General features: G+C 41.4%; 2 protein-coding genes across 3 annotated transcripts; one reads left to right on the top strand and one right to left on the bottom strand.

Moving 5' to 3' along the window:
• The first annotated feature begins 4450 nt into the window (after positions 1-4450).
• TTC14 (tetratricopeptide repeat domain 14) lies at positions 4451-23996 on the top strand. Of its 2 annotated transcripts, none has more exons than XM_044434480.1 (12): positions 4451-4638; positions 6381-6505; positions 8060-8259; positions 11665-11749; positions 11856-11985; positions 13307-13459; positions 13702-13773; positions 14337-14456; positions 14555-14677; positions 17323-17440; positions 19110-19216; positions 23942-23996. In XM_044434480.1, exons 1-12 carry the CDS (start codon positions 4493-4495, stop codon positions 23976-23978), a joined length of 1416 nt encoding a protein of 471 aa, XP_044290415.1. In that variant the 5' UTR covers positions 4451-4492; the 3' UTR covers positions 23979-23996. The 2 variants fall into 2 exon arrangements, with proteins under 2 accessions (XP_044290415.1, XP_044290416.1); XM_044434481.1 differs by lacking the exon at positions 23942-23996 and adding an exon at positions 22525-23867 and having other exon boundaries at positions 4452-4638.
• Positions 23997-24096: 100 nt separating this feature from the next.
• CCDC39 (coiled-coil domain containing 39) lies at positions 24097-52559 on the bottom strand. The gene is made up of 20 exons (XM_044434399.1): positions 52446-52559; positions 50276-50395; positions 48890-49036; positions 45959-46117; positions 44852-44944; positions 44629-44757; positions 44172-44363; positions 41674-41777; positions 41067-41199; positions 38513-38707; positions 37066-37230; positions 36654-36791; positions 36224-36432; positions 33776-33899; positions 32220-32379; positions 30413-30519; positions 28764-28904; positions 28042-28221; positions 26977-27053; positions 24097-24526 (listed from the first exon to the last, which is right to left on the bottom strand). The coding sequence occupies exons 1-20, from the start codon at positions 52557-52559 to the stop codon at positions 24370-24372; spliced, it is 2844 nt and encodes a 947-aa protein (XP_044290334.1). The 3' UTR covers positions 24097-24369.
• Between the last annotated feature and the right edge of the window lie 12345 nt (positions 52560-64904).

The following is a 64904-nucleotide window of genomic DNA, read 5'->3' as shown; positions in this document are numbered from 1 at the left end:
ACCCTGCCTATTTAACTTATATGCAGAGCACATCCTGAGAAAGGCAGGGCTAGATTAATCACCAGCTGGAATTAAGATTGCTGGGAGAAACATCAACAACCTCAGATATGCAGATGATACCACTCTAATGGCAGAAAGTGAAGAGGAACTAAAGAGCCTCTTGATGCGGGTGAAGGAGGAGAGCGCAAAAGTTGGCTTGAAACTCAACATTAAGAAAACTAAGATCATGGCATCCGGTCCTCTCACTTCCTGGCAAATAGATGGGGAAACAATGGAAGTAGTGACAGATTTTATTTTCCTGGGCTCCAAGATCACCGCAGACGGGGACTGCAGTCCAGAAATTCAAAGACGCTTGCTCCTGGGGAGGAAAGCTATGGCAAATCTAGACAGCATACTAAAAAGCAGAGACATCACCCTGCCAACAAAAGTGCGTATAGTCAATGCTATGGTTTTCCCAGTTGCAATGTATGACTGTGAAAGTTGGACCATAAGGAAGGCTGAGTGCTGAAGAACTGAAGCCTTTGAATTGTAGTGCTGGAGGAGACTCCTGCGAGTCCCTTGGACCGCAAGGCGATCAAACCGGTCAGTCCTAGAGGAGATCAACCCTGACTGCTCTTTAGAAGGCCCGATACTGAAGATGAAACTCAAATACTTTGGCCATCTAATGAGAAGGAAGGACTCCCTGGAGAAGCGTCTAATGCTGGGAACAATAGATGGCAAAAGAAGAAGGGGGTGGCAGAGGATGAAGTGGCTAGATGGAGTCACTGAAGCAGTTGGTGTGAGCTTAAGTGGACTCCAGGGGATGGTGGAGGAGTGTTGTCCATGGGGTCCCGATGAGTCGGACACGATTTCGTGACTAACAACAACAGACACAATCCTATGGGGTTGGTTGCCATAACACTCTGAACTTAGAGTGAGGCAGAGGAGCATGGTGATGAAGGCTGTCTCCACACTCTTGCTCAATAGCTAGTTTTGTCTGTCTAACTGTGGCACTTCACTGGTGAGGGGAAGTGCAGAGGTGTTGCCAGGATACATCATACTTTGGCTAATTCAGTCTCTTTCCATCCTCTCCAGAACATCTTCTTCTCTTCCGTACCTTCAGAGAAACAGCCAGCACTGTTCTTTCCATGCCGACTGCAAGTGAGGAGGATCCAAGCACAGAGCTCTGCCTCCAAGATTTGAGCAACTCTCCAACCTCATAGCTGGAAATCTGACACTGTCCAGAGGGCCCTAGGATTGCTTCGTTAATCTTCTACTGAGACAGACTCAAGGAGGCTTGCAATAAATTGCATAATTCAAATAAATTATTGGTGATATAAACTAACATGCAAGCCCTTCACAATCTCCTGCAATGTTCAATTTGTCTTCTGCAAGCATTTCTTCTTTTGTTGAGACTACCTGATGTTAACCTTGAGTTCCTCCAGGAAGGTTTGTGTGGCATATAAATATCAGTCCCCAGCTGATTGGTAGAACAGGCATAGTGGAGACAAATGCTATAGCTCTAGCAGCTAATCTTCCTCTTTTCTTCAGTCATCCTCCTCTGCTAGTTAAGTTGGGTGGCTGGGTCAGTAGGCAGCTGTTTGCACTTTACAACGGGCCAAACTGATATCTCTTTTCCTGTTGCTGGAAGCTCGCCAGAAAAGGACATATATTGTACTTCAAGTTGTAGAGCATAGGCATTGTCTGCAAAGGGCTTGGCTCCATCTGTGGTATTTCCATGGAAGTGTGGGAGTGATTCCTGTCCGAAAACCTGGAGAGTCACGACCAGTCAATTTTCACAGACAATACCAAGCAAGCTGTACCCATGAGGCAGATTCATATTCATTTATTTAGTACACTTGCACTAAATCCTTTTGTACTTTTTTTTCCAGGGCAGCTGACACAATGAAAACAATAGCAGCAATATTTTAGAATGACAGTAAAACTACACCAAGCAAAAATAAAAATAAGTAGAATTTGCAGGAGCAAAACAATCCCATCAAAAGTTAAAACAAAATAAAATACATGTGAAAACCTTTATCTAGCACTAGAATGGTGTAAACCAAGCCTCTCTGAAGTATTCCATAAGCTAAGTGCCACATCTGCATATAATGCTGCACCAAACTGTCAGAAGAAACCTAAAAAAATCTCTAATGTATCAGATGAATGGTGCATCTAATCCAGCACTGCATTTCCTAGGTGGCCAAAGAGATGTCTGTGGTCAATATATGTGACACAAAACTTTAGTTCCCATGTGTCACCTAACTCAGTCTACGTGTAACCCCTGCCTCTTGTTCCTGCCTCCCATGGCAAATTTTAGATGGTTAAGTCCACCTTTCTGTAAAGAGCTATGTGCAATAATGGCACAACATAAATAAGGGCATAATCCAATGCATGTTTACACTAACAGAAGTTGTACATGTTGGCGGAGGAAAGCTGGAACTTTTGTCCATCTACGCATACACAGGACAGCACCCTAAGTGGGCAAAAGCAATTATTTACAAAAGGATTTCTCCAAAGTGTGACCTAGGGAGACATGGTTTGCAGCACACAGTGGATATGTGCTTTTATTGCTGATCAATTTGTATTGTGTTGTTTTTATTGTTATGCTGAAGCCTGTTTATGTTCCTCACTTTGATACCTTGTGGAACACAGCACAGTATACAAATTGGGATAATAAATCAAACAAATAATAGACATCCACTGTTGGTGTATTATTGATAGGCAGAACAATTGTATACTCTGATACACCAGGGAGGGAGATAGACTGCTGCAACATTTAATACATCCTACTTTATACTATATTCACACAGCTCAGGACAGGAGAGTGAAAGCACACAGCTCTGAAAAGCAGAAAAATAGACAAAACTTACCACATCCCAAGATGAATGACAACAATACAAAGTCCACCAGTCACAGTCAGTGCAGTGATGTGGAGAAAATGCAGCAAAATTGTGGAGAGATGCCATGTGCCGGCAAGACTCCAGAGTAGCCATTCCACCAATACTGAGAGGGAGAGGGCCTCATTATGCCTTCCAATACCCCACCTCAAGCCACTGTGCCATAGACAGCCAGCCACAATTCTCCTTACATTCCCTGCTCCCAAATATTCTTTTTGATCATAATCAAAGTGAATGAAGGCAAGCCCATATATTACAGCACACTCAAACAACTCCCTTGGGAGGACTGTTACAGAAGAGAAATCCATTAATGGCTATTCATCCTGATGGCGCTATGCTACCTCCAAGATGTAGTACGGTGATTGTACATTATTCCATTATAGAACTCAACATAACTACATGGAGGCTCAGCAGCATGCCCTCCAAGCACTGATTAAACTCAGGCCTGCTTAATCTCAACACAGTGACTTTTTTGTGTGCCTTCAGACCAGACCAGGGGCAGGTTGTTTTTGCATGCCAGCTGCTGGAGAACATGAGTGAGGGTGATGTACAAATCAACAGGTGTAACTTACACAGGTATAATCATGCAGCTGACACTAACCAGGCTCCATTGCAGAGGCAGCTTGCTGACACTTGACAGATAAAGCAGCTCGAACAGAGGGCAATTCACACCAACCCACCCCATCCTCCTGCTCCCTTCTCTGGAGCATCTTCCTTCTACTTTGGTATGCAAGTAAGGAAGATCACGCCATTGCAACTTTTTACTTCTGTAGCCTGTTGGAAAGTGTTAACTGTGTATGTGTAACCCTTTAATGAGCAATGTATCAAAGGGCCATATGAGGACTGCTCAGGGGCGCCATCTGGCAGCCGGTTATTCTCGAGAATAAATCCTTTGAAAGAAAACCTTCCTGTGCTGTGTAATTTGGGCATAGGCTCGCCAGGACACGGCCCAAGTTGCACGCACGTCCTGCTTGTGGGTCTCCCACGAGCCGCTCTTCGGTCCTGGCGTGACGGACCTTTGGTCTGATCCAGCAAAGCGCTTAGGCCCTTGGGAGCCCCCTCAGCCCTTCTTAGCCACGGGTCTGAGCCGCGCTGAGAGAGGCAAACAAGGCTTTGGCCAAGCGGGGAGCTGCGTGAACACCTTCCTGCTCTGGGCGGTGCGAATGTAAGATGGCGAGGCCAGGAGGCGCAAGAGAAGCCACGACCCCGTGGTGACAGCAACCACCTGCGGGCGAGGGACTTTCTCCGGTCGAATCGTGTTACTTGGCAGCCACTCCGCCGCAGCTCAGAGGGGCTTGACTTCTGAGCAGACGGCGACCGGGAGGCGCGGCCGCCACACACAGCCGACGAGCCAACTCCCGGAGGTCCGCTCGCCCTCGGCCGCTTCCCGCCCAGGCGTTATCACCCCGCCCTCTCCGCGGGAAGGCGGCCGCTGCCAGGAGACCTCGCCGCGCGCTTACGTGCAGCGCGCGCCTCACGGGGGGGGGGAGAGCCCAACAGGAAGGAGTCCGCGGAAGGGTCAGCTTCCGGGTCATGTAAATTATCATCTGCGTGAAGGGAGGGGTGTCGCCGCCGCGCCGCCCAGGGCGACGCAGGCGGCTGACTGAGGGAGGATGGATCGCGATTTGGTCCGCCAGGCGCTCGGCTTCCACGGGCCGACGTTACTGCCCTTGCTGCGCACCGAGCAACACGACAATCCCGACTTCCGAGGTCTCCTGCCGCCTGGGGGCCCCGGCCTGGAGACGCTACCGCCGCCCAGGTGAGGGCGAGGGGTTGCCCGTGGCCCTGTCTGTAGCAGGGAGGGCGTGGCCTTCTGAGGGGAGGGGGCTCGTTCAGCAGGGCAGGCGGCCTGGCATTGGGGTGCTTGGCAGCGCTGTGAGCGCGCAAACCTGATGGCTGTGAAGTGATGATAGGCAAGAGTGCCTCCGAGCATGTGCAGGGCGCAGGGTTTAGAGCCAAGCTGCGGCATATACAGGAGGTAGGCTAAGTAGGTGGAATTTCCCAGTGGAATTGAACTCCGACTCTGAGCCTTTACAGACAGCAGCAATCCAGGGTTTCAGGCAGGGATCCTTCCTAGCTTTACCTGGTGACGCCATGAATTGCACTAAGGACATTTCGCAAAGAAGCCACAGAATTTTGACCCGCTCCTCTTTTTCGAAATGTACCATTGAATGCAAGGCATAATCATTCACTGCATTTAGTTTACTATTATATTCAGGGGCTTAAGTAAGCTACCGTGGTTTGCAGCACATTTTAGGCACCTCTTCCTTGTGAATTGTTGGATCAGAACCCAGAAGAGGTTGTTGATATGGTTAACATACTAACAGCTTTTAAAAAGCCCGTGGGTTCTGGGTGGTTTGTTAACCTTGCCAGCAATCCACCTGGGCTCAGACAGTACAACTACCTTATTTGTAGTTTGTGAGCCGCCCCGAGGCTTCGGCGAATGGGGCGGCATAGAAATTTTCTAAACAAATAAATAAATACTTTGGGTCACAGGATGGACCCTTCTTGCATTCTGCAAACCATGGTGACTCATTGAAGCTATCAAGGGTGGCAGTGATCATCTAAACTTGGCCATTGTTTTCCTGCCTCTGAATATAAAATATGCTTTTGCTGTATAAAATTGTACATTGTTACTCCACTTCTAACAGTTTAGAACTTAAGGTCTTGATATTTGTATGTCACATATTGAAAGGTTGGCAGTCACTAAGCAGTTACGTACTGTAAACTCATGTTACAAATTCTAAACGTGTTTTCTTGGGAGTAATTCTCAGTGAAGTTGATTGGAATTATTTCTGAATAAACATGTTGAGGGTTGTATTCTACTAATCTCAGCTTTTTATCAAGTAATGTGTGTGTGTTTAGTGAGATGCTGAACAGGTAGCTAAATAATGTATGTTTTGAATACAAAAAATGACTGAAGGCATAAATATCTAAATCATGTTGACTATATAACTGTGAAGTGCCAGCTGCTTGGAATCATCAGAAAAGAGGAGTTTTGTACTTTGCAACTGACTTTGCACTTAATGGGAGAATATATATTCTGAGAATTTCTTCTGTGATATTGTTGTATGCTCTTCACATTTTTCTTTGGTCTGGATTTCAAGTCACTAATAATCCAGTCAAATGTAGTAAATGAACACTTTTTAGGTGTAGCTGGAATAGTACTGCCAAAAGTTGCAGGGCAGCACTGCATCTTTTTGTTTTTGCTCCAGCTACGTAATCTGGGAATGTGCAAAATTTCACCATAGTGACAAGGCCCTTCTTCAACACATTTATTGATTCTTCTTGTATTTCTCTTTCCTTGGATTGCCACATGTTCAGTAAATAAAATAAGTTAATGTTTGAGCTATATATTCGCACAATCAAAAAACTAGCATGCAAACCGTTTGTTTCAGTGTGTGTAGATCCTTCTATTTTCTGAAGTCCATGAATGTTGGAGTCTTGGTATAGAACGGTATTAGTTAAGGGGATATTAATCTCTTTTCTTTGCTGTTTCAGGAAAGAGAAAGGGATTGATAATATTGAGATACAACATTTCATTGCAAAAAAAGCTGACCTCCTTTTTTCTCATTCTTGGAAAACAAATGTGCCAATAACAACAGAAGCAAATGAAGAGAACGAAGGTAAGAATTTCACTAAGATAGTCTTCCATAACATAAAAGTGTTCTCCAGGAGATGTGGACTACAACTCTCAAGGATTTCTGACAATTGACTATACAGGCATAGGTGATAGGAATAATAGTGAAATCTGTCTGGAGGGACAGATTTCCCACCATGCCAACCGTCTGGCATCAGTTTAGGTAAGGCTGCACTAAGACAACATATTGTGTATCAGTTGTGATTGGTGACACATGTTAATATGTGTCTGGGTTCCAGTTTAAAGGTGAGAATGCCTGAAATAAAAAATGAAAAATTAAGAAGAAAAATTTTGCCTTGAGTCTTGTTTCCCCAGGGTCTGAAAGGGAAACATTCAGGGGAAACTATTAAATGTAATACCTGCTTTTTCAAGTATTTGGAAATGAATATTTTTTTAAGTTGGGAAGTACATGCTATTTTAAACCTCTGTAATAAAATAATAATAGTTTTATTTGTAAATGGGTCCTTCCAAGCTTGCAAAAAGTAAGTTTTAATATTGTTAGTTGCTTAGAGAGCCCTGTTGGACTATTCAGTGGCCTTTGGATTTGAAAATAAATAAATACAATGCATAAGTTATTTGGCGGCCATTCTTACATATGCCTAAGATTGAGTTTAGTGGGATTTTCTCCTAGGTAAGTAAGTATAAATCTGTTTCTTTGCATACATTTCAAGGTACAACTGTTTATCTATAAACCTTGGATATACTTGTAATGCTATTTGATTAAACACAGACATTTAGACCTCTAAGTACCAACAGTGCAATTTTATCTCCTAAGTTATTCATGTTTTTAAACTTGCATAGTAAGTTTATGTTTGATCAATTTAGCAGTACATATTTCTGGTTTTCTACATTTTCTGTATTGCAGAGGAGAAGCGGGGAAGGTGAACAATGTCTGAAAAATTAAGCATCTCTACATGAGATACCTTACCGCATCAGTTCCACAGCTCTTGTGGGCTAAAGTTGGAGGATGTAGCAGCACTGTTGTTTCCTTAAGTCTGAACAAGTTCTTATGAGTGAATGTGGATCACAGGAGAAGAATCCCCTTTATTTTCTTACCGTAGCTGTTCACAAATATATTTTTCCAACTCTTTTCTAAATTATTCTTTACAATGCTTCCACACAGCAGTGGTTCCAGTATAATAAATTCATCCTCGCACTGTAATGAGATTGTAAACAAATTGTCGGGTCACTTGAGAATTGATTCATGGGAGACAGCTAGAGAAGTCTAGATACATTTAAGAGACAGTTCTTTAGAATGAGAATTAATAAATTGTTTACTTTGGAATGTCACACCAGAAAGAGTTGAAGAGGTGAAAGCTTATAAATTAAACATTAGTTGACAGGTACTATTTTCTATTAAAACATTGGGGGACAGTTGGAAAGGTTTTTCTTAGTCTATGAGATTTTTGAAGTTACAGATTTATAAATTACATATACGTATGGATTTTTTCTACAGTGCAACTGAAACAATGAATGGTGTTTTATTTGGGGAAAAAGGCAGTTCTTATATGTGATTTTCTCTTATTTTCATCCATTGAAGATTATTATGCTATTATGCCACCATTGGAGCAGTTCATGGATATTCCCAGTGCAGAGAGGAGAGAACTGTTTTTCCGAGATATTGAACGTGGGGATATAGTGATTGGAAGGATCAGTTCTATTCGTGAATTTGGTTTTTTCATGGTGCTGTACTGTCTGCGAAGTGGTGTTGTTCGAGAGATCATGGATTTGGAAATCAGTGTAAGTCTGGTGATGGAGTTTAATATGAATTATTAGAGTGGAAGCATTTTTTATGCATGGTGGTTTTTTTTTGTTAGCTTCATGCACAACTAAATGGGGATAGCTTGCTCAAGGAAAGCAAATGGGAATTGTAGGAAGATGAATAGTTCAAAGTCCTAATTTTGAAAAGTAGCTCATATCTTACTGAGCCAGCAGACCATTCTCAATTTTTAATATTAAAGGGTATTTTGAGATTATGTTGCTGTTGTTAGTCGCGAAGTTGTGTCCGACCCATCGCAACCCCATGGAAAACATTCCTCCAGGCCTTCCTGTCCTCCACCATCCCCCGGAGTCCACGTAAGCTCACACTGACTGCTTCAGTGACTCCATCTAGCCATCTCATTCTCTGCCGTCCCCTTCTTCTTTTGCCATCTATTGTTCCCAGCATTAGGCTCTTCCCCAGGGAGTCCTTCCTTCTCATTAGGTGGCCAAAATATTTGAGTTTCATCTTCAAGATCTGGCCTTCTACAGAGCAGTCAGGGTTCATCTCTAGGACTGACCGGTTTGATTGCCTTGCAGTCCAAGGGACTCACAGGAGTCTCCTCCAGCACCACAATTCAGAGGCCTCAGTTCTTCAGCACTCAGCCTTCCTTATGGTCAAACTTTCACAGCCATACATTGCAACTGGAAAAACCATTGCCTTGACAATACGCACTTTTGTTGGCAGGGTGATGTCTCTGCTTGTTAGTATGCTGTCTAGATTTGCCATAGCTTTCCTCCCCAAGAGCAAGCATCTTTGAATTTCTTGGCTGCAGTCCCTGTCTGCGGTGATCTTGGAGCCCAGGAAAATAAAATCTGTCCCTACCTCCATTTCTTCCCCATCTATTTGCCAGGAAGTGAGAGGACCGGATGCCATGATCTTAGTTTTCTTAATGTTGAGTTTCAAGCCAACTTTTGCACTCTCCTCCTTCACCCGCATCAAGAGGCTCTTTAGTTCCTCTTCACTTTCTGCCTTGAGAGTGGTATCATCTGCATATCTGAGGTTGTTGATATTTCTCCCAGCAATCTTAATTCCAGCTGGTGATTAATCTAGCCCTGCCTTTCTCATGATGTGCTCTGCATATAAGTTAAATGGGCAGGGCGACAGTATACAGCCTTGCCGAACTCCTTTCGCAATTTTGAACCAATCAGTGGTTCTGTGTCCAGTTTTCACTGTTGCTTCTTGACCCACATATAGGTTTCTCAAGAGACAAATAAGATGGTCTGGTACTCCCATCTCTTTAAGAACTTGCCACAGTTTGTTGTGATCCACACAATCAAAGGCTTTAGCGTAGTCAATGAAGCAGAAGTAGATGTTTTTCTGGAACTCCCTAGCTTTCTCCATGTTGCAACATATGTTGGCAATTTGATCGCTAGTTCCTCTGCCTCTTCGGAATCCTGCCTGTACTTCTGGTAGTTCTCGGTCCACATACTTCTGGAACCTAGCTGTTAGGATTTTGAGCATAACTTTGCTAGCATGTGAGATGAGTGCAATGGTGCGGTAGTTTGAACATTCTTTGGCATTGCCCTTCTTTGGGATCGGAATGTAAACTGACCTTTTCCAATCCTGTGGCCACTGCTGAGTTTTCCAAGTTTGCTGGCATATTGAGTGTGTAGCACTTTTACTGCATCGTCTTTTAAGATTTTGAATTGCTCAGCTGGAATACTGTCACCTCCACTAGCTTGGTTGTTGCTCAGACTTCCTAAGGCCCATTTGACTTCACATTCCAGGATGTCTGGCTCGAGGTCAGTGACCACCCCATCGTGGTTATCAGGGACGTTAAGCTCTTTCTTGTATAGTTCCTTTGTGTAATCCTGCCACCTCTTCTTTCTCTCTTCTGCCTCTCTTAGGTCCCTGCCATTTTGGTCCTTTATCATGCCCATCTTTGCATGAAACGTTCCCTTCATGTCTCCAATTTTCTTGAAGAGATCTCTGGTCCTCCCTATTCTATTGTTTTCTTCTATTTCTTTGCACTGTTCATTTAAGAAGGCATTCTTATCTCTTCTAGCTATTCTCTGGCATTTTGCATTCAATTGGGTGTACTTGTATCTTTCCTTTTCTCCCTTGCCTTTGCTTCCCTTCTTTCCTCAGCTATTTGTAAAGCTTCCTCAGACAGCCATTTTGCTTTCTTGCATTTCTTTTTCTTTGGGATGGTTTTAGTTGCTACCTCTTGTACAATGTTGCGAACCTCCTTCCATAGTTCTTCAGGCACTCTGTCTATCAGATCTAATTCCTTAAATCTATTTGTCACCTCTACTGTATATTCATCAGGGATATGATTTAGGGTTTCTTGCCCACAGTAGTATACCTGATGGTCATTTGAATTAAATTCACCCATTCCTCTCCATTTTAGTTCACTGATTCCTAAGATGTCGATGTTTGGTCTTGTCATCTCTTGTTTGACCACATCCAGCTTGCCTTGATTCATGGATCTTGCATTCCAGGTTCCTATGGAGTATAGATCTTTACAGCTTCGGACTCTCCTTTCACCACCAGATACATCTGCAACTGAGTGTCCTTTCAGCTTTGACCCAGTTGCTTCATTCTTTCTGGCGCTACTAGTACTAGCCCTCTGCTCTTCCCAAGTATCATATTTTGAGATTATAGACAGCTTAAAATGAATTCTGCTGTAGTTCTGATCATGTAGGTGAACTCTAAAAAATGGAAATTTTTCGAACTTTTAATTCTTTCAAATGTTCCAAGATTTTGCTTGTGATAGTTGAATTAAAAAAAAACCCTTTCTTTGGAATGATCCTGCACTCTCTTTCCATGTTGCCAGTGTTGTGTAAAAGCGTAGCTCGCACACACCTACTGGGAAATGCAAGATAACTGTGTTAGGAATATGCTTCCATTAGGCCTGAAGAATGAAAGGAAGGATCTGCACGTTCTTTGCTGGCCACTGCTACTGCGTCCTGCACCATCAGGCTCTCTGTCAAATCATTTCCTCAACTGACTGGCACCCTCTCATCTTTGCTGCAGCTGCTGATTTTACTGCTAATCTACATGGCATATCGTGGGAATTCTGGAGGTGACACAAGTGGCAATAACTATACAAGGGAACATTTCACCAACCCCTGCCACCCTGCATGCTATTGCACATGCTGTTTTCTAGCATTGTGTCTTCCAGCTAAATGCCAAAGCAGCAGATCTGATTTTTTTCCTTGTGTGTTCTGTGAACTTTGGGTGCTACTATCACAGCAGAGCTGAGATTGGTAGGGCTGCTTCTAAGTCACGTTTAGTACTACATGCGTGTAAAATGTTTTGCTTTGAAGAGTCTTGCTTGAGATTCATAGTACCTAAGTTCATTGACCCCTCCTCACAAAGCATAACATTTAATGTTCTAATAATGAATGCTAACCTTTTGGGTGGGTTGGTTCCCCTTTCAGGCTCTTTGTCCGTTGAGAGATGTGCCTTCCCAAAGCAGCCATGGTGATCCTTTATCATACTATCAAATTAGTGACCTTATCCAAGGCAAGTTCATTTGATACAACCTTTTGCTGCCTTACTAACAGATTTATACCTGCACATTTACATTCGGTACACTTGATGAGGTATTCTTCTTTTTTAAATTTAATAGCTGCAATCAAGGATATCGATCGCTACCACGAAAAACTCACAGTATCACTGCACAGCTCTGCTCTTTCTCCCAGCCTTGCAAGTACCAAATTAGGAGTAATCAGCTTGGATGACTTGCCTCTGCACTATAGGTATGAAACAGAAATGGGTGGCATCTTTCCTTAGTGGCTCAGTAAACCCTTTCACACATACCAGGCTCTGTTTAAAAGAGAAAAATGTCTGTATTGACAAGAGTAGAGATTCTAACTTCATAGCATTGGCTTCTTAATTTAAATAGCAGTGCTGATGTTGACATCAGAAGAAAAATATGTTTCACAATGCACTTTGACTTCACACTACTAAATATTTTAGTTTGGTCCATTCAGACTCCTTGATTAGATGCAGTGCCTTATTGTGCATGTAGGAACTTTAAGTTTGTGCTCCCAGCCTGTGTATGAATTTTCCTTTTATTTTGATGCGCAGAAGAGCAGTGGAGATGGCTCCACACTCATATCTCTTTGCAAACATGGAGCATCTGCCACTGGAATATGTTCAGGCATATTGGACTCATTGTAGAGCTGTACATCAGGATAATGCATTTACTGCAAACTGTGTGACACTGTTGCCTGTGGCAATGATACAGACTGCTATGTATGTCATGAAGTTGGTTTCTTGCACCAAGGCTAGTAGCTACAGTCCTGCAATTTAATAGAATGAACACTGTGAGCATTGCAACAGCTTACTTTCATGCTGCTTTGCCTTTCATCATTTTCAGGATTCAGCTAGTGCCTCCTGTGTAAAGAAACTTCTTAATATTGGTATGAGGAAAGTTATATATGGAACAACATAAGAATCTAGTAATCTCCAGCTTCAGGAAGTCAGGGAGTGCCATTCCTATATACTCTTACATGGTTTCTTCTGAAAGGAGCATTGCAATCTCACATCTGTCAGGCAGGAAAACTAGAGTATAAGAAGCTGCTCAGAGAAGATGGATGGAACAGCAGAGGGCAGCATTCATTTCTGAATATTCATGTCCATATGTATTTAGTTGATTAGGTAACTTGAAGAATTTAGGGTTGTATTTGGTGCAGTTTGTACCATGAGACTACCAACTCATGCCAGAAGAAGGAGCAGCATCAAGGGGGCTAGAAGTGAAAGAGAGAAGGAGCAATGTAAAGCCTCAACATGGTCCTTTACTGGACACATTTAACTGGCCAATTCATAATGAAGAATTGCTGCCTTCCTAGGCAAAGAGATTTTTATTCCAGCTATTATGGTGGTTGATTCAAAGTTATGTTGTCTCCGTGTTTTCTCCAATAGATCTAATATTCCTTGATAAAGAGCTTGTCAGATACCGGATGACTACTGGATATGCCATTAACATCCTTTTCATTGTACATTTAGTGCAGAAGGTGTCACCCTGTCAAGTTGGAACCAATGCCTATGCTGGCCTCTCTCTCTCTTTTTTTCCAGGAGGAGTGTCGAAATAGCCAGTGGTTTGGAAACATATGAAAAAGTTTTGAATCAGTCCTTGGGCTTTGCCAATCCAGCAGTAGTTGAGGTTCTGGTAGGCAAACTAGGACTGAATGAATCCAACCCGCCATCCTTAATGAGAGGACTACAAAGGTACAAACTGTGGATTAAGTCGGGGTTATCTGTCCATCACCAGCTCACAATACTTGTCACAGTTACTACTCAGGGATAGTGTCCCTATATTTAGCTCAGTCAGAGTGGGCAGAAGCCAGCACGGCACATTGTTCCTGCTCATTCGTGGCTACCCAGGCTTTCTAAAAATCTGTGCATCTATTGTCAAAACTTGCTCTTCAATCATACCTTCTTGACTTACATTAAAATGCTTCTTTCCCCAGCAAACATTTCAATGAAGAGGATTTTGCTATTGCATTGAGGAAAAGACAATCTGCCTCATGGGCCTTAAAATGGTATTCCTTGCTTCATTTTGATACAAAGTTTTATGCAAGACTGGAAAGAACTGTTACTTAGCTTATAATAAGGTGTATTTTAATTGGGTCAAACAGTTGGAATGCCTTATTATTTAAGGGCTGATTCTTGAAGTTGATATAGCTAACGTGTTATGTCAACAGCCAGACATGAGAGGAAGCACCTTATTTTAAAGCTTGCGCTAAATTAAATCTTCTTTTATTAGCTTTCTCATGGTATTTTCCCATCCTAGAAAAATGGAGGGAGGTATTTGCTTGCGTGTGAAGTGCCAAATATGGTTCCATGGAGGAATAGTAGAAAGTCTTTTATATGTTTTCCTTTGATTTTAGAGCAGTTGGTGGGGAAGGATCTAGAAAGATGATAGGAAGATAGGATTCCTTTGCATAGTAAGGGGAGATTGTTGTGTTTCCACTTCTTCAGTAAATTTGCTGTTTCATACATCTAATAGGTTTATGTGGCTATAAATTGATGTGACTGTTAAATAGAAATGTTGCCAGATTGTTTACTTAAATGTAGAAATCATATTCTTGATACTCTTTTTTAGTGTAAAGATTGGTGTCGATTATTTTAAAGAGGGCCGCCATGTCGATGCGATGAATGAATACAACAAAGCATTGGAAATAGATGCGCAAAATGTTGAAGCCTTAGTGGCTCGTGGGGCACTGTAAGTGTTGCTTTGGTTTGTAACTAGAAAATGCTATTTCAAATAATTTCATGAACAAATTCAAAATATGTGTACTTATAAGATATTTTTTCTTATAGGTATGCAACAAAGGGAAGCTTAAATAAAGCAATTGATGATTTTGAAGTTGCTTTAGAAAACTGTCCAACACACAGAAATGCCAGGAAATACCTCTGTCAAACGCTTGTTGAACGGGGAGGCCAGTAAGTGCTGCCTCGTCTTATTTATTAGCTGCATCGACCATCTTACTAGTACTGTTTTCCACATCTGGCTAGCCAAAGATAAAGACCCAGCTTTTTTCTTGAAACTATTTATATTGTCAAGACAGCAATTGGCTGTTAAAGGGTCTGTATATCTCCCTCTTACTTTCATGGCCATTTTCTTTTTTTCCTCAGACGCTTGGTCAAGCATGTAAGTGCCTTTTATTTTCTAGGTTGGTATGAAGAAGGCATTCCACAGTGGGTTAACTCTTATCACCCAGGAAAAACAGGGACCCACATGACTGATCTTTGAGTCCTCCATTAGTCCAAGGTTCCTACTTGCCTTTTCATCCCTGTTTTTCAGCAAGGACAGAGCAAATTCTTACCTCCTCCTGTCTCAAGCCAAACATTAGTATCTTTGGTGTCCTTTAAAAAAATCACTTGTAGGCTTTTCTCTGATATTTACCTGTCATTCTCTCCATAGTACCCCCACTGAAGAAAACTAGCTCAAGACTTGAAAAGAGGTCAGGGACAGTGGCTCATATAAGAGTTAGCCATGAACAAGTAAGTAGACAGCAGTCCTTGCCTCCCACTGTTCATTGATGGCACCAGAGAATATCAGACATGAAATTACTGGCTCTGGTTGTCCTCTGAGTCTCACAAGCACCTCTTCTTGTGAGGTGCTTGTGAGGAGAAGAGGTTGAGAGAGTCAGGGTGCCTTTGCCAAGGTCTACGCTACCCTGTCTTGCAGTCATTAGAGCCTGTGCTGAATCTCAGGTTTAGAGCACAAGGAGAATCAAACAGAACTTCAAGAACCAGGCACTCTGACACCAGCAGTGAGATTGAAAGCTTATGTTCTCCTATCCTCTGGTAGAGGTTTCTCACTAAGTCAGATGGGTAGGTATTTTAAGCAGCAGTTTCAAATTCAACCTGCAAGCAGAAACATTTCCTTCCTAAGCCTCTTCTAGCATTTAGCTGGGATAACTGGATACCTCCTTCCCCATTTACCAGCACAACCACAACTGGGTAAGTCAGTTTTACTCCAGATTTCTAAGGCAGTACTGGATAATTTGATAGAGAAAGAAGCCTTGAAGTCAAGCAGTGTTCCACAATCTCACACTTCTTGATCTTTCTGCTCTCTCCTTCCTAAACCTAAGAGTTAAAATAGTAATCTAAGTTCAACAACCTAACTGCCCATAGTCAACATCCTTCAGCTGGTTTTAGGGATAATTCACCTGATCTATATTGTGCAGTTACAGGTTACACTGATAGATCTCAGACAGCTAAGGCTGTGCTGCATTGAGACAGGTGTCTGTCTCTGATGGGGAAGAAATAAGATACTGAGATTCTAGAAGACGGTTTGCATGATAGATTATTTAACAAAGAAGATTTTGTTTCCTGTATTGCCTCAACCAATTGCTTCCTTGAATAGTAACTCAAGCCAAGAAACAGCAGTCATTATCCAGAGGGGTGGCGATGTTTCCAGTACACAAGCTGACAGCAGAGAAGCATCCTTTCCCATTTCCTTTAACCAAATAATTGTATTTATTATTTTATTTCTCTACTGCCACTGCTCTGTGGTCCTTAACCTATTTATGATCCAAAAGATGGTTTTCCCCCTCATTTTCTGAGATTTAGCTATAGGTGGAATTGGCAAGGAGGAACCTTGCACCAATGAAGTACTCAGAACTCAGTCATGTACATCCCTGCTTTTCCTAGGCGATGGAGGAGTTAAGTCATTGTGAAATTCTTACTGGATACTAACCTAGAGAAACCTTCTTTAGTAAATGTAAAAGCTCTCTTCTTTTTCTACAGTATATCTAAGGTAATATGGTCATACTACATGTTATATTTAAAGTGTTGACATTTAGTTTTTTTCCTGTTGGTTTTCCTCCTGTGAGTTTTAGGCTTCTGCCGCAGCTTGCATGCTAACCTTCATTTAAACCCCTTTATTAGATAGGGAATCAAATAGATGGGTTGCAAGCTTGTTTTCTGTTGTCTAGTTGGGTTTCTGACCTGAGCAAGACTGTAGGGATATTTGAGCATGTTGCTCAGTTAACATTTCACATGTGTTTTTGCAACTAAATTTATAATGCTCTGATGACTTAGGATTAATGCCTGACATCATTCGTGTACAGGAAATGCAAGAAAACACATACTCACATTGCTATAATTTTTGCTGGTTGAAAAGCACCTGCCTAAAGCAGCAGTGTGCTTCTGCTCCAGCACAGGTTGAGACCACGTGTGGAAGACCAAAAGTGGTATCTTGTCTCACAGTGCTGGGCCAGTTGTCTGGTAGAAAGCACTCTTGAGTGTATCTTGGATGAATAAGTTAAATGAGTACCAAGCCAAGGTTGCCCTGGTGAATAAAATCCCACTTTTCTTAATCAGAAAATACTGTTGACAGTGCAAACCAGCTTTTCTTAAGCACAGAGTGGACTTACTCTGAAATATGTGTGGGATGAACGGTTGCATCCAGGTTGATGATCCCATTCAGAGGAGCATACTGAGGTATGGGGCAGGGGGGATCCTTGGCCATTGGGTGAAGCCATCTTCTGTGAGCAGTGCTGTCCATGGAAGGCAAGCCTTGGGTCCGAGCACAGTTGTGGCAACTCAAATGTTTAAGTGTGCTAAAAATTATTTGCCAGGTTGGAAGAGGAAGATAAGTTACTGAATGCTGAGAGTTACTACAAGAAAGCTTTAAACGTAGATGAGATGTTTCAAGAAGCTGAAGATGCCTTGCTGAAACTTCGTAAGCAGATACAGGTGATTCTTTACTTTCTCTTAGTTGAGGTAAATGGTTCTTAAAGCTAGGTGCTACACAACATTGCGTTTTTTTAAATTTTTTTGTTGAAATTACTATCCTGTATCAAGATGTGGAATGTTATTGTGCTTACCAAACTAGATGCATCAGGTCAGGGGTAGGGGGCTGATAATGGATAGGAAATATAGCACTCCAGCAATCAAGTGCTATATTTCCTATCCTATTCCTAAGCATAATTGCTGATACTGAATCCAAGAAAGCCAAATCAGAAGAGTCTTTCAGTTAGAACCTACTTGTAGTGTGCAGTTGGAGGGATTTCCAGAGCCCATTTACTTAGAAATAAACTCCATTGACACTACTAAAATTTATTTCCAAGGGAATGTGTTTATCATTGGGATGCAGGTGTGATGTAAGTAGCCATATATGAACTTCATTTCAAAAGAATTAGAATAAACAACTGCAGAGAAAACAGTAGCCTTTGCTTTGGCAGTACTGTCAAGGGAGTTAGAGAGGGCCTGGTCAATACCATGTTAATCTTAGGCCTGGGAGGGTGATTCAAATTACCTGCTCAAACTTGTTCATCACCAACACTTGAATATAATTTGTGACTACTGTTAACCTACAGGATTACTTAGTATGCCTTCAAGGTTTGGTTAACTGGATTAAAGATTTATTTCTAGCATACCTGTTTGAAAGACATTGAGGATTACTTTGTTAGGGCCTGTACTGGATTGTTCCCCCCTTTGAGGTGCCTCTCAATCAGGAACAGAAGAACACATGCAAAATACAATGTCTACTTTTGCTAACACATTTCTACATAATATGCCAGCAAAGAGCAGTTGATAAACAGAAACATTGAAAATAGACAGTGTGCCCCTTTGGCCCTATAGAGGGGAACTTCAGTTGTCTACAGGCACATATAACTTGCCGTGAGTTTATTATTTATTTTATTCAATGTATATGCCTCTGCATTAGCCATAGGTTTTCTGGGTGGCTTACAAAAGAATCCATAATGTACAACATAATATATAATGTTACATGTGAGGCGGAGCGGCTGTCCTCCTGTAATACTGATGATATGTTTTTCTCCAATGTATTTTCCTCTGAACTGGAACTGTTGCTGCTGTGCCTGACCTCTGGTGCTGCTCATCACCAAAACCCGTTGGAATTTGATTACGTGTGTAAACTATGCATCAAACTGGGCTGTGGTATGGTTGCCAAATGGTTTGTATTCATATGTGGCCCCTCCCAATTATGTCTTAATTTGGATTGGATTTTATGCATACATTCAAAAAATGGTGCTCTCCTTGGTTCTTTATGTTTGGTTGATTATATGGCTTCCTATTTTGCTATTTTTCATTTAAATCTTTTCTTCATGCCTTCCGGATTGCTAATGATTTTACACTGGGCTATGATACCAATGCTTCACTTGGTCTTTTTTCTTTTTTAATGCGGTATAAACTGCAATATGTCCCTTGTTTGTCTCAATGTTTAACACTTTCATTTGTTTGTAATAATTTGCTCAAATATTTATTTCGGATATGATGCCCTTGGGACTGATACATATATTCTGTGTATACATTGTGGGATGGGGATTGAATTTTGGGGAAATCCTTGGATTAACACTGTGGCTTGTTAATGCAATATTTTTGATGTTGGGATTCAAAAAAGAAATCTCTGGAAATGAGAGAGAAACAAGCTGCTAAAGAGAGACAAAAGGAGAAGAAAATAGAAACCAGTGCAGAAAAACTACGTAAGCTCTTAAAAGAAGAAAAAAGGTAATGTCTATTACATTCTGCTATTTCTTATATGAGTCTTCCATACAGCATCACTTACACATGTGATGAAACTAGCTGGTATTGTAAGTAGAGCGTATTGGTAAGATGATTTTGCAGTGTTTAGCTTTTGCTTTGTAACATCGACTACTTCTTCATCTTTTCTGCAAATCAGTTTCTGAAAGCTTTAAGCCCCTTCTGAAAATTCAACATGATGCTTTTAACCAATTATTGCCATATAGTAGAATACTTTGGAGGCATGTGGGGGCATTTGGATGGGTCAGTCACACAGTGGTCACTACTGGGTGTTTAGGGCAATGGAGCTGAATAAACTAAGGCTTAGCATAGCAGAGTCTTGCGGATGGGAAGCACTGTGGAAGTTCCTAGCTGACTCGAATATTTCTTTAATGGAACAGAAAGTGTAAGGCGCACACAAAATATGTGGTAGTCTTTTTACATAGAGTGGACTCAGTCTAGAGCAGGACTTTATCTTAAGGCAGGCCAAATATGGCTTTGGTTCAGGCCATGTCTTGTGGCTATCAGCTAATTCGCAAACAAAAGTAACTCTTTTAGTGGAATTTTGTGAAACCCATGGAATTCCCCTAAGCAAAGCATTTGAAATTTAGTAATCTTGTGGATGCTTTGGAAATTGCACCTAATATTCAACTGTATTGTCACTGTTCCTTGCTATTTAGATAGCTCTATATCAGATCTTTGAAGAATATTCTGTGCAGTCTTTTCCCTTCATACCTAAAACAGAGGCATAAAACAGGTCGACTAATTCCCATGCTTTCTGGTGCCATGCTTTGTCTGAACTGCATTTGTAAGGTCTTGTTCTAAGTACATCTGGTGAAATATTCAAGATAATACAGAATAAGACAAATGAAAGGTGTTCCTTCACTTCTAGGATTTACTATTAAGGCCATCTTTTATGGTATCTATATCTAATTCAAAGATCTGTGTCTACATTCACATGATCAAAAGAGCCCACCATGACTTACAGTCACATGGGTTTTGAATATCCCTACCATCACTTGCTTATTCCAAATGCAGGGACAATGGGTTATGTAAGAGTTAAAAATGGCCTTTTGTTTGGTTATGTGAGAGTTGTTTAAACACCAAAGGGGCTGGTGACTTTAAACCATGCCATCAAAATACAAAATAAGCTAAAATGCTATATATGACTTAAAAAAAAAAGTTTGCAGCAGATCACATGATAACATCAGAATCCCACAAAACTGTTTTACTGCTTTAGCTAAACTAATATTTACTGCTTAACTAAACTAAATGATTGCCTCATAGCACATGCTTGCTTAAAAAAAAATGGGGCACAAGCTGGTTTGGGGTTGAGGGAATGATGGTTTAAATCATTCCTGCATGTGTCTCAATTGGAAGTAACCTCTCCCCATGCCATGCCTGTTGTTCATAATGGAGGAGGAAGGCTCTCACAAGAGTTTCATTTCCATTGTGAATAGCGATCCTGTGAGGTGGGCCCTGTTCTCATCCAGACTGTGGTGGGGCAATGGTTTAAACCAGGGGTCTCAAACTCAACTTACCTGGGGGCTGCTGGAAGTAGAGTCTGGGTGAGGCTGGGCCGTATCAAGTATTCCACCACCGCGGTGGTGGTGGGCCGCTCATCCCACAGCCGGCCCGGGCGCCACCGGGTGCCCTGCCCATCCCAGCAATTGGCCCGTGGGCCACGAGTTTGAGACCCCTGGTTTAAACCCTTCCCCACACTCCATGATGCTCCCAGTACAGCTCTGTTTGCACTGGCTATTTAAAAAGAAAGCCCAACAGAGCAAACTACATGACAGATGCTTTGTAATCCATGGCTGATTTGGTCCTAAGGAAGCAGGTGCTCATCTCTGTTCCGTATTCTGAGCACCAAAGGTCAGAGCCCCTCAGCACTATTTCAGGTCATTGGAGGCACCTGAATTGTAGTGAAAGCTCCAGGAAGCCTTATAGGAGGATGCAGTTTCTAGGAGATTCTGTTTTCATACTGCCTAGGTTATTAAGTATCAAAACCAGCAACTTTGCTTAAGCTCAAAAGCAAAATCATAGGCCATGAAACCAATGGAGGATCAGTGTAATAGGATCTGAATGGCCATTGCCATAATAATTATCATCACACAGTATTGGATGTACTTAACAAGATGTCACAGTGCTTCTTGTTTCTCCATTTGTAGGATTCCTTAATAATTGGGACTAAAGTTCTTGTTGGGAATAATTTTTTCCTTTGCTTTTGTGTTTAATCCTGCCTAAGAGCATAATCTCTTTCCCTGCAATTTTAGGCTGTCAACCTAGGACACTTAAGTACCACTAAAATCAGCAGGATGTACCATTATGATGTTTTAGGCTGAGAGGGTTAGCTTATTTGGATTAAAATTTGAGTGCCAACTGAGCTGTGATGCTTTCGAGTCCTGGGAGAATCTATTTTAGGGTGAAGAAGCAAAGTATACCTTTCTCTTTTTCAAACTTTTCAGCACCGTTCTTGAATCTCTCTAGTCTTTTGAAGGTAAAGCAGTACATCTACCTAATTTGCATGTTTGGTTTATTTATTAGTGTCATCCATGTACATACCACTTCAGATTTTCATAAGAAGCAGGCAGGCTTCTGTTCTTGAGGAAATCTATATTTGTATTGGTGCAGGGCAATGGGAAGAGGCTAACAAAAGTGGCATGGATTGAACATGAGCAGTGCTGGTTCATGTATTTGATCTTGGTTGTAGTTGGATGAGGATTAAAAGGGTAAGATAGCAGTCTAATGGAAAAGGTAGGTTTCAGTGGAAAAACAAACTTCAGGAGTCAAAGGCAGTAAAAAATGGTATGTCCATGGCGTAGGCAAACCAGTGCCTTTGAGATATTTTGGACTAGAATTCCCACAAGCACCAGTCGTCATGGCCCAATAGTCAGGGATTGTCTCTGTAGCCTGAACATTCCTAAAACCTATATTGAAATGGTATAGCAAAGACGTTCCTATGACAGACACTTGATTTTCAAAGAATGCTATATAATGGAAACAGATTTTTTGTATTCGTTGTCCTGGAGGATTCTGTATAGTAGAGCTAGGGAGCCTTGTAGTACTACCAAATTTCTTAACATATTTCAAAGAAACTTTAAAACTAGCTTGCATACCTCATTTATCATTTTGTGAAATAAAATCTGAGCTTCTTCCATGTGACCAAATGATGTGCTCCTTTTCAACTAGTATTGCCTAAACTTCAGTAGCTAGAACCTTTATGATAGAGCTTTACCCAAAACATTGAATTTTAGATGCTACTGGCAGTGCCTCATGGTTAATTAAAATTTTAGGTTGAAGAAGAAAAGAAAAAAGTCCACTTCCTCCTCCTCCTCCTCCTCCTCCTCCTGTGATTCTTCATCAGATGAATCTTCATCAACCTCCTCCTCTTCCAATAACAAAAAACGCAAGAAAAGGAATCGGAATCGATCCGAATCCTCGCACAGCTCTAAAAAACACACATCTAGAAGTTCCTCACATCAGAGTAGGAAAGATGACTGCTACTCTCCTCCAGCCAATACCTCTGCTTCCTTTCTTAATCAAAAGCATGAAATGGAGAAACTGCTAGAGAGGCAGGACAGGTTAGCCTATCAAAAGCCTGATGTAAGAGACAGAGAACGAGATTATTCTCTCTCAAGGACATCTGCTGATGATGAAGATCCCTACGGAGGTAGGTCTGAAGATTCTAGGGATTCTTGTAGCAGCTCTAGGCCTCAGGCAAATAGTAACAAAACAGAAAATCAGGGTAAGTCAGACAGAGTTTCCTCTGACAGGAGGGATAACATAGGTTCCTGTTGGAGAAAGTCTGATGACAAGAACAAGACAAATGATTCAGGGAAGATAGAAAAAGAACTTGGAAGGAAGGAACATTATCGAAAGCACAGTCCAAGCCAAACAAAGTATAGCACATCTCCAACAGGGTCTGATTACTCAACCAAATCAGTTGAGCGCTACCATCAAAACACCAGTCGATGGATAAATGAGCCTAGTAGATATAATACTGACAGTCGACCTGAGTTGACTTGGACTAAATGTGAGAAAGAGCCCAAGAGGGAGAAAAGAGAAACCACAAAAGCCAAGGAGCTAGATGAGGAAGCTGCACTCAATGGCCAAGGGCAAGTGGAAAGTGGTGCTAGGAAAAAACTGCCTCAGAACCTACTTACCATATTTAATCAGATAGCTGAATTTGAGAGAGAAAAAGGAAGCAAGCAGAAAAACCAGTGAATTGAAGGTATTAATTTTGGTGCAAGTGCAGTGTAGCTCAACTTCTAATCACTTGATAAGTCTGTGCTGTTAACAGAAAAATACTTTTTGTTCTTTATCGATAAGCTTGTTTCATATTGATTTAAGGAATGATGAATCTGCAAGAGTTACATCATATCTTTTTTGGGAAATGTCATGATATTTAGGATATTAAGAAATGAACAGCTGAAAAATCCTTAGCTATTATTAAGACAGCCACCTGTGCTGGCATCTAAATTGCACTTTACAAAAGGAATCTTCAAGGCGCCAATGACTGTTACTTTGTATTAATATAACCATGTATTGTTAATAAAACCATAAACTCAAATGTTTTTAATGTATGTGCCATCAGTGTATATAGCCTGTCTTACTATTAAATTTTTTTTGTACAAAACTCCTGGTTTTGTTTGATGTCTGGATCATCCAGTAGCTTTTCATTTGAATCATTTTTTCTCCTCATTAACTCAGCAAGTTCTTCTGCAGTAAAAGATATTGTCTAATCTGAGTAAGATGGATGGAGGACATCTTAAATATGTTGCATGATGGGTAAGTGCAACAAAATTCAATAGCAAACATATTGATAAAGTTTATTTACATTAAAGGGACAGATCCTACAAATCCTGGAGGGATATTAAATTTAAAAGCCACATGTTATTTTTAATCACACTAACGAAAAAGGAAGCGATGTAATCATTTCATGAAGATTTTCCTTAAACATTTATTGAATTTGTCAACGATACAACTTGTTCAAATACCACCTACAATGAATCTTTTAGCTACTTACCTTAAAATATAAAATAATCCTTCAATTTAATAAATACTACTAAATAAGGGGTAGAATTTAAATCTGCTATTTCTTAAACGCACTGAGGCATTCTCTAGTGAAATACTGAATGCTAATTGAAGCTTCTGCTACCAGAGTGTGTAGACGTACTACTATGGCTAGAAGGGCGTGAGGAAAGTGGACCAGTAGGTTCACGGCTGGGGCTCAGGGTCAAAGATACAATATTAAGTTGTGCTTGACTGGAAGATGAAACTGAACTCTGAGGTGACCTAGAAGAGAGAAAGAAAGCCATTACACTACTTAGCTTTTATTTTTCTAGTTATATGTTATCTGCAAAAAACTTGTTTATAGTATTATCAAGGATAGCTTCTCCAATATTCTCTTTAGGTGCAGCTATTTTAAATTCATCAACTGACTTTGGATATGCTTTGGAGTTAGCTGAATCCAGAATCAAATCGGGCAGCTCAAATGAGATGACAGCACTGCAGTGGATCAGTGAACACTCCTGAAACATTAACAATGTGGATTTGGAGGGACAGTATACCAACTATGTTGGCCCAGCAAACACACTTATGTTTTTGGCTGGTGCTAACTTGTGCTGAAGTGAACTGAGTTAGCATAGATAAGTCATTTACTTTTAAAGTGGGCTGCAATCAGTATCTTTTTTTAAAGACAAAAACATTTGTGCCAAAAACAGCTGCAGTCCAAAATTTCCAACAAATAAAGCCAATTCGTGAAAAATATGGCCATCTTTTGCATAAAATACTTGTGTGCTGTGCCCTAGATATGCAGAGCTGCCCCAATTAACATCATCTATTTTAATACAAGCCTGCTTCATCCCTCTGAACTCAGCAGCCTTGCAATTAATAGGAGACTTCAGGATTTTCTCTTCTGGCAGACTAATAGGGAGTGAAGCATGAGGGCATCAGGCTTTCAAACTACAGGGGAGACAGCCACTTTTTCCTTCACAGTCTGCTCATTATTCTAATTAAAACCAGAATCCGAAATTGCCCAAGACCACCTCTGCTACCCACCTTTTCTAGAGTGCCTGACTCTGCAGACCCCTTCCCAGTTAACTGCTACTGGGCCCTGACAAGAGGAAAGGCAGGCACATTGGCTGCTCACAAGTCAAACAGAGTGCCAGAGACATCTGCCTTATTTTTTTGCTTCTGCTAAGCTGGCCTCTTCCCTGTGTGCACTAGGGAAACAAGTAGGGGTACAGAGAGATTTATGGATGGGGGATAGGATTACAGCAATTTATTGCATAAGCCTAAGCATGCTGACTCAGAAGTTATACTGAGTTCAATGGGATCTACTTCAAGGTGATTGTAGATCGGATTGCCCTTGTCTTACTAAATGTGCTCAGAACTCCAACTGGCCAAATATGTCCTGAAGATTCAATATCTGGATCAAGACAGAAACCTGGGGATTGATAACTGGGTAATTTAGAAAACAGCCAACCAAAAACAAAGGTGATCTTGCTAGTCCATTAGAAATCTGGAGCTGGGCAATGCCTTTATTAGGAATCTTGAACAGTCCTAACATAGATATTAAACAATGCATTTTGTTACTTTAAAAATTTTTTGATGAGGAATTTCCTAGAAACCTCCTGTATCATTTAGTGTATATTTTAGTATTTCAAGAAATTAGAACAACTGTTTACAAAGTTCTAGAATCTCAGAAACTACATATAAATAAATTTTGAATCAAGTGAGCACTACGTTCTCTCTGGCTCCTCACCTAGCCCAGAGGCCAGAAGCAGGAAACCAACATCATCTAGTCCTAAGGTATTTTTCTATTGTTATGTGTACTGGTGATAGGTTTCAGGAGAAATTAAGAATTTATTCTTAAGGAAATCCCACTGTGTTTAATTGAAGTTACTTCCTACTAATTATGCAAGTTTGCAGCAGAGCATGGGTTATTATAGTCTACAATGCATTCCCACAATTTCCCTTGCAAGGATTCTCTGTTCAGTTTGCGGTTAATTGGTAAATGCCAGAAAATGCTTTGCTGGTTCCAGGCACTCCCCCTAGAAGGCTCAGGGTGGAAGGTAATTTTTAAATGCATAATTCTGTTCTGAAAGCAAGCAAGCAGTGGATTTCTTCATCCATTATATCTTTTATTTTAAGCTTACAGGAGCTGCAATGGATGAGAAGCTCCACCAACACAGAAGTCATTAGCCTCCCCAGGCAAGAAAATTAGCCAGAATTCAATACAATTTTAATTGGATATTTCTTCTAGTTATGTAAATATTTGCCACATGTAAATTAACATGTACTATATTTTTATTTGTTCTTGGCATGAATCTTGCACAGCGTTGCCTTCGCAGGCCTTAACAAACCTCATTTCCAGTTTCATTTGGGTACTAAATTTTCTTACTAAATTTGTTCTTTCTCTGCTTGCTGGAAAGCTGTCTAAATTGAAGGTGCCTGCTCTCTAGTCAGAAGGCAAAAACTAAAACTTTTTCAATAAAAGGAGCTCTGCCTACAGTATTGACAGGCAAAACTGTCTGCAGACTGTCTTCCACTGTTGATAGTTCAACTCTTTTATTTTTTGGCTGAACTTGTGAGTCATTGTAATTATTTTTTTTCAGCCCCTGCCAAGTGACCTGTCAGGGAAACTGAGTGAACTTGCAGACATAAACCATGCCTGTGCTACTGCAGCGCTGCTGTAGTCACAATTCCAAGTGAAAAATGTAATTGCTTTTTCTTATACTTACACGCCTGAAGATGATGTGCTATGAGCAGATGATCGAAGGCTAGGATGAGATGATGTTGAAGAAATCTGTATGGAAGCCTAAAAGTAAAAACAAAACACAAAAAGAATGTGCATAGAACACAGTTTTCCTATTAGAATATTAGTCTGAAATAGCCATATAGTTCAGCATGACATGGGTGAGCCTGATCAGACTAAACTCAACAGAGAGGAAGTGGTGAGCTCTGAACTCTACAACCACATACATTTTTTGGCGGGGCAGGGCTCATTTGAGTGTATTAGCTTTTTAAACTGTTCTTTCGATTTTAAAATGTTTTTTCTGATTTTTGTTTTCATCACCTGTTTTTATGAACTGTGTGAAGCCTCAGCTGTGGGGTAGTATAGACATCAAATAAATAAGCCTGTATGAACTACCTCACTGTCCTATCTCATGGCCCTCCTTTTATATGGCTGTAAGGAGACTGGAAGCTTCAGTTTAAGCTTAATTACAGTTTTTCCATTGCATTTCAGCCCTTATCTGTGGTTAATTTTTACTTTTTTAAGTGGAAATAATCTAGCTTTGTAAACTGGTTTCAAGTAGCCTAGATCCCACTAACCATAATTAAAATTGTCCAGTTTGTTGGGTTCCTAGGACTGCAAGCTGCAGTTAACAGAAAACTAGAAGCAGAATTTCCTGAACTTCTTGTTGGCAACACTAGAAGGAGTGTTGAAAAGAATGCAGCATGGTGCCATGGCTATATAAAATCCCAATGCAATTGCTGGGGAATAGTACATGCAAATTTTATTTATTTTTCGATTTATATCCTGCCTTTTTCCTGCAAAGGGCTCAAGGCAGCTTACGTCATTCCCCTCCTCCATGTTATCCTCACAACAACAACCCTGTGAGGTAGGTTGGGCTGAGAGTCTGTGACTGGCCCAAAGTCACCCAGTTGGCTCCATGGCCGAGTGGGGACTAGAACCCAGATCGTCTGAGTCCCAGTCTCATGCTCTTAACCACTACACCACACTGGCTCACAAATGACTGAAGTAAATTAAACAAACGGTTGAGCCAAGAAGAAATAAACAGTACCTGTTCAAAGTGTCTCTGAAAGGCTGTGTTTAAATCTGGATTTGCTTCTGAAATATCAATCAGCATTTTATCTATGGATCTGCTGAAATCTTTCAGTGCACGGAATTCAATATCATGTTCTTCGTGTGTTTCTGACTGAGTGTTCTTCAATGCTCGGATCTCTCTGGATAGTCGAGAAACCTTTAGAAATGTCAAACATTGTTTAATAGATGGTAAGATAACAATTAGCTTTTAGTTGGTTAATCTTTATGGTATATGATTTGGTAATAACTGATCATCTTGACCTCCAAGTCCATAATTTTATTGTACTCTAAGGGTGCAATCTCTTCCTCTTGACGCACGTAAGCCTCCAAACTCAGACACATTCATCCAGTGCATGGAGCAACATGCAATAGCTATCTCCACTGCCACCACATCTTGTGCCATGTAATTCTTTAGATGGTTGTTCTCAGCTCTCCAGGTTGAGCACCAGGGAGGGAAGGAGGCTAGGGTGCAGCTAGTAATCAATGTAGGTGTCAGCCTCCCCTACTCCTGGCCTGTTTCTCCAAGGCCCAAGGAGGCATCTGGCATAGGTCTTTCTGGATCAGATGGAGGAAGGTGGGACAAGACCTCAGAGCTGTGGCTCCAAATAATCCTATGGCCGGCTAGACAAAAATGGGAGGCCACAGGAACATGCACCAAATAAGAGCTAAACCTGTTGTTCGCTGTTAGCTAAAACCAACCTGTTTAGTGACTCTTTCCAGTTTGGGCTTCTGATCATCTATTTCTTTGGTTAACCGCGATATTCTTGCTTGTTTATCTCTTATTTTTTCATTGATGAGAGCCTCATCTTTCATAAGCATATCTTGAGTACCCTGCATTGACTGGAGGAAAAAAATAATACATTGTTTTGAAGCATTTTTGAGGCTTCGGCGAATGGGGTAGCATAAAAATGTTTTAATAAATAAATAAATAAATAAAATTTTCTGAATTCGTGCAATAAAGTAAAGACAGTATATGCTTGAGAATGCTCTCTTTCTGGAATTATAACTGATCTGCAAATCAAGCACAGTAGCCTGATATTCAAAGAAGGTGTTAGGATAGAGCTTAAGCAATTATTTATTTGCATTTTAAATATCCTATCTTTGAACATTTTAAGATAATGTACCAAGTCAGATGCCAGTTCTGAATAAAATCAGATCAAAATATAAACACATGCAATTAGCAGGGTCTGTGAAGAATCTGTAAAGCCAAATTGCTGCCCTCAAGATGCTCTGGACTTCAGCTTCCATCAGCCCCAGCTAGCATGTCCTATGATCACAAATGCTGGGACAGTACCAAGTTGGGTAGGTTTATGGGATTCATCAACCCTATAGCTGTCTGGCTTGCCCAGCCCTCATCAAATATTACTGTTTGCTGTCAGGTTTGACCTGGACCCCTTGTCTGTACAACAAAATGTGTGTATGCCCCAAACACCCAATATTACAGTGCACCAACTCTGCATATGAGTACTACGTGCACCGACATTTGTGTATATAAATAGCAGTGCCTCCATAAGCCAGGAACCTGCAACCTCCCTGAATAACCCCAAGGTAAAATTTGTCTTCCAAGATCTGCCCTGTGCAGACGTCCCCACTGTTCTTCCCAATGTCAGGCTGCAAGTAACCAAGGGTTCCCCTCTGCACCACTTTCCACTTGGAGTCAGCAGACCTGGCTGGTCTGCTGTTCACCTACATCTGTTCATGCGCTAAGTGGAGTGTGGAAGCAGGAGAAAAATCTGGCCTTACTTAATTAAGATCCTGCCTCCTGCTGAACAGAGCAGACAACACTCAGTGCATGGACCACTGTCTAGCAAATGAGGAGAATTCACAAAGGAAAATTCTCCATGTTCTGCTTTGGGCACATTCATAAAATGCTGTATAATCCATGCAAGGTTTAATAAGTACCCTGAAAGTAACTAGAGAGTGTGCTGGTTGCAAAGATATTCCAGTACATCCATTGCTAAAGCTGGATCTGAGCCCAAATCAGTCCATTACATTATCTACTTTCATATTGACTTGAAAGACAGTTGAAGTTATCTTCCTGATTCACTCAAAATAAAAACAGAGCAGAAACATCAAAGCTTTTAATTTCAAACTGCATCTAAATTTGACTTCTGCTAACCACAACCAGTCCAGAAAGAGTATCTGGGGTTTGCATGACTATTCTTAGAACACCCACAGAATTAGATATCTAGAAAAGCAACCTAGAAATGGATGGGAAGACAGTATTCTGCAAGGCATGGGTGGTTCTACCCAGTGGACAGACATGGTGATGATGTTCTTATCAAAGTTTAAATCTGGATAAGGATTTTGGTGCCTGCAGCTTGAGCTAAAAACCAAAGTCTCTTTACCTGAATATCCTCCTGAAGCTCTTTGATCTGCCTTCTCTTATATCGGTATTTCTCATCAGCAGCTCTTTTCTCTTCTTCCAGTTTTACCTTCTCCCCATGTTCCTCACCTGTAAAAACACTCTTGAGTTAGTGCTGGATGCTGGACAGAGTATGCACTCCTGGCAGGGAGTCTGCATGACTCTCACTTCCAATTTATCAGAAAGGTTGCACTTCAAAAGCAGTTTATCAAAAAGAGAAACATACAGAAATAAGTAAGTTATATGATGTAAGAAATTGGGCAGCCTATGAACATGCCTGTCTGGTTCACGTGATCTGAGTGAGAAATTAGCCACTGTGGCTCATAGTTTTTACAAAGCTTGTTAACCTGGCCACATTCACATGATGTGACCCAGGTTGCTATGCTAAAGTCTCCAGCATGTAACTAGCACACACAATGTGGTTAAAATGCCAGTGTAGCTTATTAACCACTCTGCAATCATGCAAACCAGGCCACTGCTTCACCGTGGTTTATAGTCAGTTTTGCTGCTCAGCCCAAAGACTTAAAAAGCAAACCTTCCTTTATTTTTAGAAAATTGTGTTTCTCTTTTAAACTACCTGACTTGTAGTCTTGCAGGGAACCCTATAGCTTATTTATGAAGACCACATGGTAATAACAGAGCCAGCAGAGGGAGCAAAAGTTATCAGCAAAATGCTCTCCCAGGAGCTACTTAAAAACAGTATTGTAACATTCGGATACAAATGAAAGGGGAATGTGGTATTTCAGTCTGGTGATTAGACAATTTGGTTTTTCTCACAAATAGAACCATCTTCCACTGTCTGTCAGCTTGCTTATTCTTTCAACACCTTTCCTTTAAAATGAATGAACAGCTGGTGGAGTTGTTTAAATACCAGGACACGCCTTCCTTATATTTTGGGCCACTTAGCAATCTAGTATTACTGTTTCCATGTAATTTTTGGTCCAGTCAGCCCAAGTACCATGCTACTGAAGTATGCAGAGAGGTTCTGGCTCCAGTGCAATGGGCTGAGCAAAGGGTAAAAGAAGGTATGTGGTAAGAAGGCTGTCAAATGGACAAAGTAATTTAGAAATTCTAATGGCTTCTGTAAATTACAGGCAGTCCTTACAGGCACTTTGTTTCTCCATGGCAGTCCTACAGTGTTCCTAATCTCTCCAACCACTTGCATCTTTTTCATTCCTGCAGGCACTTTAAGAACTGTTTTAGTGCCTTAAGTGATATACTCTGCAGCTGGTTATTTGGCTGTATAATGTAGCAATGGTTTTATTTATAGCTGCTGGTTTTATCTTGGTGTTATGCTGAGCTCTTTTTGTTGTGTTTTAATATTAATACTGTATGTTTTGATGTTATGTACATCACCTAGAGAACTTTCAATACTGGGTAGTTTAAAGGTATATCAAGTGAATATATAAAATGTTCAGTTACTTGTAAAAAGGCATTAAAATGCATATTGAACATAAACACATCCATTCTTTCTATCCCTTCTCCATTTATAGCTTTCCTTATGCATCCTAGCATCAGCCTTTTGAGCCAGGTCTTCCTATGTGACCATAACCACCTGATGAGCCTTGTGACTGCATAGGACATTGAACTAGATGCCCCCCACCTACTCTAAAGCCTTCTATCTCTGCATCACACAAGTTTTATCTGTGTCAGCTTTCTGTCCCACTTCAAAAGGCATCATGTACATTACATTTCAATTTGCTTATGTCAGTGCAGTTAGCCCTTCCCTAACTCCATTATTTTTGTGTCTCAAATGTTCTGCCTTTCACACACAGCTAGAACCTGCTTACTTTTCTCTGTAACTTTCTTAAAAGAGTTTCGATAATTGCTGTTGCAGCTGTTAAGCACATGCAGAGTATTCTCTAGGGCTACACATTCTTTCTCAGCTTGCTGGATCTTTGCATCCAAAGTATCCCCTTCACGCTGAAGATCTTCCTTTTCCTGGGCAGCCTTGAAATGAAATAACATATTAGAATTTAGAATTCCAACATGAATAACCAAGCCCCCATATTTTGAGAATGCCCTTTACTTGGGTATTTATTAATGAAATTTCATTAGAGAAATTTGGGACAGATGGTATAGAAATGAAACGAGTGAATAAATAAATAATAGCAAACAGATAAACACAACATCAAAACACTGTTGAATTCCATTCTGGGCCAAGAACTGATTATGAGGTCACAAGGAATGCATTATAGGCTTTGATGAAAGGGTAAATGCACTAGAAATATGGCTGAACTACCGTGTAGTAAGAACTTTAAAATGCTGAACTTGAACATGACCATCAGGGCTTTTCTACTGCCCCTGTTTCTACAGGGGAAACAAACAGGGGAAACATGGGAAATACTTTAGAAAAAAACACTAATCAGTTTTGGAAAAAAAATGGGAGAAAAAGAGGTCAAAGAAGGCAAAGGTGGGCTAGACTGCAGTTTACTCAACCTGTACTTCAATAATGGATACTTTTGTTTCAAACCTAGTCAAAAGTTATTTGATTCTAGTTGGCCTACCGAAGTTTACAAAGTTGTTTTCAAATATTTTGGATACACCTTCCACCTTCCACAATTTCAAATCCTTCTAAGGACTTTGTATGTACACCTTAGCCTTTAAAGCTCTGTAAAAGCAAAATTCTTTGCTGGGTGACACTGAAAGTATAACAAGACCCTGACCACCCATGGAAGATTTAGACTGGGTGGCAAAATACATTTTCAAAGCCATCATCCAGCAAATGAATCCGTAACTATATTAAAGTGCTGGTGCCGGTCTTCCCTGCTTCAGTATATGTAGGCAAATATTAGAAATAGATTTTTTGCAATGGTTATCTCTGGAACTGCCTATTTTTTCTCTTCTGAAGATGTTCGTGCATATTTTGTTTACAGTTTGAATAGTAGTGTGTTTACTAAAAGCCACAAAATGAGCTCCAATAATCCCCATGATGGGGGATATGATGAAAGATGCAAAGAATGCAGATTTAAAACTGGTGATAAGATCACCCTGCTGAGTTCAGAAAACCAACAGTTCATCATGGGCCCAAATAACCCCTAGAAGTGGCCATAGGTGCCCCAAATGGCTTATCTGTGAAAAAATAAGATATCCTGCCAAAAACATGCCAAGGTTTGGCAGTCACACCAGCTCACTATGGCTGGTTATTCCTGGTGTGTTGTTGTTATGCAAATCAGGTTAATGGAACCAACTGTTCGGGAGGTGATGGACTTTCCATCACAGGGTATGTTCAGGCAAAGACTGGGCAACCATCCATCCGGGATATTTTAAGCTGGATTCCTGAGCTGAGCAGGGGGTTAGACTTGATGGCTTAAATGGCCTCCTCCAGCTCTAAGTCTAAGTTTACCTTGATGACATAATAGGTATGAGTCTTCTCCTCTTCTCCTTCTGGGGGCATCATAACAACGGTAACAATTTCGTATCTGCTCTTCAGTTTCTCAATTTTACTTAGTCGCTCATGAAACTCAAAACTGGTTTGAGAGGGGAAATTCAAAGACAAATTAACCCAGGCATCTGACAGAAAAAGAAACAGATAATTCACAGTTCTCAAATTGAGGGCTAACCTTCCCTAAGAAGTCAAATGCATGGGTCAGGGACATGTAAGTCATCTGTGAATTTCTTCAAATGATCCTTTTTGTTGGTTGTGGGGGATATGTCTAGAAGAATCCAAGTTACTACCTTCCAATCATTACACTTGGATACAGGGCTAATGGGCAGTGCTGAGGATTTATATTCCACTGAGACTGGGTGTCCCTAGGAACCCTTCTGCATGGACCGGGAAACTCCATGTAAGCTTAGGGAAGCTTTGTTTGGAACATTCTCTTCTTGTTTGATTTTCCTGTGACTGACTGCTAAAATCACAACTACATATTATGAATACCTACAATAAAATCTTAGCAGTCAAATCTTCTAAGGACAAGCAACCTGAGTGGGCCATTTGGGCAGATAATTGTCCCCTCACAAAGCTGCATTTTAGAAGCAGCAAACATCAGGATGTTCTTAAATGCACGGGTGTTTAAACGAGAACAACACATAACAGATTGTGGGATAACATACAGCTTGCATTGCCTTCTCATGGTATTATCAGCAACAGAGTTTGTAAAAAACTGCCTGTATGGAAGCACCCTTTGGGGGAGCTCTTGCTTCCTAGGAGAGCTCACAATCTCCATAGTAGAATGATGTGTCACCTCTTTTTTTTGCTAGTGACAGTTTACTAACTACTGTTGTCACCCTGTCCTCCCAACTCACAAATCTTCTCAAGCCCCACACAGAGGGAGACAAATATGACATTACATTGCAAATTCTTGCATCATGGGGAGCAGCTATCCAAGGAACCTTACCCAAATATTTAAAGTTTTGGCATTTTAGTTTTACAGCTGCAAAAGGTGCCCCCTGCTGATTGTATCTTAATATTGCCACTGCCAGAAGAGAATAAGCAACAGCAGGAAACAACCCCAAATCAAATTATATGCAAGTGCCAATTAGTCATGTAATTATCAAAGGAAAAACACAGAGTCTGCCTGCTTGGTGAGGGGTTAAGCTCCAGTCACACTAAATCACTCTAATTTCCTATTGCGTGGGCTGTAGATGGAAAAGGGGGGCGGAAAGGAAAGGCTTCCAAATCAGTTGGTTGAGTGTTCATTTCCCAGTTGGATTTAACCACCCGCTGTACAGATTCTTACTTCCCAATGACTTAAAGTTGCAGAAAACAGGCCTTTGCAGCTCCTGTCTTTGTAATATTTGAGCAAACATTTCTGGGCCCATTTTTGCCATATGTAAAAGCAGGCTCCTGATAGCAGAACACTGGTTAAGAGTATGTGTTAATGATGTGTTTGCTTCAGCCGTGTTCCTGTATTAGGAGGTTCCTATCAGGAATTGAAAGCAGCCAAGTAGGCAAACTGTACATCAGTAAAGCCAAGTTTAAAAGTTTCCACAGCATGGTGCAGAGTACCTAATGCAGTGCTCTTGGGATCTTCAATGGCTCTTAACAAAGCTCTCTCCAACCTGCCTCCTTCAAAATCCATGTGTTAAGGAAACCCCTGGCAAATGTTAGGACAATCTACTTTCTCACCTTTTCTATCCTCTAGCCTTGCCCCCCCCCCCAGTACCTCACAGTATTCTTTTGGGTTCCTACTGCCCCCCTTTCTCAGCCTCACTATTTCTTCTGCCCATCCTCTTTAGTTCAGTTTCAAATAGTCAGGAGCCCACAGCAACCATTATGTGACTAGCCACATCCTCTATGGGAACCATTTTGTGCTGGTGGACCCCACAGGGCCAAAAAGGTTGGAGACCTAAGAGGCAGAGAGGTTAGAATGCCAGACAAGGACTGGGAATCCCTAGGTTCAAATTCCCACTCAGCCATGAGGCTTACTGGGTTGACTTTGGACCAGTCATGTTCTCTCACCCCAATCCCACATTAGACTTATATGGAAGGATAAAGGAAGGGGCTTCTGAGCTTCTCAGAGGAAATGGGGGAAACGCAATAGATAAGTAAATGGAAGTGTTGTCCAATTTGAACTAGAGCCAGGGTGCTAAAAAATATACCTCACCTACTGCCAGCATGAGCAATATAAGCCAGCCTGAGAAATAGATCGCAAAGACTTTTTCCATGGAGTTTAAAGGGATGTCTGTATGGCAAACAGGCTGCTAAAACTATTATTATTAGCCATTGGCCAGGTTGGAAGAGGAGGGTAGTATGAAATTGGCTTTTGCAAATGCAATAAATTCCTTCAATATTGTACACGTCTAAAAGTGAAATCCATTCCCATGTTCATATAGTACATAGCATATTGACCTCAAAGTTTGACGCTCCTGCTCGATTATTCTCATCTGCGTCTCAAGCATTGCCTTATGAACTTTGATGTCCGCAGTTCTTTCCTCCATTGCTGTTTTTAACTGTTGCTTCCGTTTTTCAAGTGAGAGAACATTCTCAGCCTTATTGTATAGTGTATCTCTTACACGTTTCAGTTCCAGCTTTAGGAGATTGTCTTCAATCATTAAATCCTTCAATTGCCAAAACAAGAAGAACATTCACTACCAAATCCATCATATTATGAAATGTCACTTTTATTTTGAAAGCAATGAATAATGTGACTTCTGAATGTCCAGAATTCTGAGAAAGCAACTGATGTGCAAGGACATCCTGACAGTGCAAACATACCAAGCGCTTGTTTGAGGGAGCAATGCTGCACTTATGTATGTATTTGAAAAATTCATTACCTCACCTGTTTATCTGCCCTGGCTTTTTTTAATAATTTCTCTGATTTGTCTGTGAAAAGGTTTAGCTCATCTACTCTGGTACTCAAGCCAGCCATTTCTTCTCCAGTCTTATTCATAGCCAACTTGATAAAATGTATGTCATTCTGGAAAGAAAGCAGAAAGCATCACTTTTAGCTTAGTCAAGAACACTGCTCCAGGCATTTGTGAGTAGGCACAGGATAGCTAGACCTGAAGTCATGCCTTCTGTACTCTGAGGACAGCAGGACCAGGTCCTGAGGTACTGCTAGGCAACCCCCTGCCAAAATTGTTTAGTTTTGAAGATAGATCTTCATTAGGCTGTTCCCTAGGCTACATATTAATCACTGTTTCAGATTTTAAAAAACAGCTAACATCCCAAGAGCTGCAAAAGTTACATACCTGAAGTTTCTTCTGCTGTGCTTGCAAAATATTGTATGCCTGTTTCTTTTCATCTGCTATCTTTGTAAGTTCAGCAACTTTTGCTTCTAAAACTTGCCTCTCATCTGTGTTAAGCTCCCCCTGCAAGCGTGACAGTCTTCTCTCCACTTGCTGTATATAAAAATCCTGTTAAAAATATTTTAAAGCAAGAAATAAAATTAATGGAGAGGCTGAAAAACGAACAATTACAGCCAATTCTATAAGTGCTAAAATATCAACACACAAAAAGATAGCTTTAGGGCAGGCACCTAATTAAGTTATTGTTATTTTACAATTGTTTCTGGCCTATAGGCCTTCTCATTTGTAGACTCTGAGCATGGCTGGTATAGGATGCTGGCTCACAAGTAATCTTCTGAAAATATAACAAAGCATTCCCAGCCCAGAGTCTGCTCTAGGGAGGCTTACAGCTGTGGAGCAATCTTACCACTACCAGTATATGCTGATAGAGAGGGGTAAATTTTCAAAGTGCTGTATAGGAGTTATGCATATAAATCCCATTAACAAATAACAGGATTTGGGCATGTTCATCTCTTGTATTGCTTCAAAAATTTACCCTTAAGCAGCCATGGTTCAGAGGAGCCCAGCAAAAAGCTGATTTGGGAAGCATACAATCCAATTCAAAGCATATTTACTTGGAAGTAAATGGAATTTACTTTCAAGGACATTTTTGTTTTGTTTTCTTTTAAAAATAGGTTTCATTGATAGCAATGATTCTTAATTTCAGGTAAAGAGAGTCTATGATTAATGGTATAGGGGTAATGCCGAACTCCAATCAACACATTCCTACTTAGCACCTCATAGACATTTTTAATGTTTTATATTTTCTCTATGCACAAACATACAATCTGTTACCAGAAATTATAATGAAAACACGTATACACAGGGAAACAAACTGGAAATATATGTAAACAAGTGACAGACCAAACAGAGTTGAGCTTAAAATTATTCATTTAAATATTGTGGCTCTTCCTTCATAATTAACACACATGGCTTTCAAACCAAGAAGCCAGTGCTACAAATTGAGAAAATCTCAGGAAGGATACATGTGCCACACATAAAATTTTAAGGATTAGTGAATAAGGTGATGGAGTTAGCAAGTGATGGCCTTTCCCAAGTCTTAAATTTGGACTTTTTCTGTACAAGCACAAAAATACGTAGAAAATGTCCCTTTCCTGAGAATGATTTCCATTCTTAGCACTATCTTCTTGGTTCCTGGTGCTTAATTTGAATTCTAGCTGTGCTACTGCCAAAGACAGAAGTTGAAATGTTTAACTTAGCACCCAAATTTAAGCCTATTTCTGTTTGGTCAGTCACTTATATATAATTGTTGTGACTGACTGCATCTTGCTAGGTTCTAGAGCCAACTGGAATGAGACATATACACACACGTGCATGCATCATCCCTTGCCTGATTATACATGAGTTCTTGTTGCTTCAGTGTCTCTGCATCCACTCGGATCAATCGGCTGTGGAGGTTTTTTATCTGTCCTCGACGTCCATCAATTTCAGCTGTGACACACTTCTCATTTTCCTTAAGCGCATTGAGCTCCTTCGTTTTCTTGAAATGAGTGTCTCTCAGCTGCACTGCCTGTGCCTCCTTTTCCTGATGGCATTAAAAATAAAAGTGAATGCTAGAAAATATATTGTATTATACATCTTCTTGCAAATTCAGAGAATGTAATAACTAAAGGAGTGTGATTTTTATAAATTTTACATTAGTCATCTGGACACTCTGAATGATCCTATGCCTTTTGGGGGTATCTACCTAGTACCCAAGCCTCCATCCTGTCCCCATGTTCATTGAAGAGGTAGGCCATTCTGATCTAGTTGTTTCTTTCTTCCTAGTAGCTAGATGCTTTATGTCTGCTGAAGTACCGGAATATCCAATTTAGCTAATGGACAGCCACCTATGTCCCTAAGAGGGAAAAGTTTTAAATATGTTTGTACTTCTCAACTCCTCATCCACCAGTGTGAAAAACAGTATGCAATGATTATGAACTGCTGAAGAGAATATAATTTGTTTTGATTTAAATGGGATCACATTTAAATCAACTCTGCTTTCCTACAGATACTGGAGAGGTGGGGGCAGCCACTAAGAAACAGAAGCTCAAAGAATGGGATTTTGAATGCGTTATTCTCTCCCTGTATTTTTTCACAGTGAATTAATAGATGTGGCAAACAGACGTGCGTAGCTAATTTTGATGGAAAGCATAGTTCTTACTAACACATTACAAACATTGTTCAAGAACAGTTCATCCTAGTTAAAACTATTCCCCCCAGGCTGTGAAACTGCTATGCTTATATCAACTTGGGTTATCCCGTGTAAGGAATGAAGCTCAGCTAATGGTTTAGCCATCCTACTGATAATTTTATGAATCCTCTATCAACTCTGCAGTCTGATTGTATCATTTCAGTGTTTTCACATTTTCTGCATTATTTTTCTCATTTAAAAAAACAAAATGTACAATCACTAGTCTGCATTGAGTAAGTTCTACACTTAAGTTCAACGCAGGGTTTAAACTCTATCTTGTTATAAAGGATAGAATCCTTCAGGCTTCTAATGTTGTCTGGGAGTGCGGGGACATAGGAATACTCAATGCCCTAACTGTGATCCTGCAAACCTGAAACTAGGGCCCTGAAAGCTGAGTATCCTGCCTCATGCCCCTTGCAACCTACATGAAAAGAACCACACCATCTGCTTTCCAGAGGTCAAAAAGGGGTGTGCCAGAATGGTGGGGAGGGGAGGGGAGGAGGGGAGGCTGGAATTCACAACTCCTCCCAATCCCAACTGGTGCCCCAGCCTCCTTCCCTTCTCTTCCCTGGCACATGATCTAGACAGCTGAAAACAGCCATCCTGAAGAAGTGCACCATGCAAGTCATGGCAGAAATTGCTCCTACCATTCTTCAATATATGCACTGAGGGTGAGAGATGCTGAAATGTGCCTGAAGTCACTTAAAATCTGGTACAACAGTGCTGATACCAAGAAGTCAGCATTGAGAATGAACCTGAATGCTATTATGCCAAAACAACCCTTTCTTGAAGATTAATTGCATACTAAAGTATTTTCAGAAGAATAGTTTGTTCATGCTTAATACAGATTATGCGGCAGCAACAGCATTCAGCATAGGTAAAACATTTGCCTCACTGGTTTACACATGCTGCCTCAAAGTTAACATCACTGGTTGTGAACACCTAATTTTCTTAACTTCAGATTCATGATTAAAACAATGTCTTTGCCTTTATGCTTAGTATGGGCTATTATTGTAGCATTGCATTTATATCCCACCTTTCTTCCACTTGTAAGGAACCCAGGGTGCTTACAAGGTTTTCTTCCTCTCCTATTTTATTCCCACAACAACCCTGTGAGGTAGGTTGGCCTAAGCTTCCGTGTCTGGCCCAAAGTGAGTTCCATGGTCAAAGAGGAACTACAGCTCAGAACTCCTCAGTTCCAGCCCAGCACTCTTAACCACTATACCACCTATCTTCCCTGGTGAAAAAAATTAATTCAACATGATGTAGAAATGGGTTAAAATGAATAAAATGTTCATATGATAATGAATAGTCTTTCTGCATATTGTGTGATTATTTGGCATGATTCCACAATTATTAGTTTCTATGCATGGTGTGAAGAACATTTCAGTTCCTCCACCCTTACTAGACTCTCTGCTCCTCATGAATCTTATTCCCAGTTCAGTCAAGATGGTTTTACTTGGTGATATGGCCAGTCTGCTAGTGCAAAACATCTTACAAGCTTATCTCAATGGCCCTGAAAAGAAACACACTCCCACAGCAACCATTTTTAATATCAGTTCAAGGCAATAAAAACCACATCAGCAAGATCTCATATGGCTAACAATTTTTCTATAAAGCAACATATGAAAACAACAAAAATGAATAATTTGTCTTGTATTAAACTCCAGATATGCTTTGACAAACAAACTGCTCATAAATATGATTTTACCTTCACATTTTTCTCCTTCTCTTTCAGCAGCTCTTCCATTCTGCTTGCTTTTTCTTCTAAAGTCAATGCTTGGTTTGTCATAAATTTTAATTTATTTGTGAGACTATCATTCTGGTCCTTAATCAAATTTAGCCTAAGCAAAGATTTATGGGGCAAAAAAGAAAAAGAAAGAAAGAGTTTTTAACCAACTTGAAATATGACTAGGCCATGTCCCAAGCAACTGTCTCTAAGTTGCCAATGAGTTCATATACCGAGCTTTCTTTCTCTGGTAATCAGGTCCCATTGAGTCAAGGTCTTCCAAAAGAGGTTAGTCCACCAACTGGTTTTATATATGGGAAGAGAGTGCACATATTAAGGGCATCAGTAAACATTCACCATTGTCTAACATAGATTTCCACAATCTGTGGAACTCTCCAGATGTCTTAGACTTCAATTCTCATCACCTCCAGCCAGAATCTCCAACAGTAAATAATATAGGGAGCTGTAGTCCAAAACATCCAAATGGCACCAGGTTGGGTAATTATTTGTACATGTTACACAAATATTTTTAAAAGGCAGTTTAAAACACTCATACAGAGCAGCAATAACTTCATCATTTAATTCCTACCTTAAAGTTTTGTCTTGCATTTCCTTCTTAAGGTTAGCTACACTGGTTCTCATAGATTCTAGTTCAGAAGCAGTTCCATCTACAGTAGTTTTCAGTGTATCCAGCTGTTAGTTCAATGGATTTTGAGAAGACATGTGAAAGAATGTAGAACACCTAAGTCAGTGACAGCAAACCTTTCAGAGACTGCGTGCCCAAACTGCAACCCAAAACCCACTTATCACAAAGTGCCAACACTAATAAAACCTGAAAACTGCGGTTTTAGTTTAGAAAAAACAACTCACAGCCAGTCCAAGTGAACACACACACACACACACACACACACACGCACGTATCTTTGGCAGCGGACTGACCGGCCATGCGAAAGCTTGGACAAGCTGCAGCTAATGAGTCACAGCTCGTGATGTCATTGCCAGGCGCTGCTATTCCCTTCCGAGCATGCACATGGCCCCTATGTGCATTGTTACCTGATGCTCGGCTGCTGGGGCAATGCTGGTGCAACTTGGCTCGCGTGCCGACAGAGAGGGCTCTGCATGGCCGCTGTGGCAAGCCTGCCATAGGTTCACCACCACTGCCCTAACCCTACACTGGTGTGCTCCCCTAGCCCTAATATAAGGGTAAAATACTTTTGAAAGGGGCAATTTTGAAAAAGCCTTGAGAGCTTTTTCTGCACAGCTCATCATTTCTGCCCATTCTAAACACATTCCAACCATCAAAATCATGCCAGGACAGCCCCGTTTTTCCAACCCTACCCCTACCCTGGTGCACACCCCTAACCCTAATATAGAGGTGAAATAACATTGAAAGGGGCAATTTTGAAAAAGCCTTCCTTGAATAGCTTTTTCTGCACAGCTCATCATTTCTGCCCATTCTAAACACGTTCCAACCATCAAAACTATGCCAGGACAGCTCGTTTTTCTAACCCTAACCCTACCCTGGTGCACACCCCTAACTCAAATATAGGGCTAAAATACCATTGAAAAGAAGACGATTTTGAAAAGGCCTTCCTTGAGTAGTTTTTTTTTGCACAGCTCATCATTTCTGCCCATTCTAAACACAATAAAACCTGAATACTGAGGTTTTAGTTTAGAAAAAACACCTCAGAGCCAGTCCAAGCAAATATATATCCTTGGCAGCGCACTGACTGGCCATGCGAAAGCTCAGACAAGTTGCAGCTAATGAGTCACGGCTTGTGACATCATCACCTAACACCGCTATTCCTTTCCGAGCATGCGCATGGCCCCTATGCGCACTGTTATCCTATGCTCAGCCGCTGGGGCGATGCTGGGGCAGCTTGGCTCACGTGCCGACAGAGAGGGCTCTGCGTGCTTGCTGTGGCACGCGTGCCATAGGTTCGCCACCACTGACCTAAGTCATCAATGTGAAATGCTTCTGGCTTCTCTTTACCCTCCCACATATACACCAAATCAAGAAATACATCATCTTTGTATTTATTATACAATGTTTATACAAGTATCTAACTATTAGTCATATCAGACAGAACAACCCTAGGGAACCTGAGTGTGTTTGTGTGTATCAAGCAACAGATCATTTTCCACATCCAAAGGTGGTATGGAAGTAGTTTTACATCTCCAACAGTTTTTTTCCCCAAAGGAAAAAAGAGCCGCGCTAGCATAGGTGAGGGGCCAAATTGTGAGGCCCAATCTGAAGATGAGATCAAAGGCTGCCTCCAGCCTGCTCCCAGAATAGCTTATGAATAGCCTCAGCCTGGCAAAAACAGCTCTGGTGGCAGAAATACACCCAAAAAAGCTTTCTACAAATATAGTGAAGGCCATTCTGCCCACCCCCTCAACACACATACACCAGCCCTGCTATTGGAACTCATCTCTCATGGAGAACGGACACTTCTGGCCCATCCTAAAACTCTCCAGTCAGTGAATCTAAAGTTTGGATTTCTTTGTTTGTGTTTCTCTTCTTTTTAACATAGTCTTTAATAAGTTTTATATATTGTTGGCATGTTTGTGTAGGACTATCTGATTCTGTTAAGATACATTTCTCAAGGATCATAGAATATAAACTATGCTGCATTAGGGCTTGCTTGAGTTTCAGCACATTTCTGTCACACTAGGCACAGAAATGACAATACAGTGGTACCTTGGCTCACGAACTTAATCCGTTCCAGGACTCTGGTCGCGACCCAAATTGGTTGTGAGCCAAGTCATATTTCCCCATAAGGTTCAATCTAAATAAGGTTAATCTGTTCTGTAAATATTTTGTTTAATCACAGGGAAGACTGGCACAATCGCAGGCATGCTTGGGGAGGGGGGGAGATGGGTGCGATCACGGGCATGATTGCAGGAAGACGGGCATGATCACGATCATCACCCAATGTGGAGTTTGCGACCTGCAGCAAAATTTTTATGAAATTTCTGTTTGCGACCCAATCTGGTTGTGAACTGAGGCGTTTGTGAGCCGAGGTACCAGTGTATACTGAACTATCATGAACGTCCTATGCCAGTTCCCGAACACATTAACATTACCTCATCCTGGAGCTGATTTCGATTGGCCTCTTCTTTTTGGTAGTCTATTCTGAGTTTGGTGGCTTGTCGATCGGCTATGGCAATTCTCTTCTCATATTCCATGTTATTGCCACTCTCATTTGCCAAAAACTGGATCTTATCTTTAAGCACACTTTCCTTTGAACGGATTGCCCGTCTTGCCTGTGCTAAAAGCTACCCATAGGAAAACATATAAATTACTTTAAGCACTGCAACCAGGTACCACAAAAAAATGAGATAAAATCATTAGGGAGGGTCTGTTCTGGATGGTTTTGGTCTGTGTTTTAACAGTTCATGGAAAAACAGAATTAGAAATAAAAACTTAATGTGTAAAAAAGAGAAACAAAAAAGGAGGCACATGATATTTAACTCTAGTAAACTGGAAACCCAGGGTGACATTCCATACCTGAACAGATCAAAATTTCAGAAAATGTTTTACCAAGGCACACTTATCTATTTCCTGATCCCTTTTCTGCATTTGTTCTATGGTGCTTTCCCACTGTCTGATAAGTTCTTGTCTTTCATGATGAACTCTGCGGAAATCTTCAGCTGTCTTATCCAACTCTATCTATAAAGGGAAATGGAACCAGCTAGCAATGTATCCAAGGTATAAATAGAACTTTTACCGCAAAATTAATTCTTCTGTTTCTCTATAGACAAACCTGAGCAGCTAACGTTTCTGTAAGCTCGTTGTCAAGAATTTTGCGTCTGTGATTACACTGCAAAGTCAGCATTTCTATCTGTAAAGTCAACATCTGAAACAAAAAGATAATGAAAGTTACTCTTTGAAATACTGAACATCCATAATAAAATACAGATAGCAGTAATTAAAGGGGTACATTGTCATGTTTCGAAAAAAGGATGGAAGGTCATAAAATCCTGTTAGAGAACAGAATCAAAGACTGTCTAATCGAGCTAGTTAAAACTCCATGTTATGCACTGCTTTAAAGACTATGACGTATTTAAAGGCTAAATAAAGAAAAATGAATAACTGTTTTACTTACAGTTGGCCAAAAGAAAAACAAACAACTCTTACGTACACTTGGCCAAAATGTAACAATTCCTTTAAAAAGATTTCCTCTGTGAATTAATATAAGTCAGGAATTCAAAAATCCAACAGGTAATTCAGTTAGTATAAAAAAAATTCCCTTGTACTGTTAGAACTATTTTTGCTATGTACTAAAGCAAAATGCAAAATCAGTGCCAGGTATTCAGTAAATTAGTGGGGACATGTAGTCTCCAAAATACCTTTGCCAATTTAATGCAGCATCTTCTGTTTGGGTACCATCCAGGTCATCTTGAGAATTGTTTTTGATGCCAGTTAACCAGAACTCATTATGAATCTGTTTGTGTTTTTGTGTGTCTTCAATACAATTATTTCTTTTACTTATTTATATTTTCATATTCTTAACACTAACCATTTTTCAGTTGTTCATATCTTGGTATTTCAAAATTAGACAATGATGGGTTAGCTATTTCTCAGTAGGCTTTTCCAGCAATTCCAATAAAACAAAATCAATTACTTCCTAAAACTCAGGGAGATTCTTGTCTGTTGAAAGAGCTGGGGGCAATCTGGAGTGGGAAAATTGTATACAAGTGCCCCTCCCCATATTATACTGACCAAATTCAGAGTCCCCTGTGGCTGCATTAAAGTAAGAAGACTGTCTTTCATATAATATCTAGTTTGGGTCCTACATATTTTCCCATTCAATCCACTGTACATGCTCCCCACGTTCACATACGGATTTTTTTTAAAGTGATATCCATACTCGTAATTTGCCATCATCTTGCTGTGTATATTTCTGTAGTGTAACTGCATCATTGTCTTTCCGTGCAGACTCTTCTAACCAAGCTTCCAAAGCTTGCTGATCCCAGTTCATTTGGCATCTTAAAGCTTCCAGCTTCTGAGTCACTTTGAAAATATTATTCTATAAAGTTGGAGAAAAAAAATAAATCCATAAAACACAATAAAAATGCATGCAAGCTCAATTATTTTATATTGTTATTTTTGTGTTTTAACTTTATGTTTACATTTTACAAACATTTTAACTTAAGGTTATAATTTAATGTTTGTATTTTAACTTAATGTATTTGTATTTTAACTTATTGTTGTAAGCCACCCCGAGGCTTCAGCGAATGGGGTGGCATAAAAATGTCTTAATAAATAAATAAATAAATAAATAAATAATAAATAAATAAATAAATAAATATCCGTGTAAGATGAACAAACCTTTCATTCTTGATGAAAGCACTATTATTCACCAGAGGCTACTAGCTGGCAAATCTCAACAACTTAAACAATGTCACAATCTAGTTCAGGGGTCTCAAACTCAACTTACCTGGGGGCCGCTGGAAGTAGAGTCTGGGTGAGGCTGGGCTGCATCAAGTATTCCACCACCGCAGTGGTGGAGGGCCGCTCATCCCGCAGCCGGCCCGGGCACCACTGGTGCTTTGAAGGCCGCAGGGCCCCTCCCCCGTGCCCAATCCGTCCCGGCAATTGGCCCGCGGGCCGCGAGTTTGAGACCCCTGATCTAGTTTGTGTATCTTGAAATCCTCTGTGTTTAATTCTCCAGTAATCATAAACCCTACTCAGTTAACCTAGTCTGAGCACAGGCTGCATTTGCACATCACTTTAAACTATGGCTTAATAAACCCAAACAGGATTGGGCAGTATACTTCTGCATGCAACCTACTTGCTCCCACGTCTTGTTCACATTCTGCTTTCACTTATTCATGGAATAAGTGACATGCAAACATAGCCAGAGACTTTTATCTTCAAGAGCAAGGAGTAAATAAAGGAGACCAGTATTTAAGAGAGTGAGCTGTCATGTTGGAGAGATTTTCATACACATAAATGCTTCCAAAAAAAGGTAAGGGGACTAAGTGTTCATGAATCCTTGCCATAGACAGAAATGCAACAGGGGTGCTAATGCCCCACTGATTCTCCAGTAGCCTGCCAATTCCTGTTTGTAAGTGGATAAACAGACAATGTGTGCTCCTGGGCAACTGGATATGAGCAAAAATGATTGCTTGTGGAATAAGCCAGGTCAGTTGTACTATATAAAGAAGCTCCACTGACCTTTGGTAATCCAGAAACACACATATCTGTTCACAGGGCTTCTTCTGGGAAGTGTAAATCTCTGCTGTGTAAGTAGAGTTATTTGCCCAACAAATTATACAAGATGCAAAAGAGTCATAAACACTCCAATGGATTCTGTCTATTATACCCTCATCACGTATAAATGAGGAGTGGGAACATAGTATTTATAGGAAACGGAATATTCCACCCTCTCAACAACATTACTTCAATGTGCTATAGTGCTTTAAGCAATGTTCTTCCTACCCAGTTCAAAACCTATACAAAAGGAGTGGGATTTTTATAACAAAAATGTTAATGTTGCACAAACAAAACTTTATAGACAAGACATCACTAGCACATCAAATCACCTGTTATTAAAATCTGTGCCAAACATCAAGCATTCCAGAAATTTCCCCCCTCCCAAGGTTTTTGTACAGTTATGGATTTCCTTATGCAGAAGATTGTACGTATTTCCAAACTGACAAAGAACAGGCAGCTTGTCAAATGCGGCTAACTCTGGTTGCAAATGGCAGCTTGGCACTAACTATCGCTAGCAAAAATGCCTCTGTCAACTCAAAAGAGTACAGTTAACTCTAAACCTAAAAAAGGATGGGCGGGAGAGATGTAGTTTATGCCTAACAGGGTACTTGGGAGGGGCAAGAACACAAACCTGTAAATTGCTCTCAGCCACATATCTGTGATAAGGTGGCTGGAAACTTGCAAGTACTATGTACATCTGGACTGACCCAATGTAGAAAACAACATAGGTAACTTTTAACTGGACCTACAGGGATCCTTCACATGTAGACAAAAAAGAAAAAAGTGCTTCACTCACTTTCAGTATTTGTTTCCTACCACAAACAAGGACAAGGCACAAATAACCACTTATCCAAGAGTCAAACGTTTTAAAGCAAGTAACACCACTGCCTCCCCCAACCTAGTAAATGAAGTCACAGAACTCTGGCACAGGCAGCAAATTCTGTTGACATTATACATTGACATAGCTGAAATCTGACAGCATTTCTAAGTCATTTTGGAATAACTGAAAGCACCAGGGAGAAACTGAACCTTTACTTGGCCTGCAGTTTCTCCAATCAGTGAGTTTTTCCAGTTCCCCATGGGATTTTGAATGTGCCTTTACATGAGTCATAGTTTTGTGCCAGAACATATGCACATGATCACAGGTTGAATCTTTGGCACCTCCAGTTAAAAAGGCAAGGTAGGCTATGATGGAAAGGCCTGGAGAGCCACCTGCAAGCCAATGTGGACATCTGACTCAGTATAAGGCAGCTTCTTAAGTCCATGCAATCTGGACATACAATCTGGCTCTATGTAAACAGTTACCAGATGACAAGCTGATAAATCAGCTATGGAGTCCAGAACAATTGTTAAATAAAGGGAAGAATTAGATTATCATTTCCACATCACACTGCCTTAGGATGTAAACATCTTAAATATTTGTGCCATTAAAATACTGTGGAATACCAATAAAATCGTACTAACACAAAAACCGTTGCAGTGTTATAGCCTTTGTTTAAGTCAGCAAGACAGCTCAGTGCACGAACAGCACTGAAGAAAGCCTATGTCTCTGGCAAGATTTTTTCAAATACTTGAAACATACTTCTTGACTATTTTTCTTCTCTCTTAATGAAACCATCTCATTCTCCAGTCTTTGAATCTCACTTTTCAAGCGCCCCACTTCTCTCTCTGCAAGGGCTTTAAAATGCTGCTCGGTTTCAATTTCATTCTGTCTGGCTCTGAAAAGAGACTAAAGAAAAATGGAGTTAATTATTTTGCAAGGTTAATGAGGACTGAGGATTCACAGGCAACTTTCAGTGTTTCATGTTTTTAATGAAATTAACAATAAAATTGATGAACATATATAGAACATACAACTAAAGAGTTCCATTTGTGTAAATATAAAGAGGAAACTTCATTGATAGTTATTTAGACTACAAAGATATGGTATCTGTAAGACCCAGCATTCCTCTACATATCACTTTTCTCTAGTTTAGCTACCATAGTTGTACAAAAATTTCAGATGAGATTTTGAATTGATTACTTTATTTTTTGGAATTCAGAGCAGAAATAGTATAGTTAATTATATTCCAATGGGTCTCCCTACCCACTTGGAACCTATTTCATCTAGGAGGTCTGACTGTACTAATTGTCTGAACTGAGGTATAGTTTGACTGTGCTTTTATTATCTGTGCTTTTATTAAATGCTCCTACTGAGTATTTAAAAATATTCCTTTCCTCGCATGGCAGAAATTCAAAAAGGTATTATCTAAACAGAACATGCACATTCTATTTAGCAAATTACTCCCTTTTGAAATCTCTTCAGCTTATAAAAATGTGATGTTTATGTCCCCATAAAATCAATTGCTTGTTATATAAAAACTTGTATGACATTTATTTGTAAATACTGTGAACTAGCAAGAAATAGTAGGCCCTAAGTACAAAAAGAAAAAGAATACAACTCCATTAAATATTTTATTTGAGGAAAAATGCAAAATTGTAAAACAGTGATGGCCTTGCACAAATGAAAATGATTAGTACTCCTTTTCTGTTTAAAGTAGCCGAATCCTATGCATGTTTAGTGGAAGTCCTACTAATTTAGTGTGACTTACTCTCAAGCAACTGTACAGTAGATCACAATTAAGTACTATAGCCCTGAGCACATTTCCTCAGAAATAAATCCCACTGAGTTTAGTGGGACACACTAGGGAGTATGTGTGCCTAGGATTGTAGATATAGGTAATGGCCCGAAAATGTATAATATATGAAATTAAGTTCATCTGAATCTACTGACTAGGAGATCAGAACTCTTAGCTGTCAGCTCCATAATGGAAGCAAGAAGGGATCTAATATAACATAATAAAAAATTATTAATGCAGAAATCTTAGGCATACTCAGCTCAGACTAAGCCTCCTTAATACTAAGATTTACTTCAGAATAAACATGCATAGAATTGCTCTGCACCAAAGAAGTGATCTTAACCATTTACCTGTGTCAAATTAAATTCTTGCCTGACATTTTTCAAATGTGATGTCATTGCAGCAATACGGTCTTCATAGTCAGTCAACTGATTCTGCAGGTTCGCCTTTTCTTTTTGCAATTTTTGCAGCTGCAAATGTAAATTCAGTGTACATTTTGTTACAAATGTTGGAAGTAGCTCAGCTCCATGTAAATAATTTTTCTTATGATGCAGCTTTCAGGCATGACTGCATTTGGAGATGATATTGGAAACAGGCTGGACTACCAGGATGGAAAATGTGTGGCCCTCTAGACATTGCTGGACTCCAACCTCCCATCAGCCTTAACCAACACGGTCAATTTACAGATGATGAAAATCTGGAAGGCCACAACTTCCCCATCCCCGGACTAGATGTACCTTTCCTCCAATCCAACTTGGCTCTTCCAAAGCACTTCCCCTAGTAATTATGGACTGAGGTCCTGAAACAAGAAGGGTACCTAAAAATGATGAGCAGCAGCACTATACCACACTGGGCCAATGTTTCCAAAATTGAGATCCAAGAAGGCATACTGGAGCCTTGGACTCAGGATACCTTAGGTTCTAATTTGCATGTGGACATGAAACTCACCAAGTGATTTTGGGCCAATCACTGACTCTGAGACCTAACCAACCTTACAGAGGTGTTGCGAAGATAAAAAGGAGGAGGAGGAGGAGGAGGATCATGTATGCTGACTTGGGCTCCTTGGAGGAAAGGTGAGCTATAAATGTAAGTAACAAATCATAAATAAATACAGTTCAGGCACTAAGGCACCTTCTTTTTCTGAATTAAAATTAGAGCCACACTTCAATATTATACCTCATCTGCTGCGTTCTCCTCATCTTGACTGAGGGGCAGCAAATCCAATTCACTCACACAGGACATGCAACAACAGAAGTCTCATTTCTATCAAAAGCACCTGAAAACCAGTGGGCATAGGATGGCATGCCCTGCTTGGAAACAGGATGCTGGGTTAGACAGGTATTGCCCCGGCTGACAGAAGAAGCCAGAGTACAGGTTGTCATTGAATCATGGCTTGTGGCTGAATTGTGCTCTGTTGTATTGTGTTAACTTAGCTGTACTAATAAACCATGGCCTATTAACTGTGGACAGCCCATAAAGAGGAACCTATGCTTTGTCACTGGGATGCAAACTGTGGATTATTCATGATTAACAAAACAAATCATGGATTGTTCTATTCAAACCATACTCTAGGGCTCCCCACTGAGGCCAGTCTGGCACCAACATTTTTCAGCACCAAATGAAGGCAGCACTGCATTGCAGGACATTTAATTACTTACTGGGGCCTGCTGGTTGTTAGAAAGGGTTTAATAGGGTCTTTTAATTTTTTTAAAAAATGATTTTAAATTGCTAACTTTTATGATGCTTTTAATATGTTTTAATCGGTGTATTTTATATTGTTTTTTAAATATGCCACTTTGAGCTGACCAGAGCACTCTGGCTGCTGGTTGGTATATTAATTCATTAAATAAAATTATCATGCATATACCAATCTTGTTCACAACCCAACCGCAAAACATGGCTCCTTTCAGTAGGCTGTTCAGTTAACAAATCATGATTTCTTAACATGGTTTGGTTCACACAACACAATAAACCAAGGTTCAACAACAATTCATAATTCAACCCATACTGGCCTGTCACCTGACACAAAGCAGGTCACCAAATCTAATCTTGCAAGCCTCTTTTTAGGTTCCCCTCTGGAGAAATTCTGCGGTGCCCTCCTGGCTTTGGAAGTAGCAGGGGAAGTCCAGGACAGAATCACCTCCCCCTAAATCCAGTCTCGCTCGAGCAATACCAGGGCTATTTATTTTTTTAAGGAATCCCGTACAGCCGAGCTGCCTTTTGCTGGGGGGGGGGGATCCTCGCCCCACCCGTGCAGCAATCGCGGGGGCATCCCACGTGGTGTTTGCTCCAGGACCGGTCACCGCTTGGAGAAATCGCGCGGCGGGGGCCGACACCCCACTCCGCCGGGGCGAGTCCGCCGCCCCCCCCGCCCCACTCCCGGGACCGAGCGTGCCCCGCGCCTCGCTCATCCTGAGCGGGCAGGAGGCGGCAAGGGGGCTCGCGAAGGGGGCCCTGCCTCCTCCCCGCCGGGAGGAGGACGCAGCCGGCGCGGCCTCTCACGCCCGCGCCGCCGCTTGCCTCGTCCTCCAGCGCCTTGTTCTCCGCACTGGCCACGGGGATGGCGAACCCATCGTCCCAGTCGAGCTCGGCCAGGACCGACGCGGCCGAGCCGCTGCCCTCGCCTACACTCATGCTGCTCCTTTCCCGGCTCGGGCCCCCGTCGAAGCGGCGGCGGCGGCGGCGGCAACGGCAACGGCGCAGCGAGCGCGCCGCCCGTTCCTCTGGCAACGGCCGCCGCGAGGCCCTGGCAACCGCGCGCGCCCCTCGCGCGCCGCCCCCCTCCCCCCTCGCACCCCGGCGCGCGAAGGCGGCGCGCGCCCGTTCCGGCCCGTGATTGACGGGCGTGCAGAAGCAGAGCTGCGCGGTGAGCGGCGAGTCCGGAAAGGTCTTTTCGACGTGCTGCCTTCTCCGTGGCGGATGCAGAAGGTGGAAGACTCTACTTACTTTTATTTAAGAATGCGCCTCTGCTCGTGTGCCTGTCCAGGCAAGCAGTCGTAGCAGAAGACGAGAACCTACTCTCTCGAAGCAAGGGAGAGAGCCTGCTCCGCACTGGCCCCCTATTGTGGAATGGCCTCCAAGTTTGAGAATGTGTTTTCATGTTCCGTAATATGTCATACATCTGTTTGTTGCTCAGTTGCAAAGATGTGCCCAACTCTTTGTGACCCCATGGACAACGTTCCTCCAGGCTCTCCTGCCCTCCACCATCCCCTGGAGTCCACCTAACCCCACAGCCACTGCCCCAGTGACCCAAGTCAACCTCTGCCGTCCCCTTCTTCTTTTGCCTTCAATCGTTCCCAGCATCAGGGTCTTCTCCAATGAGTCCTGCCTGCTCATTAAATGGCCAAAGTATTTGAGCTTCAGCTTTAGTACCTGACTTTCTAAAGAGCAGTCTGGGTTGATTTCCTTTAGGATTGACTGATTTGATTTCTCTGCAGTCCAAGGGACTCTCAGAAACCTTCTCCAACACCACATCATACAGCTATAAATCCATATCAAACCAAGCTTATTAGCATATTGAGAAGAGTTGCTAGAAAAAAGCATTTCACAGAAGCATCACCTACTTTCTCTCATTACTTTGGATGGATGACTTAGCAACATACTCTCAGGACCAACTCTCCAGTGGTGCAGTTAGGTCATTTTAATTCCTGCAGTCCTCCCGGTTGTGTGTGTGTGGGGGGGGGGGGCATGCTAAATACTTTACCATTTCATGTTTTACAAGCATTTGTACTTTCAATATACAGCAAAACTCAAAACATGCTTGCCAGCCTTAGATAAACAGAAATACCTTGAGCACCTGCCGTTTCACATCATCACACCGCCGTGACTCCAGGAATAAAATGCTTCAATGGCATTTTAATGACAAACATTTCATGAATGCCTTTTTGCTCTAGAAAATAATGTATATTTGAAGTAAAATAATAAAATGGGCATCTGTAGCTGTCCTTATGTACAGCTGGCCATCCTAGACTACAAAATATTTTAAAAAATAAGAAAGTATGTCAGTCTAGGTGGGCCCTGCTATACCCATGACTGGTGCAGATCCCTACATTTGACATACCTATAAGTGTTCCTGCCACCTGCCACTTTCTGGGTGAATACTTGGGCTGCAGGATTCTGCACTGTGGCCCCAGGGTCCCTTCTTAGCCTAGTCCTCCAGTGCACCATCCACTTTAGCAAGGATGCGGGTGAATGAGCAGTGGAGGAATTTCAGCAGGGAGTCTCTGAAACCATCTGCTGCATTAAAAGCAAAGTAAAGCCTTGAAGTAGCACCTCCAAGAGGTGGAAGGGTGGGAGTCAGAAGGCCTTGTACAACTGTTTTGCCTTTTTCTCTTTAATGGCTTTTCTGAATTAAGGAAAGAGATGAAAGAAGGAGTAAGCAAACATGGGAAGGTCACAAATAAAAGACAACTTTGACTGACCCATCCCATAAAATTCCATGAATGAGGCAGGCTGATGGCCCCATAAAAGTCTCATCTGGTCTTCCAGATGGGCTTCCAGATGGAGCGCTCCTTCGTGCTACTATTGAGAAGGCATTTCCTTTAAAATGTCTTTTCTTTAACATTTAATGCATGCAACATGGCAACTGCACAATAAAGCATCACCTGGAAGCACCATTCCAGAGTACAGGTGGTTCCAGCTTATCCGGTGCTTGCTTGGCAGCACCAGTGACATGCCCCAAAGGAATGGGGAGGAGAGGGCAAGCTCAGGCACCAGTTCTTAAAGATAAACAATAGTTCCTCTAAAGACTAGGATGGAAGCAGTTCAGGGACAGAAAGGGTCAGACTCCTGCTTTCCATCCTTTCCCTCTACTGCAGCCTGAAGGCATGGGAGAGGCAATGCCTTGGCACACACCAGAACTTAAGAACTGCCTTACCAGATCGATCAAAAGTCACGTAGTCCAGAATTTTGTGGCTGGTGGCCACCTACTGCTACTGAATAGCATTAAGTTAACAACAACAGTTCTTAAAGGCATAGGGCATCTGTCAAGAAAAAAAGGTAGCAACTCTTTGCTCATACGATGCATTTGTAAATGCCCCGACCATTGGAAAGGCATCATGTACCAGCAGTATCATCTTCTCTAAAAGAAAATCTTGCAAAAAGATACCACAAAATTTCCCACTGCCTGAAAAGGACAGCCTGTAAAATAATTTGCCTTTCTCCTTCTTACATTGGCATCTGAAAAAATATTCTTGGCATACCAAATGTTCACTTATATAAGAAACCATTATTCCAGTAGATGGTGCTGCATGTCTGTAGATTTCATTGGCTTTTAAACTAAATAAATAAATAATGCAAATGAAGGGTAAGTGTCCCTTCATATTAAAAAAAATTCAATCCAAAAAGCCTTTAGTGATTTAAAGCCCATTATTAAGCCCATATAAAACAAAACACAATAATTTATGTACATAAAATGGCCATGGACTATAATAAATTACAACTTAGACCTCCTTCATAATGAATATGGTGCATTAAAAATTTTAGGGTTTGGCACCTTTTCTCATAGGATCAGCATGACAGAAAGATGTTAATGTGCTGCTTTCTCTGGCGTGTGGATGCAAGATAAGGAAATTTCCCTGTGATAGAGGGAAGCGAAGAGGCAAGTGTGCTGGGCCACACCAACTGCATCTTGCCCAGGTCCAAGAAGCAGAAACCTCCCTCTTGCAGTCAGTTGCAGACTGAAAGCCCAAGTCATCTGATACTGGCATTGCAATGCAGCTGCCCCGGTTGAGGTCATATCCAGGCCAAATGCCACCAATTAATATTGAACGTAAACAGTCCAGGTGCCAAACCAATTAAGGATCTTTTAAAGCCCATCTCAGGCTGGCAACAAGCAATTCCCAGGCAGGCAAAAAACAGGAGGGCATTCTAGAATCTCCCCCCAGGCAAGTGGGAAAGGACCAGAGGAGATATTCTCGGGAAAAGGAAGATTTTGGGGACTTTTTCTTCCAGTTAGTCATGATGAGCCAGTCCCCCTGGAAGCAAGGGAGCTGAGGAAGCCACATGGGGAGACTGCACCAAAGTTGGTCCATTCCAGGCACCCAGGTGTGGTGTTCCCCAAACAAAGACCTGTCAAAGGCACTAACCACAGTAAGAATTGCTATGGACTAGAACACCCTTCCTTCCTGTAACAGGTCTTCAAGGAACCAGGCAGGCAGTTTGCAAAGAGCTGTGCTAGCTAGACTGCATGTTTCCATTTTGGTTTCTCTTTTGACAGCGATTTACCACTCGGACATCCTTTTGCTGTGTGCTCAGAATATGACCAACCTTTTACCCCTTCTTTTCCTGAATCCTTCAAGTTAGCATTTTTCACCAAACCCCAGACCAGGTGCTTTGGGGCAAAGAAAGAGGTGTGCCCCATTTGGGGATGGGGGGTCGTAGCAATGCTGTTTCAATGCCCAGGCTGCCAGTAATCTGGCTGTGCTCCCCCAAGGACACAGGTGGTCCACCAAGAGGCCCAACACAAGGGACCATAGTGAGTCCCTTGGCCAGCCATTCCCAATGGACTGAGGCCACTTGAGAACTGCGGAGCCTGGTGATGGCAGCTGGAGCCACTACACCAGACTGGGTCGCTGGAGGGAGCCAATGTGCTAACTGCAGGATCCCACAAGCAGGATCAGAGGGCAACCCTTCATACCTCAGTTCTGTGCCCAGGAATTTATTAGCTTTCAGTTTGTCAATAAGGTTGAAAACTTCATCATTTGTTACCACTATCTCCCTTAGTTCCTGTTCTTGAAAACATCAGTTCAGGTACAGGAAACTGTCCTATCTCCTCTGCAATGAAGACAGATGAAAACAATACATGCAGCTTCTTTGCAATCTCTTTATCCTCTTTTGTGTGCCTCTGTAGCTGTTGTCTTCTGACAGGTGGCTAAAAGATACAGAGTGAAGTAGGCAGTGGCCACTGAAAGTCAGGGAACTGAGGAAACCGTTGCTGGCATCATGGGGAGGTGGAGAAAAGAGAAGCCAAAAGGACTGGATCAGAATTATACCCAGGACTCAGAGCTAGGATGAGATGTGCGCTATTTGCAGAAGGGAAGTCAGCAGACAAGTTCAGATTGGAGGGCTGGTGTTATGAACCCAGGAGTCTCGCTGGGACTTGGACAGTTTCTCCAATTTGTTCTCCTCCAGATCTCTTGGACTGCAACTCTTATCATCCCCAGTCAACCTGGAGGCTCCAGGTTGAGGAGGTCTGATCTTGAGCCTAGACTAGGGGTGGGGAACTTGATGGCCCAAAGCCCTCTGCTTCATTTCATCCTGTCCCTGGGCATTTCTAAGGACGCTTCATTGCTGAGGGGATGAGTAAAGGGCTGCTCAGGGCTGAGGCCAGCATATGAAGAGAGAATTTCACTCCAGTGGCACTTGGGAAGGAACAAACAATTGCTTGGCTGAGCAATACAGATCTGGACCAGAAGGAGCCCACAGTGGGTGGACAAAATGTGGAAAAGATGGAAGCGATGAGGAAGAAGGTTGAGAAGCGGCAGCCTTCTGGGGATAAAAGAGCACAGCCCAGGATGGGAGAACCAGCGACTGTCCATGGCTGCATCACACAGATTCCACAAGCACCCCATTCCTTCCACAAGGCACCAGCAATGACTACTACTGTCCACCAGGAGATGCAGCCCATGGTGAATTTCCAGACCATCTTCCTGGTTGGGAGCAAGTCCCATTTGAATGCAGCAGTTACTTCTGGATAAACACTTGTGTGGTTCTGGTACTAAACAATCGGCTTCACCAGTTCACCCAGAACAGCCATTTCCAGACTGCTACCCTTCCGATGTGTTGTGCAGCTCTCATAGTTCCCAGGTAGCATAGCCATGGAAACCAGAACATCTGGAATATCAGATTAAAATAATGTCTTGCCTTCACCTGCTTCCATGTCCAGGGATGGTTCTGTTAATCAGTGAATCCAAAATGGTGCATGCAGGGTTTCAAGATGTGAGAAATTAGCACTGTCTTGGTAAATATACTAACCTATATACAGTTAGTATATTTATTATATAATAAATACCCTATAATACAAGTAATGGATACTTGTATCGCTCCCAGTCATTTTTTTCTAGTGGGCCAATGGTCCTTGCCAGGAAAAAATGACATTCCCCACTGTAGTTTAGAACCTCTTAAGAATTTTATTAATTCTTAAAGGTTCTACTGATTCTATAAAATGTAGGTTTCTACATGAAACTGTTGGGTGAGGTCATCCAGAGTCTTGAAGTGTGTTGTAATCAATATGCACACAACACACAACTCTAGCTGCCCTATTCTTCTTCAGCAAGTGAAGCTGTGGATGTGCTGAACCGATGTCGGGCTGCAACAATGGGCTGGATGAGGATTAGCCAACCGAAGCTCAATCCACGCAAGACTGAGATGCTGTTGGTGGATGGTGCTTCTGACCGGATGGAGGGGATCCAACTTATTCTAGATGGGACAGCACTCCCTTTGAAGCAGCACATGTGTAGCCTGGAAGTGCTTCTTGAGTCCTCTTTGTCACTTGAGGCCCAGGTGGCTTCAGTGGCTTGGAGCTTCTTCTACCAGCTTTGGCTAGTAGCTCAACTACATCGCATCTGGACAGAGATAGCCTGCTATCTGTGATCTACGCAATGGCAATCTCTAAACTAGATTACTGCAATGTACTCTGGGTGGGATTGCCCTTGAAGACTGTTCAGAATCCACAGCTTGTGCGATAAGCAGAAGCCAAATTATTAACAGATCAGGCAGGCTGATCACATCGCACCAATTCTGGCCTGCTTGCACTGGCTGCCTATATGCTTCTGAGCCTAATTCAAGGCGCTGGTTTTAAGCTATAAATCCCTACACAGCTTAGGGCCATGATACCTCATGGAAAGCCTCTTCCAACCTCCGCCTACCTAGACACTGCAAGCAAGTTTTGGGGCCCTTCTCCAGTTGCCACATTCAACCAGAAGAGCCTTTTCAGTGGTGGCCTCCAATTATGAAACAAGCTCCCCACTGAGCCCCACCTAGTGCCAATTTTGCAGTCTTTTTGGTGACAAATAAAGACCCTCCTCTACTGTAGGGCATTTAATTAGTTAGATGGGGTCTTTTAAACATATAATTGAGTTTTTGTTTTTATTTGGTTTTAAAAGTTGTATTGCTAGCTTTATGATGCTTTTAATATCTTTTAATTGGTATTATTTATACTGTTTTTAAATATGCTGCTGTGAACTGCTCAGAGAGCTTTGGCTGTTAAGTGGTATAGAAATAAATAAATAGGCCATGAAGTGTTGAATTTTGAATATTGATTTGAGCCAGTCAGTCAATTATTTGGAGCTATTCTAGTTGTTATCAAGACCTTTCAATGGTGTTGACTGTTAAGAAACAAATTACTACTTAGCAGAAATATCTGCTTGGAAGAAGAAGAAAAAATAGTTCAAAAACTTCCAAACATACTTGGAATGTATAGGTATGTAATATGCAGACAACTTTTATGTCATTAAAAAACCAAGAATAGTCAGGTGAATTTCTCTCCAGGGCATGGTTTGCTTCCATGCATTCAAAGAGAACTTCATTTCCAAGAAAAAAGAAAGTCAGCAAACACTTTACGGAGCCCTTGCAAGATCTCTTCTGAGTATCCTGCTGTAGGCATCACAGTTCAAGGAGAAGTTAAGCTGGAAAGGATTCAGAGAAAAGCTATGAAGATAATAAAGCGTTTCAAAGAAAATAGTGGAGGGGAAGGGTGAAGGAACTTGGTGAAAAGATCAGGTGGAAACGTGTTGACCGTTTGGAGACATTCAGTGAAATGTCAGGGAGAAGAAGGGGAACAATTGTCTAGAGAGAATAGCGCAAGAAGCAATGGGTGTACATGACAAGGAGAGTGAACTCAGTTAAACAGGTAAACCTTTCAAACTTCAAAATCAATGAAACATGCCTGGAGAAGCTATGAAATTATTTTTCGAAGTTTATAAGAAAAGGTAGCTAGTCAACTATATGGAACAGATCTTCCTGATATGCACTTTCCCGAAGACCACGGCACTTTTATAGTTACCATTTTGTTTTTTACTTTCCCAAATTGGGAAAAACTCTCTTCGCCCACCCCTGAAGAGAGCATGCACTTATTCCATACATTTACAGTATGGAGCTGTTTGGTGGCAGGCTCAGGGCAGGTAAAAGGAAGGACTTCTTCAAAGGAAGGAAGTGGTGATGGTGGCCAATCTGGGTGGCTTTAAAAAGGGATCAGATGGATTCATGAGGGAGGACGCTTGCTGGCCAGGTGCTTCCTCCTGCACCAGAGGTGTCATGCCCGCTCGCACCATCTACTGGGCCGGGAGTTCTTGCTCCCATCCTGCTTGAGGGATCCCGTGAGCAGCTGGTTTGTACGGAGGGTTGGACTAGAAGGATCTTTGTTCTGATTCAGCATGGCTTTTCCCATGTTCTTCTATTCTAAACAAAATGAACCATCATTGCAAAAGAAGAAAATGATGGGTCTCTTGAGGTAGCTGATTGCAAAGCACAAGGCAATCATGGCAAGAAAAATAAATGATGTATTTGCTTTCCTGAAACTTTTTAATGCAATTTAAGTTATTGTGACTGGATAGCTCTTGTTTGAGAAAGTGGTAGAAAAGAGAATAGAAGGCTGCTGTCTTTCAGCACAAAGAACACAAGGGCTTCCAGGCAAGGGTTTTATTGTACCATTACCCTGTCTGGCACAGATTCTATAAATTCTATTTTAGAAAAAATACAGAATTTCCAAAAGCACGATTTTTCATTGATCCTTAGCTAGGTTTACCAAAGGAAATATTTCAATCCTAATAGACATGACTGTGCATATGAAATTGATTATTTCAGTACATTGTAAACCAACTCCATCTTTTGATGAACTGGTACAGTCTGGAGTAATGGAGATGAGAACAGAAATGTTCAAATTGAGGATACTTGAAGCCCCCAAACACTGGAGTAAAGTCAATCTAGGGAGGAATAGGTATGCCTGAACAAATTCACAAACGTACTTAAAGGAAGCTAATTCCAGATACGTCTACTTCAGGGCAATGAGAATGGTGAGTCCTGTGATGAATGGTTGAAAGCATTTGGTATGTTTCACCTGGAGAAGAGAATGTTTAAGAGGAGACACGTTACTAATCTTCACCTATCTCAAAAGATACAGCAGAGTTTTTCTATGCTGCGCTAGAGAGAAGGCCTTGGACAGGTGGTTAGAAGTTTCTGGGAAGCAGATCTGGAAATATTTGGAAAAACGTCCTTGTAGTAAGAACTGTTTGATTGTGGAACTTACAGCCCCAGAAATGATGAGTTCTCTATCACTGAAGATAACTGAAGAGTATCTGAATTGATGTCTCTCAGGTATACTGTATTTGAATCCTGAATTACAAATCATACATTAAGCAGTGGGAGTGGGCCAGATACCTTCAAGGTTCTGTCTGATTCTGTAGTTCTAGGATTTCTAATTATGGGTGTAAAAGGCTTAGGAAGGAACATAACAAGCTGCTTTACAGCACTTCAGGCCACTGGTGCATTCAGCTCAGCTTTGCCTCTAGCGATTTGCAGTCGCTTTCTGGGTTTTCAAGGAAAAGCCTTCTCCAGCTTCAAATGGGGAGCTCCAGGATTAAATGTGAAATCTTTGCCTGCAAATTATGTGCAAAATGCCAGTGAGCTGTAGCTAAAGCACACTTAACACTGTGTTGGATTATGCTCAGAAAGTTTTACAGAAAACCATGGGACAAATATGCAGATCTTGGCAAATTGCCTTCTGATTTAAGCTTTTACAAGAATCCAGTTTCAAAAGACATGTCTGAAATTGTTTGAAATCCAGAAAGTTTATATTTGCTCTCTGAAATACTGCAGGATTTCACTTCAGTCCTAGAAAAACATGCCAACATGGACGGCTTCTGTGCATTAATTCTTATTCCAGATGTGCATCCATGTAATCCTAACTTCTATTTATTTTTTATATTTCTGTTCTACCTCTCCAAGTAGCTCAGGGTGGCACCTCCCCTCCCACAATGCTTTTCTCTTAACAACCCTGTAAGGTAGGCTGAGGCATGGTGACTAGCCTAGGGTTACCTAGAGAGGTTTTTTTTTTTTTTTTTTTTTTTGTGGCAGTATGAGGATTTGAACCAGCATTTCTCTGCTCTTTTTTCAATGTCTCTACCCATTTTGTCCATCCCTAATGGCTGGAAAAGATGGGAGTTACACATCTGAAGTGTGCCATGTTGTAGACACTACATCCATATATCACACTCAAATTGTTTATTATGCACTTGTATGGTGTTAATAAGTACCTTGCCATTGGCTTGTTTACTTGGCCCATTCCCTGTTGATTAATACTTCGTTACAAAGTTCTGTTGCAGGAGAAAATTTCCTAGAATGCATTGCTTGACATGCAGGTGTCAGAACTCTGGACCAGAAGTGCATCTCTGTGACCAGAAAGAAAACAAGAAAAACATTCGGATGATTGACTGAGTTCAATTGCAGCCTGCTAAGTTTAGCATGCCCAGCTTTTGGCAAGAGAAAAGTTGGTGGCTGTGCCAAGCAACACTTTGGTTGTCCATGTAGACCAGCCTGCCCCAGCCTGGAGCTTTCCAGATGTTTCGAGCAGCAGCTCCCACCATCACTGGCCCTTGGCCATGCTGGCTGAGGCCCATGGGAGTTGTAGTTCAAAGCATCTGGTTGGAGAAAGCTGATAATGTAGATATATAACAGGATAAGCATTAGATGGCATTTCAGGCAGGAGACAAGAGCTCCAGCAGTTATGTGTGTGTATATATATTTAGGACATGGCTCTCATCCTGTAAAAATACGTTTTGATTTTGGTTAATAACCTCCACGCTGACACAAGCTGTCTTCATTCTCTTCTACTCCTGTGTTCTTCTAATGTCTTTTACAGTTCCTGCAGACACCCAGCTTGAAGCCGTGGAGCTGTATTCACGAGTGACTCACACCCTTGCCCAGGGTCCAATTTTCATGGTATCTTTATGGGGGGAAGCATGAAAAGTTCCCTCTCCCATGCAGTGCACAAGACAAAAATCTGTATTCATTACTACTCGAAAAGACTCAACGCCCTTTGGAGATGTTCAGCCATTAGGGGTATGCATGTGTGCTGGAACTTGGTCACCTTTAACTTTCAGTGCTTTCAAAAAAATAAAATATGGTGTCGTTATCATCAAGGATACTGGTCAGTTGAAAGATGACTGAAGATCCGGTTAAGTGTATAACGGCCAGTTGTGATACAGAGAAGCAAGGGTTTGATCTGGTTCAAATTAGAAACAGATGCCCTGAACCATCACCAAACACCTTGTTAAAATTCTTTCTGTCAGAAGTTTTAGAAAGGGAAAAAGAAAAAAAGCTTTTGCTCGTGAAAAAACCATCTTCTGGGTAGCTGTTGCTGAGGCATTGTGCAAAAACTTACTACTTTAGCTAAAAACAAAGCTGATGGGTTCCTTTGGGCAACAGACAAGGTGAGTTCAATAAAAACAAAACAAGAAAATAGGTACAGTCATGGACATACATTGGACTGAACTGAATGAATGAATGCATTCAAAGGTTGCCGTACCTCAAGCTGATGCAACATCATCTGTGCGTTCACACGAGCAAGTACAATCATTAAGTGTGAACAAGTGCAAACACGTATTTCTGCAGGGTTTGTGCAGGATGGCACAACTCTGCCCATCTGTTCATAAGAAGAATCATATTCACTGAAGTCATAGCGATCCCATAGTTCTTTGCTTTGCTGCCTGAACAAAAAATCCTTTGTTGTGTTCTGTTACTTGAGCAGATAAACCGGAAGGCCTGGCACAAACAGATCATGTGGGTAAATGGGGGAAAAAAACAACCTCACCTTTGGACAAGAATGAGCGAGTGATTAAGTGTATATAATCTACTCAAGAGTCAGAACAATGCTAGCCACTAACCAGGGACAAATCCAAATTAAGTTGCATTGTTTGTCTTTCATTCAGTTCAAGTTTTTCTGTCCTTGGTTTTCCCAGTGAATCATAATAATGCATCCATATGCTTTGAGAAGAAATATGCTTCATGTTCTCCCTTAATGTGGTGAGGAGGTCTGAGAAAGTCAGAGAAGCCAAGAGTAGGAGACCAGAAGAGTCTCACTCCACTGGACTCCTAGCAGGGTCACCCAGGGCAGAATGGCCAACACTGAGCGCCAGAATAAGATGTTTCCAAACAGCCGCAATGGCAAAGCCAATGGATCTCTTTTATGGTGATGGAGGTGGAGGAATTCCTGAAGGGCAGGTACCAAGCAGCGCTGGGTGGAGACAACCTCTGTATGATGTCTCCTCCTCACTTGCCACCGAGCCTGCAAATGTTGGGGGTGAGGTATTAGGGGGACTTCCACTCTGCTCCATGAGTTCAGCCAACATGCACACGGAAGATGTGAAGGGGGCCTTTTATTTCATTTATTTATTTATTAAAACATTTATATGCCGCCCCATTCGCCGAAGCCTCGAGGCGGCTCACAATATGCAGAAAATTACAAAAGTGACAATATAAAAATAACAATATAAAATATTGTTATATTGGCTTGGGACAGAGAATACTGCTTTAAGACTCCCCCTTCCTCATCAAGAGGGGGGAGGTTCAGGATAGGTAGGCAGGTCCACTGGGATATATATAAGGGCTCAGTTACGCACAAGAGCTCCTTGGATCACCATCTTGGATCACCTATTATTTCTCGAAGAGATAATAAAGATGACTTTTGCATGTTTCACACTGCAAATGGCAATCACCCCTCAAATTTAACATAATGCAAATATGGAGGGTAACAAAGAAAAAGGCAATGAAAGGATATGCAGGAAAAAGCAGGAAGCAACATCAACAACAAAGAGAACAATCAGTGTCAGGCTGGTGCTTTACTTCCCTTAATTTATTACATTCAAAACCTCGCCTCTCCTCCAAGGTGCTCAAGGTAATCTTCATGATGTCTTCCCCCATTGTAACTTCACAACAACCCTGTGAGGGATCTTAGGCCAAGTGCAAGCAAGTTGTTCAGGCTGA

The sequence above is a fragment of the Varanus komodoensis genome, unplaced genomic scaffold (genome assembly GCF_004798865.1).
Source record: "Varanus komodoensis strain SLA01 unplaced genomic scaffold, ASM479886v1 scaffold28, whole genome shotgun sequence".
Classification (NCBI taxonomy): Eukaryota; Metazoa; Chordata; class Lepidosauria; order Squamata; family Varanidae; genus Varanus; species Varanus komodoensis.
This window is presented reverse-complemented; position numbering and strand designations above follow the sequence as displayed.

Coding starts and splice junctions, on each gene's coding strand:
- TTC14 (XM_044434481.1), top strand. CDS start 4,493: ATGGATCGCGATTTGGTCCGCCAGGCGCTCGGCTTCCACGGGCCGACG. Junction 11,986..13,306: donor GACTTGCCTCTGCACTATAG/GTATGAAACAGA, acceptor CTTTTTTTCCAG/GAGGAGTGTCGAAATAGCCA. Junction 14,678..17,322: donor CTTGTTGAACGGGGAGGCCA/GTAAGTGCTGCC, acceptor ATTATTTGCCAG/GTTGGAAGAGGAAGATAAGT.
- CCDC39 (XM_044434399.1), bottom strand. CDS start 52,559: ATGAGTGTAGGCGAGGGCAGCGGCTCGGCCGCGTCGGTCCTGGCCGAG. Junction 41,200..41,673: donor ATGCAAGACAAAACTTTAAG/GTAGGAATTAAA, acceptor ATCTTTGCTTAG/GCTAAATTTGATTAAGGACC. Junction 36,433..36,653: donor AAGCCAGGGCAGATAAACAG/GTGAGGTAATGA, acceptor TGGCAATTGAAG/GATTTAATGATTGAAGACAA.